This window comes from Pelobates fuscus, chromosome 6 (assembly GCF_036172605.1).
Source record: "Pelobates fuscus isolate aPelFus1 chromosome 6, aPelFus1.pri, whole genome shotgun sequence".
NCBI classification, from domain to species: Eukaryota; Metazoa; Chordata; class Amphibia; order Anura; family Pelobatidae; genus Pelobates; species Pelobates fuscus.
The window spans coordinates 23,322,245-23,394,333 of NC_086322.1; the positions used below are offsets into that span (position 1 = coordinate 23,322,245).

The 72,089-nt window shown below is 41.1% G+C and overlaps 2 protein-coding genes across 2 annotated transcripts in view; one reads left to right on the plus strand and one right to left on the minus strand.

Annotated features, from left to right (window-relative positions):
* Nucleotides 1–11,835: 11,835 nt before the first annotated feature.
* Nucleotides 11,836–44,890, minus strand: LOC134566015 (homeodomain-interacting protein kinase 2-like). The gene is made up of 12 exons (XM_063425729.1): nt 44,370–44,890; nt 44,108–44,231; nt 41,605–41,724; nt 41,062–41,148; nt 40,011–40,195; nt 39,481–39,541; nt 38,030–38,215; nt 37,378–37,503; nt 36,332–36,517; nt 35,951–36,076; nt 27,075–27,470; nt 11,836–11,895 (listed from the first exon to the last, which is right to left on the minus strand). The coding sequence occupies exons 1-12, from the start codon at nt 44,888–44,890 to the stop codon at nt 11,836–11,838; spliced, it is 2,178 nt and encodes a 725-aa protein (XP_063281799.1).
* A 13,026-nt stretch (nt 44,891–57,916) lies between these two features.
* Nucleotides 57,917–72,089, plus strand: part of NAGK (N-acetylglucosamine kinase) — a 15,108-nt gene continuing 935 nt past the window's right edge. Inside the window, exons 1-9 of the mRNA XM_063457565.1 lie at nt 57,917–57,971; nt 61,930–62,014; nt 65,703–65,801; nt 67,190–67,331; nt 67,418–67,528; nt 67,887–67,999; nt 68,621–68,708; nt 70,302–70,399; nt 70,848–70,926. Coding sequence (XP_063313635.1) covers nt 57,943–57,971; nt 61,930–62,014; nt 65,703–65,801; nt 67,190–67,331; nt 67,418–67,528; nt 67,887–67,999; nt 68,621–68,708; nt 70,302–70,399; nt 70,848–70,926 — 844 coding nt within the window. The 5' untranslated portion in view covers nt 57,917–57,942. The remainder of the gene's footprint in view (nt 57,972–61,929; nt 62,015–65,702; nt 65,802–67,189; nt 67,332–67,417; nt 67,529–67,886; nt 68,000–68,620; nt 68,709–70,301; nt 70,400–70,847; nt 70,927–72,089) is intronic.

Below are 72,089 nucleotides of genomic sequence, written 5' to 3' on the forward strand. Positions count from 1 at the left end.
CTGCTGCTGCCCTGCATCCAACCTCCAGTATCACACCCAAGCCTATTTACCTGAGCCAGTTAAAGGAACATGCTCATTTGCCACAATTATCAGTTTTAAGCAAAACTGTACTGTGTTACCCTATGAGAGTTGTTTCTATATTTCAGGAACACACGCTCTCCAAACAGGGTATACTTAAATCTAACACTTTCTCAGTGGTGTATCCTGGTTTTGTGCTGCCCTAGGCGAGACAGGCGCCCTCCCCCCCCCCCCGTCCAGCCTTCGAAATACACACACACACACAAATTCACTGACAGATACGCATACACTAGCTAACAGACACACACACACACAGTCAGACACACACACTCTCTGTCAGACACACACACTCTCTGTCAGACACACACTCTGATATATAATATATAATATAATGTAATATATAATATATAATATAATATGTAATATATAATATATAATATAATATATATTATATATATATAATATATAATATAATATATATTATATATATAATATATAATATAATATATATTATATATATAATTATAATATAATATATAATATAATATATATAATATAATATATATATAATATAATATATAATTATAATATAATATATAATATAATATATAATCATAATATAATATATAATATAATATATAATTATAATATTATATATATATAATATATATATAATATAATATATATATATAATATAATATATATAATATAATATATATAATATATATAATATAATATATATATAATTAATATAATATAATATAATATATATAATATAATATATATATAATATATTATATATATAATTAATTTAACCTAACCCCCCAGCCTCCTTACCTTTGGGAATGCTGGGGGGGGGTTTCTTTACCTCCCTGGGGTCTAGTGGGGCTGCCGGTCGGGCTGCTGGGCTGGTTGCTGGGCGGGCGGGCGGGCGGCATTGGTGGGCGGCCGGCGAGGGAGCTCTTCCTCTGAGCTGTCTGCTCAGCTCCCTCGCGCGCCGCAGAGTGAGGCTGGGAGCCGGAAGATGACGTCATATTCCGGCTCCCAGCCTCACTCTGCGGCACGCGAGGGAGCTGAGCAGACAGCTCAGAGGAAGAGCTCCCTCGCCAGCCGCCCGCCCGCCCAGCAACCAGCCCAGCAGCCCGACCGGCAGCCCAGTTAGCCGCAAGGCTAACAAGGCACTTGCCCTGGGCACATGGTGTATATGATTGATAATTTAAGGTTTTTCTGATACTTTGTACTGTTCACTTGATTTGTTGTTGTATATATTTGAGTGAAAAGGTTAATGCAGTTATAACATAGAGAATTACCAGATATAATCCCCCCCTTATTCTAATTTAGGGCCCCCACCCACCACTCAGCGGTGGGGGTCAGGGGGGAGGACAATAGGTTCCCCCCCAATTGATATTTAGGGCCCCCACTCGTCGTTCAGGGGTGGGGGCTTGGGGGGAGGACAATAGGTGAGAATTTAATTAGGGCTGTGAGATTTTCCCTTCATTTACAAGACACACTTGCCTCTGATAAGTTTCCCAGTTTGCCATTTATATCTGATTTCAAGAATTTGATTCATCCTTTTGGTCATCTCAACCAAAAGTGGAGGTAGCTATTATACATCTGGGTAGAAAGCCTACTTTACCCTTGGATGACGTTGCTTCTTTTTTGGTATCCTTTGGATGGGCATTTAGACTTGAATCTTACAAAAGCATATTTGGCAGATGAAGCTGCCTGTAAACTATCCAGAGGTTTAATAGCAGTTTGAATAGCTTTTTAAAAGTGGATATCTTATCTGGAGGCAGACATTAACAGTGGTATAAGTTGATCTTACATTCTAGATTCCCTAACTGAAATTAAATAGGCTACTAAATATTATGCTGACGCCTCAGTAGGTTTAGTCCCCAATTTAGCCAGAAATATGCCTCTATCTGTTGCAACAAAACAAGCATTATGGTTAAAACCGTGCTGACCTTTTTTCAAAGAATAATTTGGTAGGTTTACTTTTTCAAGGTGATTTGCTCTTTGGTAAGCCATTGGAAGAAGCAATAAAGAGAACTGCTAAAGAAAGGAAAGTATTTCTACCTTAAGACAGTATCGTCCTGGGTGTGAATACAGTCGGTCTCAGAATTAAAAAAAAAAAAAACGTCCATGCTAGGGGTTCCACAGGTAAGAGTGATTACACTCTGCAGGGCCTGCAAGTAGGAGGTTGTCTCCTCCATTTGCAGGACACATGGGAAAGAATCAAGCCATAAAGATGGATTCAATGGATTTTAAACACAGAATACCGACTAGAGTTTCGTCAGTTTCCAAGATTCAACGATTTGACTCTGTCACACACACCATCTTTTAAAAGAACAAAATCAACCACAAGAGGACATAGTCTTAAATTAGAGGGGCAAAGATTTAAAAATAATTTTAGGAAGTATTATTTTACAGAAAAGGTAGTGGAGGCATGGAATAGCCTTCCAGCTGAAGTGGTAGAGGTTAACACAGTAAAGGAGTTTAAGCATGCGTGGGATATGCATAAGGCTATCCTAACTATAAGATAAGGCCAGGGACTAATGAAAGTATTTAGAAAATTAGGCAGATTAGATAGGCCGAATGGTTCTTATCTGCCGTCACATTCAATGTTTCTATAAAATAAGGGCCCTGATAAAAGATCTACGAAGCCTGTTGAAAGGCAGAGCCATAAGATGGGTTCCCATAAGTGAAAGATGTCAAGCTTCAGACGAATGGAGACCAATTTTGGATCTCAATATGATCAACAAGATGTTGAATGTGAGAAAGTTCAGAATGGAATCTCTCAGGTCTATCACATAGGGAATTCATCACGGAGACTGGCAGGGCTCGATAGATCTGCGCGATGCATATTTCCACATTCACATTACAGAGAGGCACCAAATGTTTTTCAAATTTGGCATCCTAATAGAGTTTTTTTAACTTCTGCTGTCTTCATTTTGGCATAGGTTCCGCTCTGGAAACATTCTCCATAATGACACAGGGTATTTGTATATTTCACTGCCTGGACAATGTCATCACAGCTGCAGCAGGACAAGAAGACTTGATATACCAGACTGAAAGGATTCTTAAAATTTTCAAGACCTTTGGATGGATTGTCAACTTTTTCAACAGTCAGCTTCCTCGAGCCTGTCAAATACATTTTCTAGATGTCTCCTTATTCTAGATAAAAAAAAAAAGCAATCTCTTTAACAGAAGATAGAAAAGCAAGGATGATTTCAAAGGTCACATTTTTCAGAAAAAAAAGCAACAACATTCTGTGTCTGCAAAATACATGATGAGTGTGATAGGGACATTTGCATCCACCATCGTGTTAGGACCACCTGGTCTTGATCAATTACAAGTGGAAGTATTTGAGCTAACCTATTTGCCAATATTTTGGAGTATATTTTAGTATCATTATTAATAAGTGATATCGGGTGAAAATTTGAACACAAATTAGGTGCTGTGCCAGGTTTAGGCAATGTTATAATTTGAGCGCATAACGCCTCCTCCGGCATTTCTCCATGAGACCAGTAATGATTAAATAAATTAAGCAGATGAGGAGCTAATAAACCAGAAAAGAACTTATAATACGCCATTGTGAAACCATCAGGTCCCGTTGTCTTGCTAGCCGGAATCATGTTAATAGCATACACTATTTCTCTGTTGGAAATGGGAGAATTTAAAGTGTCCAATTTATCAATTGATATTTGTTTCAAAAGGGATTTTATCTAGGACAGAGTTATTTTTATCCAATTTGGGCTTCTTCACAGTTGGATCTAATGCCAAATTGTAAAGTTTTTTTATAGTAGGCAGCAAAAGTGTTGCTTATTTTACCCGGATGTGTAATTTTAACACCATCCTCTGCCAAGCAGAGCTGCAGCACTGCCTCTCTCGTCACCTCCCCTTCCCTGTTTAAATTATTTTTAGTAATTTTACTTAAAAATTTGAGCTGTCCAGTGTTAGGGAAGTAAACATTTGCCAAAGTATAAGACACATTATTCAGCGTACCCTTCCAGACCACGTACCTACCCTCTGGGTCAGTAACCACCTCGTCGGTGTGGCAAGACGCACCCCTGTGAAAAAATATGGAAATGCCTCTGGACTTTGATCTGCACATGGAATGAAACTGAAGAGGATAGTTTTTTGCTAGAGTGGATGGAATCTTACTGTGTTTAAAATGTATCTCCTGAAGAAATAGAACGTCAGATTTATGTGTTTTCGTCTATGTGTATGTGGCATTTTTAGGCCCCTCACATTTAGTGAAAAAATTTTTTATCACCATGTCTATTATTTACAGTTAACGAATATAAAAAAGTTTTAAAACATTTAAATACCTGTGAGAGGCCCAAAGAACTCCCAACAGCGTAAAAAAAAGTTGGAGTTGCATTGGGAGAGAAAAGTCCAACCTACCCACCTGACCAGAACGAGTATAGCATCCATATGTTACAGCAGAATGAAATACATTCAAATTATGTATGAAAGTCATATAAACATATCTGGAAACATTAGTTTTTTTGTTTAAAAATAATAACATTTCTTATGAAAAAAAAATGTTTAAGAAAAGAATAAGTGAGAAAAACTTGGATTAGGCCCCCTTTAAAGGGCAAAAAAAAAAAGTAAACCATATACAAAAAAGAAGGCGACGACACAAGTAGTAACAAGTATCTCCATTTTAAAATAAATTTAGAGGCCGATGTTGGGGAGGGAGCATCAAACATTGGGTTTTGAATCAAAAGAATAAACAAATAAAATGAACTATAAGTATAGAAAAGAAAAAAGAGTTTCAATGTTCATGTAATAAGCAAGTAAGTCAGTCACTTTAAATTTGAAATCAGGAACCAAAAGCCAACGGAAAACTTGTATAAAGAATCAGCATTCCAGGATCATAACTTCAAAGTCAGGAGTCAGGATTTAACAACCTCATATCCATAACGAAATCCAGGAGTCAGGAACCAGGAACCATCAGCAAAATAAACAATACATGATATTTCTTGTTAATGCCAAAAACAACAGGCAGGTCCAACATTGCTTGAGGTAATCCAACAAGCGGTACCGGAACAGGAACACTGAAAATCGAAACAACACCATCTGGAAAATGATAAGTAAGGAACTCAGATGCTGTGTCGGTCGTTATGGAGCATGAGACTTGTTTCTCTTATTGGGCTGCTCAGGAGTAGAAGGTGAAAATGTATGGGCTGGAAACACCTGGCATCTGCTCGTGGAGTTGAGAACTTCAACACCCTCCTCTGGCGATGTAACAGCAAATTTCCGACCATCCATGTGGAAGAGAACCTTTACAGGAAATCTCTGATGTAAAAGGTTGAAATTCCCTACGCCTTCTCGTGGTATGTTCAGAAAAGTTCTGAAAGATCTTCATGTTGTTGTAGTCCCCGGGTAATCCAGATGTACGTACTGCCCCTAAGAATTCCTCCTTTATGTGATAATACTGGGAGCGTACTATGACGTCTTTAGGTGCAGCTGCAGGCGCGCTGTTGGGTTTAGGGTGCCTGTAAATGCAGTCCAGAATTAAGTCCAGGTTGGTAACAGATGGCTTAACTGCCCTTACCATATTCTGAAAATAGTTAGGTAGTTCTACCATATCGATGTTATCAGGGATTCCTCTGATCCGCACGTCATTTCATAATTTCGTCTGCTCCTATCACCTGCATCAGCGAAATTTTCTGCTTGCTGGTTCACCTTTTTTTTTTTTTTTTTTTAATGCATTTACTGTCTCCATTAATTCCAAATGCAATTGTTCTTGGAAGCTCATTCTGTTTTCAACATCTTCCGTGTGTAGGTTAATGTCTTCCATGAAGCCGTATATTGTCTCAAAATCCTTCTTAAAATCATTTCTTCATTCCACCCATTTCAGCTGATGATGGCAGACCTGCAGCCATTTCAGGTGGCATATTTGTGTTATATGCTGTAGCTTTAAGAGTGGTAGTAGCCATCTTGGTGGTGGCAGTGGTCATATTAGATGTGGCAGTAGAAATTTGTGAAGTGGCAGCCATCTTGGTAGTGGCAACATTCCTAAGTCTTTGTGTCTGTGGGGCATCTTTAATATATATCTGGGAATCCCCCTCTGACTCAGTTGAAAACTCTTCAGGGTTTTCCTCAGCCCATTCTTCACCACTTATTGCCTGTGGTGTCTCTTTAAGGCTATGGGAGATGCAGGCAGAGGATCGCCCTACCGGGACCGAAAGCCGCGAGGCCGAGTGCACCGATGGGTATCTGGACCTCACTCCACTCCCCATGCTCTGAGCAGCCCGGTCACCAGAATATTTAACTGTATTTTTAAACAATAGAAATTAAAATAGGTTGCGTCACAAGTAAACTGTAAAGTAATATGAAATGTACTTACATATATCAAACAGAGCAAAAATATACAATAGCCCTTATATTAAATGAGCAGGTAGGAAACCAGGTTGATTTGCAGGAGCTTGCGAAAAATATAGGTCTGTTTGTATTGCAGATCTTGAAGTAGTCAGGTTCTCATAGTTCAGATTAAAATATGTTAATAAAACAGAAAGAAAGACTGCAATAGTGTACACTGCATCAGACAGTAGAACGGAAAGGAAAGCTTCACAGCAATGTGGTATTTGAAAGCTATTTGAAAGCTATTCCAAGCTCAGATGTGGATACAGGCCCATAGCTAGCGGGCAGGCAAACCAAGCAATTCCTTGGGCCCTGAGCTGGCCCGGGGCCCCAAGCAGAACCGGTGCTTCCTATATGGCTGCAGCCACCTGAGCGCTCTATAGAGAGCCTCAGGCGGCTGCAGCATTGTCTCTCTCGTCATCTCCCCTTCCCTGAAGCTCCTCTTCCTCCTGGCTGTCAGTCCGGCCGGTACGGCGCGGTACAGGAGACTCAGTTTCCTGTTCCCAGCCAGACTAACAGGAAGTGCACACTGAGTGCTCACTTCCTTTCAGTCCGGCCGGGAACCGGAAACTGAATCTCCTGTACCGCGTGGTACCCGGCCGGACTGACAACCAGGAGGAAGATGAGCTCGGCCACGCTACAGGGAAGGGGAGGTGAGAAGAACATAGGGGTGGGGGGTGAGAAGAACATAGGAGGGGGGAGGGAGAGTAAAAAAAAAGAAGGGGGGAGTAAAAAAAACATGGGGAGGGGGGAGTAAAAAAACACAGGAGGGAGTAAAAAAAACATGGGGGGAGTAAAAAAAACATGTGGAGGGGGGAGTAAAAAAAACATGGACTGCATCACGGCAGAGCTGTTTATAGGATGGATGCTATATACCGGAGTAAGCGAATATGATCTGGTGAGTTCAAATCCAATAGATACCTATGCCTGATAATAAGATCATAGTCAGAAATTCACAATTAATTCATATAGAAAGGTATCGTGTAGCTGTTTGAATTGTTGTACCAACAGGTGTCAAAGTGTAATGTAAGATAAAATGGCCAGTTTAGCTCCAATCAGTGAGGTATATTCACTAACAAAAATTTAGTGAATTAACTAAAAATAACTAATAATAAAGAATTATAAAAAATAAAAAAGGCACACAGCAGGGCTGGGGGGGCACAGAGACACAAAGAGGGACAGAGGTGGCACAAATAGACACACAGAGTGGCTGGGGGGCACAGAGACACACAGAGAGGTAGTGATGTCCAAAACGGTTCGCTGGCGAATAGTTCCTGGCGAACATAGCTTGTTCGCGTACGACACGGACGGCGAACATATGCGATGTTCGGTCCGCCCCCTATTCGTTATCATTGAGTAAACTTTGACCCTGTACCTCACAGTCAGCAGACACATTCCAGCCCATCAGCAGCAGACCCTCTCTCCCAGAACCTCACACCTTCTAGACAGCATACAATTTAGATTAATTCTGAAGCTGCATTCTTTTTTTTTTTTTTGTGTTTGTGTTTATTATACATTATCCCCCATAGCCAGTAACCTGTGTTTATTATACATTATCCCCCATAGACAGTAACTTGTGTTTATTATACATTATCCCCCCATAGCCAGTAACCTGTGTTTATTATACATTATCCCTCCCATAGCCAGTAACCTGTGTTTATCATACATTATCCTCCCCATAGCCAGTAACCTGTGTTTATTATACATTATCCTCCCCATAGCCAGTAACCTGTGTTTATTATACATTATCCCCCCATAGCCAGTAACCTGTGTTTATTATACATTATCCCCCCATAGCCAGTAACCTGTGTTTATTATACATCATCCTCCCATAGCCAGTAACCTGTGTTTATTATACATTATCCCCCCCATAGCCAGTAACCTGTGTTTATTATACATTATCCCCCATAGCCAGTAACCTGTGTTTATTATACATTATCCCCCATAGACAGTAACTTGTGTTTATTATACATTATCCCCCCATAGCCAGTAACCTGTGTTTATTATACATTATCCCTCCCATAGCCAGTAACCTGTGTTTATCATACATTATCCTCCCCATAGCCAGTAACCTGTGTTTATTATACATTATCCTCCCCATAGCCAGTAACCTGTGTTTATTATACATTATCCCCCCATAGCCAGTAACCTGTGTTTATTATACATTATCCCCCCATAGCCAGTAACCTGTGTTTATTATACATCATCCTCCCATAGCCAGTAACCTGTGTTTATTATACATTATCCCCCCCATAGCCAGTAACCTGTGTTTATTATACATTATCCCTCCATAGCCAGTAACCTGTGTTTATTATACATTATCCCCCATAGCCAGTAACCTGTGTTTATTATACATTATGCCCCCATAGCCAGTAACCTGTGTTTATTATACATTACCCCCCCATAGCCAGTAATCTGTGTTTATTATAAATTATCCTCCATAGCCAGTAACCTGTGTTTATTATACATTATCCCCCATAGCCAGTAACCTGTGTTTATTATACATTATCCCCCATAGCCAGTAACCTGTGTTTATTATACATTATCCCTCCATAGCCAGTAACCTGTGTTTATTATACATTATGCCCCCATAGCCAGTAACCTGTGTTTATTATACATTACCCCCCCATAGCCAGTAATCTGTGTTTATTATAAATTATCCTCCATAGCCAGTAACCTGTGTTTATTATACATTATCCCCCATAGCCAGTAACCTGTGTTTATTATACATTATCCCCCATAGCCAGTAACCTGTGTTTATTATACATTATCCTCCCATAGCCAGTAACCTGTGTTTATTATACATTATCCCCCATAGTCATTTATCGTTGGACCTAGGCAGCATGATGTCTTAGGCTGGCCCAGAGAGTGAGTGAGTGAGTGAGTGAATAATATAATATATATGTTCAGAAACATATTAGTAATATGTGTAAATCGGGTTCATGCAAAGAGGGTGAAAAGGTATTAAAGAAAAACACAGGTATTGCATCAAATTTACAAAGCCAAACTTTTAAAAGCTTTCCTCATTTCTTTCTCGGGATGAGGAATATATTGGTTGTAGACTGAGGATTTCCATCTGCCCAATCTTTTAATAATATGCACTGGAGTGTCAGTATTGAAGGAGACCGAAGCTGCCCCTATTCTAAATGAAAGACCCGAGACATGGATACAACCCAATCTTAGGAGTAGTGTTCTGATGTAGAAGATGAATTTAGCCGTAGTCAGAGGGATTCAGTGAGAGTAGTGGTGAAATGTGTGTGGCCTGACTGAGTGTGGGTAAGTAAGAGTCAAGTATTTTAACTGGGCACTAGTTCTAGGTGGGATAAAGTGGTATAGCGGATGGATGAGTAGTTTGGTTCGTTTTAGAGGTTTGTAGAGAAAGTATATAGTGATCATGATTTTAAGCGATATCCAATATTTTTAAGGTGGTCTCAAACAAACATAAAATGCTACATAAAATTTGTGGGAATATCGAATAGTCGTGTACAGTAAATCAGAGAGGGCTCAGAATATCGAACCATCGATCGGTAACCTGGATGAAGTAGGGGGTCTATCTGTTTTATTAAATACGCGGTAATATGCTTCTAATGGGATAGGACGTTAGGAAAGGTGTGTGATTGGGATAAGTGGTTGTGGCTGTATTTACCTTATCCTGGGACCGACCTGGCTCCTAAGCTTGAGCCGCGCGTGGCTGGATCACTCCTGCCTTCACACGAGCCGCATGCAGCTTGATCTCCTCTTCTGACTTAGCCGCGTGCACTGACCGCAGTGATCGGTCACGTGGCCCGCCTGGCACTAGGAGCACGGCTCGAGTCACAAGCTCGCTCTTAAAGGGGCAGTGGGAGCCAAAAGTTGATTCATGCTCCCATTGGCCCACGTCATTCCAGCACCCCCACACACGAACGTTTTGGGGGCGTAGGCATGACGTGGGCCAATCACTGGTGTAACAGTAGTGTACATAAAAAAGAAAAACTAGAAATTTGACTGTGAAATAATAGCAGTCAGTTTCCTTCAAACGTGTGTGTTTCTGGGCCTGCCAGGGCACGGTGTCACACCAGTGCAACTCATATCTGGTGTAAGAGAAGTGTACATTTAAAAAAAAAAATACGGGGCGGGGCTTGACTGCAGAGCGGAGCGGTCGCATGTCGCGGCTGCTCCCGCTTCTAAAAGTACTCACCAACGATTATCGCCGAACTGAGGCCTCAAATCGTCTCCTTGTGACTCCCAAGCGACAGAGGTTACTGAGACCTACGAGACGACACCACGCAGGTGGATCTCGACTCCGGTTTCGACCTTCCTGAGGCTGCGGCCTACAAGTATGGCGGTGGCGGGGGAGACGGCCGCTCTCCCGCCGCAGAAACACTCAGCGAGGCACCGTTTAGGCCTCCGTTCCCCCCCCTATGGACCGGTGGGGGTTATCCCGGTCCCCACCAACTGGACACAAGCAAAAGCATGGCCTGCAGTTGCCCACTCAGGACTGAGCTCCGGATGCCCCGGGCCCAGCCACATGGCGGGAGCACCATGGCCCGCGGGACTTGAACCCTCGCAACCACAACCCACAAGTCTAGACCTCATCTTCCAGCAATTTTGGGACAAGTTGGATCGAATCCTCGCAACCACGGGCAAACCTCTTCTACACAAAACTAAACGCCCCTCTAGCCCAGAAACCGCGAAGAGACCCCCCCCCGCGGCAGCGACGCAAGCAGGTCACTCGCCGGCGGCGGAGGACAACCTCCGGGGCCTCCCAGAGCACCCACAAGAAGGAACACATGGCATCGCAGAAGACCCGAGTCTGGGGTGTCAGGATGCCCGCCTCACCGGAGCCCGGGAGCTTGAGAGAAGCCCGCAGCCACACACTGCCTTCCTCTGCCCTCCACACAGCAAGGATACCCACACCGACCATACCAACACCAACCTTGCCACCGACAGGGATCGGATGATTGGAGCCACAGACACACGGAATGGAAAAGGCTTGATCCCCTGCTGACGGACACTAGCTACCCAAAGCAACACTGCCTGAGCGACTGGACTAAGAGCTATGCTCCTTTTCATGTTTATATTTAATGTTTTCCCCAAATTACCGTTAATGCATATGTAACATACAGTGGAGCACGGAGGGTTGAATCCAGCGGTTAAACTCGCTATCTTAACTATATGTAAGTTTGTGCCAGATATAAGCTGCAGCAATACCTAGTCTAAAATGTAGAAAACATGTTATGCCCTGCTATGCCAAGCAACCACTGCTTAATGTTGAATCTTACTACGCTTAAAATGCATAGAGCCAACAGAATAGCTAGAGAGTATTATAAAACTTTCAATCGAGCGGAAGCAACACTTAGAAATAATCCTCTGTCAATAAGCTGGCTAACATATACACAAATCGTCTAGATTAGCATGTCTAACAAAAACAAAATTTTGTGCAAGTTCCTTATGTCACTGTATAACTCATCTGTTACTGTATGAAAATGAACGCTGATGTGGCGTATGACGATAATCAGTAATCACCTGCACAACAAAAAATAAAGAATTTTAAAAAAAAATGTAAAAAAAAATAAAAATAAAAAATAAAAAAAAATAAAAAAAATACAGGGGGCTTGTTGTCACCTTTCGGGCACCTGTACGTGGCTGGGTGGAGGAAGAGACGTTCAATGACATCAGTGAGGACAAGCAACGGGACATGGCTAGCTTGGTATCCAACCTTGTGCAAATGGGGAGTTTGCGGTTCTGCAAATGGACTGTTTGCGGTGCGTTAAACGGGGAGTTTGGTTTGTCACTGTGAAGCGGGCGTAACCCTTACACTACCTGATCGATACAACATCATACCTGATGTTTTAAAGCACGTTATTCCAAACAATTTAGGAATGTTAGGTGATTTATGCCCTTTATGGATTAAAACCAGACTCTGCATCAACTATGTAATTTTCCATGAGAGTTTTGCCATGGATCCCCCTCCGGCATGCCACAGTCCAGGTGTTAGTCCCCTTGAAACAACTTTTCCATCACTATTGTGGCACAAAAAGACACACAAAGGGGTTGTAGGGCACAAAGAGACACACAGAGAATAGATGTTTCATAAATAAATATTTTGTGAAATGAAACAAATCAGACACATGAAAGACACACACATCACAAATGGACAGCCACATATTTCAGATAATCCAAAAATTATTAATGTCATCTGAGCCCATATGTGCTCTATGACCTGGGACCTCCTTGAGGGTAGAAAACAGATTCAAGATAAAACAGTAGTCCTCCTGTTTAAGAAATATAAAACGTGGTAATATAAGCGAGAGAGTATACTTTTTTAATTAAATCGTTTTATTAATTTTATCACAAAGTATATAAAACTCAATTACATAGAAAATGCTTTACAATAATATTACTTTGGCACATATTACAAAATACAAAGACAACAAACAACAAAGACAACAAACAGCCTATCAATTCACAGTGTATTAATATACTATAATGACACAGTACGGGTTATAACCTATACCCTTAATCAGTCTCCACAAGTTGTCCTCTTCCAAACTCTTACCCCGATTACCCCTTTTGTCCTGTATTAATCGCAGTCGCCGACCCCCCCACCTTAGTCGCCATTTGGCCCTATATTGTGGGGGTGAGACCATATGAAATATGCTCATCTTCTATACTAAGGATGGGAGCACTCTATATAGAAAAGAGTGAGGAGGTATAAGAAGGACCATATGAGGAATAACTATAAAAAAAGAGGGCAACCCCCTTAGATACCAAAAATACCCATACTTCAACAGCCGCACACATACCACATACATCGTTCCGAGATTCCATGGGTAGGTGAGCCAACGAGGAGAAGTAACTTTGAGGGATTTTGTCCAAGGGTCAAACAGTAATCGTCCCAGAGAGCCCATCTATACTTCGGAACTATATAAGTGCCTAAATGTCCATCCTGTCAGGGCTCCCCTTCCCCTACCTGTCGGCGAGCGGCGTCCTCACAGCTCCATGCGCCGCTCGCGTTCTCCTCCTCGCCTCCCAGCGTCAGCATGTATAACGCTGCACGCTGGGAGCCCGCACATTTATGCGAATGCCGGGGTCAGTCACGTGACCCGGCGTTAAAGCCACAGTACCATAATCACAGTGGGAGGTGTAAATATCTCCCACGTGTGATTGTTAATTCTGATTGGAAGTTATCCAATCAGAATTAACCACAGGATTTATATACTTACCTTTCCTGTCTCTCAGTGCCCTGTTGTGGTCTTGTGATACCTGTATTGCAGTCTGCTTGTGTTTCTCTCTGGTTACCGATTATTTGGCTTGTTATTCCGATTTTCCTGTATTCTCCATTCCTTTGACCTCGGCTTGTTTCTCGTTCTCCTGTTTTCTGGCTCCCTTTACTTGGCTTGTCTCCTGACTATTCTTAGTGTGCTTAACCCGGCCATTCTAAGGACCGGGAATTGCACCCTTTACTTTCTGTGACCTGTTAGCATGTTAGGTTCCCGAATCGTGACACATCCTCTCTTTCTAGTGTCCTATTTCTCTGCATCACCCTTTCCACTTCTGACAACTTTAGCAACCTGCCTCCTTTACAATTTACAGCGATCAACCATTTCGCTATCGATAAAATATGAAGAAGGAAAGATTTTAATTCTTTTGAGCAGTAACTAGGTAGAAAGTGAAACAGAGCCAATTCTGGAGTTAATTTAATCTTTTCGCCTACAATTCGAGATATCCCAAGTTTAACTTCCTTCCAATAAGTTTGAATATAGGGACAAGACCACCACATATGTGTTGCTGAGCCAACTTGATAACAGCCTCTCCAATAAAATTTATATGTATCCTCTTTCTTTATTTTCCAAAGCTTAAGAGGCGTTATATACCATCTATTTAAAATTTTAAAATACATCTCCCTATATGAGACATGTTGAATAAATTTGTCCATTGAACGGAAGCTCCCAACCACATTTCCATGGGCCAGGATTGTTTAAGTTCTTCTTCCCAAATTCTTGTATTTAGAGTGTGGCGGAGCCAGCCTCGCCACTGGGCATTGGAGAAGACTGATTGCCAGCCTCCTGCCCTGTGACTATGGCCCCATGTTGAAATGCTTGATTTTCCCCTGCAAAGACCCGAAAGCCGGATCATTCTGTACTTTCCCTATGTGAGCAGTGTTACCCCAGATAGCTATGCCATGGAGCCCATTCGTGTAACAAAAGACTATGTGAAAGACTTTGGCTCCATGGCAATTGAACGGTATGTATGTGATCTGAGCGCCATTCAATATAATGTGCGCTCAGATCTAAGCTATCTGGGGAATGTACCTGTTTTATGCAATAGCTGCACAGTTATATATTTTAATGAATTTTATTGTATTGTGCTACCATGTGGCTAATGGAGTTTTGCCTCTGTCCTTGGAGATAATTTGATTACTTCCCAATTATCTCCAGGATAGAAAACTCTGTGGAACTGGTTTTGGGCAGAAAAGCCATGCTTCATTTGGTCAAATAGGACTTTCCCATAACTTTTTAACCCCTGAACCGATTACCCTGATTTTTGAGTATGTGTATATTTCAAGCATGCTGATTCTGAAAATGTGTGTTTTATGTGAATGGCATGTATATTTTGTAAGTTATTAATATTTTGAAAAAACTGTATTTCTCTGCCTGTGATAATTATATTACCCATTGTGTTCAGTAATCATATCACAGGCAGAGGGGAGGATTTTGTGTGGGAGTGTCTGTGTGTATTGTACGGATTGATTGGTTGTATTTCAAAACCCTGTGGGAAGTACTATGTTTGTGGATTGTGAATAAAAGAGGCTGTATGTGCCAGTACAGTCAGTTCTGCTTGACCTCAAAACCAAGTGTTGTCTCGTTATTGGGGGAATTGGATTTTATGCTGATTGCCAGGAGTGTAAGCTGATTGTATGCTTTTCCTGTTCAGCTGTTTACAGCATTCAAATGCTTGAGAGCATTCATATGCTTCTCCGGTTCGGTGGTTGTTGTGTCTGCTGCAGTGCTTGGAGTCCTCAGGAAGCGCTAGGAGCATCCTTCAACGGAGGTACCCAGTCGGGGTGCCTGTCGATCCGTTACATAGAGATTTGGTAAAATCCCTATCTCTCAAAAGACTAAAACATTTTGATAGCAAGTGCTTCTTATTTGTTAAGCATATTATTTTTTTCACAGGGTGTCAGTTGTCTAAGCTCTTTTAAACGATAACTGGATGCCGAGATCCTAGCCTTCAACTTATTGTATTCCATCCACAAGTTAGTTGGAATTTTAACATAAAGTCCCAATCAACCCTGTCAAATGCTTTCTCAGCATCGAGTCCCACAAAAACTGCTGCTATTTTTTTGTATTTAACCACTCAGGTTATGTTTAACAATTTCCTGATATTATCGGAACCCAACCTCCCCTGAATAAAACCCGTTTGATCAGAATTGATCAACTTATGGATATATTGATTCAATCTTTCCGACAAAATTTTAGCGTAAATCTTTATATCCACGTTAAGCAGAGATATAGGTCTAAAATGCTGCATTCAGGGGTAATTTATTTGTTTTGGGGATTGTGATTATTTGTGCTTCCAACAACTCTGGATGAGCTCGGCCAGCATTCTTAATTTCATTGAATGTTTGGCACAGGTAACTAGAAATCTCCTCTTGACAGAGTGAGTAATATTGATTGATTAGCCCATCGGGACCAGGGGCTGAGCCCAATTTCAATTTTGAGATTGCCCATTTAATTTCCTGTTCCGTAATATCTTCATTTAGATTTGCCGACTCTATTTGAGAAACTTTAGGAAGGTGAATCCTATCCAAAAATTCCACAATTTTTCTTTTTTTACGACTACTATCTATATTTGAGGAATTCAAATTATAAAGATCATGATAATATTTCTCAAAGCATGCGGCAATATCGACGGGCTTAAAAAAAAGTTCTTTATTATGTAATAACCTGTTTATTCTAACATTATTTAATTTTTGTTTCAACTTGCTAGCCATCAGTTTCCCTGCTCGGTTTTGACCATGGTATAATCTTTGGCCCATAAAGATTTATCAGCCACAAGTTGCTGAATTCTTTTTATTTGTGATTGTATTTCTCAAATTCTGGTTATCTTTAACTCAGATGGGGATTTTTTGTTATCTCTATCTAATAAAATAAGAAGATCTCTTAGTGATTTATCTCTTTGCTTCTCTAAGATTGACTGCCATTTTATCATTATCCCTCTTATATAGGCTTTATAAGAAAGCCACACTATTTCTTTAGAGTTTACAGTGCCGTCATTTCTTAGAAAGAATGTAACTGTTTCATATTTTAGATTTTTTTATATTTCCGGACCCTTTAGTAATTCTGTGTCCATTCTCCATGATCTATTATGCTTAACGGGAGGTTCTAAACCCAAACTTACTCCAACCAACCCATGATCGGACCACATAATCACCCCTATTTCTGCGTGTTGAACTTTAGAAGTACCCTGCCCATCCATAAAAATATAATCCAATCTACTGTACAGTTTATGTCTTTGAGAAAAAAAAATAATAGTCCCTCTCTAAAGGATACAATGTTCTCCATGTGTCATACAGGTTATATTTAAGTAATAATTTATAAAACTTTTGGGAGTTTTGGACTAAGTGAGGATCCGATTGTATCTCTCCTATAAAGTTTCTATCCACAGTTGGATCCAAAGGTAAGTTAAAATCCCCACAAACCACCAGAGTTCCCATAAATAATTTTTTCATTACTTTCAATGTCTGACTGATAAATTTAATTTGCCCTTTGTTAGGGGCATACATATTTAAGATTGTAAATTTCTAAGAATTAATCAGGCCTGCCCATAGTAGATACCGTCCTTCTTTATCTTTTATGACAATTTCTTCTTTTATTAGTAAAGTTTTTTAAATATTATTAAAACCCCTCTCGATTTACTTTTCGAATAAGTAGCACTGTAGAGATTAGAATAATATCTATTATCAAAAAAGGGAATTTTATAAGTCTGCCAATGGGTTTCTTGAATACATATAACATCCGCTTTACCCCTAAACAGATTTTTAAATGCTATACTCCTTTTGCCCACTGGACATTTTGACTAATAATCCTCAGATTCATGGAGAACCAAACCAACCACAACTATGAGGACCATCTAACCCACCTCCATCAGCATCTTCCACCCCATCATCTTCTTTAAGGATCTACCTACTTAGAAAACACCCACTCATCACTCTACCTCCCCTAACAGTGGCGGATAAACCTAAGTTTCGCCGAACTAACTTAGTTCGAGACCTTGGCGGAGGTCGCCAATTAAACCTGCCTGTGTTCTTTCTATTCTACATCAAAAGCAACCTAAGACTAAAGGCCCTTTCTTATTTATATCACACGTCAAGTTAATAAAATAATCTTACTGAGCTGGCAATACAAGTGTAACGGAGCTCCGTGTACTCCGACACTCCGTGTACAACTGACACCCTGTGAAAAAAATAATATGCTTAACAAATAAGAAGCACTTGCTATCAAAATGTTTTAGTCTTTTGAGAGATAGGGATTTTACCAAATCTCTATGTAACGGATCGACAGGCACCCTGACTGGGTACCCTCCGTTGATGGATGCTCCTAGCGCTCTCAGAGGACTCCAAGCACTGCAGACGACACCACAACCACCGCAGGCTCCACAACCGCCGTAGCTTAACTGGAGCCGCGCCGTCTTCCTTCCACCCTGGATCGGCTTCTGTCCTCCAGGACCGTGTGGGGAAGACCTCTCCTCCAGGAGAGCGTAACAGGAACAAGCTCTTAAAAGAGCTAAGTGATTGAAAGCTCAGGGGAATATGCAGAGCATAGCAATCCCCAGTGTGATATAGCAGTTCCTTCCAATAACGAGACAAGGCTACGTATTGAGGGTCAGAAGAGGTCTGAGGTGCTGGGGCACCCAGCCTGGTTTTTATTACATGAGTACACATACAGGCCACACCCAGGGGGAGGCATAAAATAACCAATAGTATCACGGGTGCAACCCACACATCCCCTCCCCTTAGTGTGACACATAATCCCATTATACATACAGTAAAAATACAGTTTCCACACATACTCTGTAACTTTAAAACCATACATCACATTCACATAAAAATACATATCCTCAATCAATCCATTCAGGGGAACAACATATTAAAAAATGGCATGAATCAGACCAGGGGTTCAAAAGTTAGTAAAAGTATATTTTGTTCCCCCTGGCTGGCAGAAAAAACATCCCCACAATGAATCCTGGTTTCCTCCCTTCTGCCCTGGAGATAATTGGAGAAGTAATCCAATTATCCAGGACTAGAGGCAGACTCCATTAACCACATGGTTGCAAAACGACATAAAACACTTTAAAATACATAAAGTCAAATTTTACACATAACACACAGACATTTCACATATCCCCAGATAGCTCAGGTCTGAGTGCACATTATTAGGTGAATGGCACTCAGACCAACCGAATACAGTTTAATCGCCATAGAGCCAAAGTCTTTAATCACACCAATAGGCACCATGGCATTGCTATCTGGGTTACCACAGCTCACACAGGGCAAGTACCAAATTACCCCACTGTATTTAAAGGGCCAGGAGCAGTATACACAAATCCATTATGCCCAAATGTACGTTTTCCAGGGCAATACAGTCCAGGGCCATAGTCGCAGGGGAGGAGGCAGGCAAGCAGGCTTCTCCAGGACAAAGTGGCGAAGGGCACTTCGTCACAACAAGCGCTATAGAGGGACAGAAACAGCCCACTGGGATAAAATCAAACATCCAAAAACAAGAGGGAGAGGGGGAAATAAAAAAAAGAGAAGAGTCCCTAAAATTAACTCCCATGGGTTGGTGATCCCTATCGTAACCTCCCCTCTAAGCCCCCCTCATCTTTCCCTCTATGGATATGGAAGACCTTATGGCTAATCTTATAGACCAGACTACTACTTTAAGCAGCAAACCCATTGAGATAGGAAAGAGAATACATCATGATTGTCTAGCATTCATGGAGATTTACCAAATGTACTGTACTCTCGATTCAGTGTATCAAAATATACAGATTTATCAAAGTGTCTTCTGTACAGGAGGAGGATTTGCATGTATAGGTCACCATGGTGACCGGACTTCACATTTACGCATGACGTCAATACGCACGAGGGGCGGAGCACGTGAGCGTGTGCACGCGCATACCCGGAAGTCTTTGCTGTTCCGATGGGAGGAGGGTGTAACGCACCTGGGTGAGTTTTATTTTCATTATATGAGTATATATTGCTTGTTTGTATGCATTACATTTGTTGTCCTGTTATTTTTGACCCTGAAGAAAGTCCCGAACGGGGACTGAAACGTTGGTCACTATTTTTAAACTTAATTAACCCCTTAAGGACCAAACTTCTGGAATAAAAGGGAATCATGACATGTCACACATGTCATGTGTCCTTAAGGGGTTAAATAAAGTTTAATTTTTTTTAAAGACCGGTGAGCAGCCATTTCTTTTTGGATTATATATATATATATATATATATATATATATATATATATATATATATATATGCATATATATATATATATATGCATATATATATATATATATATATATATATACATATCTATATATATATGTATTTTTTAATTTATATATAGCTATATAAATAGCTATACATATATGTATTTATATATATACGTATATGTATTTATAAAGTCATTCTGAATGTATTTTGATTTAAATATATATCTATATTAATATCAAAATACAGTTAGAACAAATTTAAACTGGTATATACTTTGTTTTAAATTTAAATTGTATTTTTTTATTCATTTTTTTCAATGTATTTATTTTTTATTTTATTTATAGTTATAATTATATATATATATATATATATATATATACATATACACTTCTCAAAAAATAAAGGGAACACAAAAATAACACATCCTAGATCTGAATGAATTAAATATTCTTCTGAAATACTTTGTTCTTTACATAGTTGAATGTGCTGACAACAAAATCACACAAAAATTAAAAAATTTAAATCAAATTTTTCAACCCATGGAGGTCTGGATTTGGAGTCACACTCAAAATTAAAGTGGAAAAACAAACTACAGGCTGATCCAACTTTGATGTAATGTCCTTAAAACAAGTCAAAATGAGGCTCAGTAGTGTGTGTGGCCTCCACGTGCCTGTATGACCTCCCTACAATGCCTGTGCATGCTCCTGATGAGGTGGCGGATGGTCTCCTGAGGGCTCTCCTCCCAGACCTGGACTAAAGCATCTGAAAACTCCTGGACAGTCTGTGGTGCAACGTGACGTTGGTGGATGGAGCGAGACATGATGTCCCAGATGTGCTCAATTGAATTCAGGTCTGGGGAACGGGCGGTCCAGTCCATAGCATCAATGCCTTCGTCTTGCAGGAACTGCTGACACACTCCAGCCACATGAGGTCTAGCATTGTCTTGCATTAGGAGGACCCAGGGCCAACCGCACCAGCATATGGTCTCACAAGGGGTCTGAGGATCTCATCTCGGTACCTAATGGCAGTCAGGCTACCTCTGGCGAGCACATGGAGGGCTGTGTGGCCCCCCAAAGAAATGCCACCCCACACCATTACTGACCCACTGCCAAACCGGTCATGCTGGAGGATGTTGCAGGCAGCAGAACGTTCTCAACGGCGTCTCCAGGCTCCTTCACATCTGTCACATGTGCTCAGTGTGAACCTGCTTTCATCAGTGAACAGCACAGGGCGCCAATGGCAAATTTGCCAATCTTGGTGTTCTCTGGCAAATGCCAAACGTCCTGCACGGTGTTGGGCTTTAAGCACAACCCCACCTGTGGACGTGGGTCCCTCATACCACCCTCATGGAGTCTATTTCTGACCGTTTGAGCAGACACATGCACATTTGTGGCCTGCTGGAGGTCATTTTGCAGGGCTCTGGCAGTGCTCCTCTTGTTCCTCCTTGCACAAAGGCGGAGGTTGCGGTCCTGCTGCTGGGTTGTACAGCAAACCTTCTTGCCACAGCTCGCATTGATGTGCCATCCTGGATGAGCTGCACTACCTGAGCCACTTGTGTGGGTTGTAGACTTCGTCTCATGCTACCACTAGAGTGAAAGCACCGCCAGCATTTAAAAGTGACCAAAACATCAGCCAGGAAGCATAGGAACTGAGAAGTGGTCTGTGGTCACCACCTGCAGAACCACTCCTTTATTGGGGGTGTCTTGCTAATTGCCTATAATTTCCACCTGTTATCTATCCCATTTGCACAACAGCATGTGAAATTGATTGTCACTCAGTGTTGCTTCCTAAGTGGACAGTTTGATATTACAGAAGTGTGATTGACTTGGAGTTACATTGTGTTGTTTAAGTGTTCTCTTTTTGAGCAGTACAATTATATACATATATATATATATATATATATATATATATATATATATATATATAGATATAGATATATTTATATATATATATATATATATATATGTGTATGTATTAAGGACATTTGGCCTGTACTTGTGGGAGGTGCTTGTTATTCACTCTTAGCTTACTTAAGGGACACCCCTTGCCTGGCTCCATACCGTTCGAGGTCAGCATTGAATGACGATCCACTTCCAGGTTCTCTCAGACGCCATCTTGGTTTTCAGTATCCACAAGTTTTTCCGCGGCAAGCTGTGTCCAGGAATCCTGTTACGGGCCTTTCCGTCCGTCCAGCCTCTCTTGACCCCGGTCATCGTCGTAGATCGCGTCACAGGGACTCTTAAACCGTAAGTTAGACCTACCTGTCACGCCAGGATCGGTTCCCATGGCGTCCGGTACAGCACGGGTCCTCACTATACGGTCTTTTTTCCCTGTTATATGTTGCAAATTGGACAGTCTGTTCGTGAAATCATTTTGTGCAATATTCGGCAATTTCATTGTATTGGTTTTTAGGGGGTATCATTTCGCCTAAATCTGTTCCGTGTTTTCGGCGAAATTAGCTATCCTTTCGGTTATTTCGCCTTTCGGCACTTTTCCGGTATATGCTTTCGCAAGCTTGCCTGTTTGCATGGGTTTCCATACATGTAAACTGTTCGATTCATTTCTGTTTTTCCCTTGCCATAGGGTTTCGGTAATTGTTTGTTCATGTATTCGCATAAATCCTTTTCGTGGATTACATACATCATTTCATGCCTATACCATTCGGTTAAACAAGTTTTTCATGCTTACTGGATTTAGACTAATTCTATTTACGGTTTAAAGGTATCAGGGTTGTATTGGATTCCATACCATAGGGCTACTAAACTGGTTCCTGGATTGCAGGATAAAACTTACCAGGAAAGGTTAAAGGATCTTAACGTGTATAGCTTGGAGGAAAGACGAGACAGGGGGGATATGATAGAAACATTTAAATACATAAAGGGAATCAACACAGTAAAGGAGGAAACTATATTTAAAAGAAGAAAAACTACCACAACCAGAGGACATAGTCTTAAATTAGAGGGACAAAGGTTTAAAAATAATATCAGGAAGTATTACTTTACGGAGAGGGTAGTGGATGCATGGAATAGCCTTCCAGCTGAAGTGGTAGAGGTTAACACAGTAAAGGAGTTTAAGCATGCGTGGGATAGGCATAAGGCTATCCTAACTATAAGATAATGCCAGGGACTAATGAAAGTATTTAGAAAACTGGGCAGACTAGATGGGCCGAATGGTTCTTATCTGCCGTCACATTCTATGTTTCTATGTTTCTATGTAAACCAGTTCACATATCTGTATGGATTATTTGACTCCCACGCTTTTCAGGGGTTTTCCATACATTTCAGTCACGTTTTTCAGCCTACGGTTACAGGCCTCATTTCTGGTTTTAAACTACGACCCACGACATATACATGAGGACACGGTTTCCTTTTCCCAAACAGGGAATTCTCGGGTTGAATCACATGCACTGATCCAACCAATCATACGTCTTTGCATTACAGTACTATCATATACAACTTTACATCATCACTTTGGAGAATTGTTTTCACCCCTTCCCCTTTGTTGTTAATTATATGTCGGCATGGCTCATCTAAGTACAGGCCATGGCCTCCCCCCCCCCTTCTTACTTGACCCCCATCATACATCCCCTCTGTTTCAATTCATGTTATAAAAGCACTGGGGCGCTGGATATCATCTGCTTACTCACGGTACATACCTAACCCAGTACAAGAATTAAGAAATGCATTTAAAGACATGTCTGGTTGATATGTGTATTTGTATTGGTTGTCTGTAATGAATTTGATTATTTAATTTTTGCCCTCTTCTTTCTCAAGCCTACCTCATCGTCGGTTCCGGCACACCACAACCGACTTGCTCTTTTATACCATCCTACGTTCATTATGGTATTTTACTCTGTACTATCATGAGCCCCTAACACAAGTATTACGGCAATTTGGCCTGTAATTGTGGGAGGTGCTTGATATTCACTCCTAGCCTACTTAAGGGACACCCCTTACATGGCTCCATACCGTTCGAGGTCAGCGTTGAATGACCCTCCCACCACACCATATTATAAATAATTATTTTCCTTTTCTTCTTTTCTTTTTCCTTCGTAGGCCCTCTTCTTTCTCAGGCCTACCTCATCGTCGGTTCCGGCACACCACCACCGGCTTGCTCTTTTATACCACCCTATGTTCATTATATTTTACTCTGTACTATCATGAGCCTCTAACACAAATGTACATATATATAAATAGCAGTAAGGAATGGCTGCTCACCGGACTTTAAAAAGCAAAAAAAAATTATTGAAAAATATTTTTAAAAAACGTTGGTCGTTTTTTAAAATATTTTTCAATAATTTTTTTTTTGCTTTTTAACCCCTTAAGGACACATGACGTGTGTGACACGTCATGATTCCATTTTATTCCAGAAGTTTGGTCCTTAAGGGGTTAAAGTCCGGTGAGCAGCCATTCCTTACTGCTATTTGTGTCTGCTGGAGCTCTGGCGCATGTACCCGGTATTGGAGTTATACATAAGCGTGAGTGCAGTTTTTTTTCATTTATATATATATATATATATATATATATATATATATAACTCACATCATTTTAAGTGTATTTTAATATTAATATATATATATATATATATAATTAAATATATATTTATATTAAAATACACGTAAAATAATGGATTGTGTATGTGTATGTGCTTATAAAACTACTTAGTACTTATATATATGATCTAAGTACTTTTCTTAACTTTATAAACTTAATAGCTTTTATTTACTTTCTAAACTTTTTTGCAGGCATGAGGGGGACAGACCCAGCAAACCATATTTTTAAGCAGGATGAGCATTTATCAAGATATATTGGAGAAAGACCTAAAAGTGTATTTACGGGAGTAAAGAATTGTAAAAATGTTTTAACTAAAAGCTACATCCAGAGGGAAAAAATAACGGGATGGGGATATTTTAGGTAATTCTTTAAACCCTTAAGGACTGCATACGTATGAGGTACGTCCAGGGCCGGTGCTAGGATTTTTAGTTACACAGGCGAAGATGCATTTTGGCGCCCCCAACCCTCATTAAAAAAAAAAAAAAAATGCATCTTCACCTGTGTGTCTTTCCTCCCAAGCCACAGGCACACAGGCATCATTTTTCAGTCACACAGTCAAAGTCATACAGGTACACTGTCATACAAAGACAGAAATAATCATACAGACACATACAGTCAGAGACATACAAGCAGAGATATACATGCATATAGAGACATGCAGGCATATAAAGACATGCATGCATACAGAGGCATACCGTCATACAGACACATACATACAGACAGGCATACAGAAACATACATACAAAGACATTCAGGCACATACATACAGACATACAGGCATAAAGAAACATACATACAGAGACATACAGGCATGCAGACACATACATACATACAGAGGCATACCGTCATACAGACACATACAGAGGCATACCGTCATACAGACACATACATACATACAGAAACATGCATACAAAGACATACAGGCATACAGAGACACACACATACGTACATACAGAGACATAAAGGCATACAGTTACATACATGCATACAGAGACATATATACAGACATTCAGAGACAAACATACATCCAGTTACATACATGCATACAGAGACATACAGAAACATACGTACAAGACATACAGACACATACATACATACATACAGAGGCATACCGTCATACAGATACATACATACAGACAGGCTTACAGAAAAATACATACTCACACACACACACACAAACTCACAGACACATACTCGAACACACACACACACTGACAGACACACATACTCACATGCACACACACACTGACAGACACACACACACACACACACTGACAGACACACACACACACACACTGACAGACACACACACTGACATACACACTCACACTCACATGCACACACACATACACACACAGTAATTAATTATCTAAATTAAATTTAAATTTCCCACCCAGCCTCCCTACCTGGAGTGCTGGCGTGAGTCTTTCATTGGTGGTCCAGTGGGGCTGCTGGGAGGCGTGCGGCTGAAGTTCATTAGGAGGCGGCGAGGGAGCTCTCTCATCTCTCTGACCGGCTCCCTCGCAGGCTGTTTTCTGATGCCGCGGGAGCCGGAATATGACGTCATATTCCGGCTCCCGCGGCATCAGCAAAAGGCGCGCGAGGGAGCCGGTCAGAGAGATCAGAGAGCTCCCTCGCCGGCTCCTAATGAACTTCAGCGCCGCTCCGGGGATCCAGGAGGTGACCAGGCAGGAGGGAGCACTTCCCTCCTGCCGGTCACTGGAATTTTGCGCCCCCAGAGCCCTTAAGGGCTAATTTCAGCGTTGGAAGTGATCATGATCGCTTCCAGCCACTCTATGCGTATTGCATGATGTATCGATGTCCAGGCATCGTACACTACCCCCTTCACTGCCGGGCCCCCGGGTGATCACTTCTTGGTTGCTCCACGTGGCGCCCGGCAGTGTTGTGCAGAGCATCGGAAGCCATCAGGCAGGTTTCCGATGCTCTGCCTATACTGACTACCTCGAGAGGGGATAAAGTAAAAAAAAAAAAAAAAATTAACCCCTACTCTCCCTCCCCATGTACTTACCGATTGCCGCCGTTCCCCTGCCAGCGATCGGTCATCTTATGAAGGGGACTGTCTGGGCTCAGACTTTAATTAAAATATATTATACACATTTAGGAAATAAAAGTGTTTGTGTGTGTGTGTGTGTGTGTGAATATATATATACACACACATACACACACATAACGTATTCTATACACAAGTTTATTGGTTTAAGCACTCCTGCTGCATGTCTTTATCGCCCGGTGCTCAACTGCACTGCATATACCAAGGATGTAGAAAATTGTCAGCACTCTAGGTCTTTTGAAAAAAAAAAATTCTTTATTTAGGATTCCCAACAGTCAACGTTTCAGTTCACACAGGAACTTTCATCATCGATTTCACTTTTTATGGAATAACTCCAAATAAAGTTTTCTACTATTCTCTACAAGACCGTGAGTGCAAGCCCAATTTTTACTATATTTATATATACATATATATATATTGGAAAAATAAACACCGCCGCCCCCCCACCCCCCGTCTTTGCCTTCTCTCTATATTTGTGTAGAGATGGGTGCTCTCTGGTCTCCCTCCCAAACTCCTCGGGGGTGTCCCAAGCTAGGGGTTTCTCGGCTACTGTCAGGGTAGGGGTTGGTTGGGTTCTTACCTGGGTCTCCCGGCCTGGTGAACGGTTCTCCATGGGGCGAGCCTGTGAACGGGTAGCCACTGGACAGGCTTTAGCGGCTGGAGTAGGTAGATAGGCTGAAGTCAAGGGTCCAATATCATTGCCCAATAGGACTTTGGCAGGCATGTTGTGTATGATCCCTACTGTGACCATGCCAAATCCGGTACCCCAATTCAGGTGGACACGGGCAGTTGGGAGGCGGAATACAGCTCCTCTGGCTACTCGTAGAGCAACAGTGTGGTTGGAAAAATTCTCTGGCTTGACCAAATGTTGCTGGACCAGAGTGATGGTAGTGCCTGTGTCCCGTAACCCTTGGGCTACTTGTCCATTGACTCGAACCTCTTGTCGATGCTGTTGGAGACGCAGCTTTGATGGGGTCTGCCTCGCAAAAAATACCCAGACATTCCTCGGTACCAATGTCTTTTTCCATGCAATGAACAGACAGGGTACGGGGGGATGTAGCATCAGCTATGGGTGAGGGTCACCTCCAGGTTGGAGTGGAGGGTCCTAATGGACAATTCTTACTTATGTGTCCCCAACCATGGCACCAATGGCATTGGGCCTTGGAATAGTCTTGGGGGTAGTTTTATGATCCTTGTAGCGAGAAGAGCCAAGTGGTACAGGAGCATGAAACTCGGGGTGAGGAGCAGGGGCCCAAGCTTCCAGGCGGGGAGGTTGTTGTGGAGTAGTTTGACTCACCCTCCTGGTATCAGCGTACTCGTCCGCCTACCGGGCAGCGTCTTTCAAGGTGAGGGGTCGCAGGTCTCTTACCCACTCATGTAGTTCAGTTGGTAGATCGCCTAAAAAATGCTCCATCAAAAAAAGCCACACCAGTGGGTTGTGGTCAGTGATGAGTGTGAATTCTTGACCATACAGATAGGGAGTTAATTTCTTACCAGGGCCAGACACTCTTTTTCCACTGCCGGGCCACTACTGGATGGAGAAATTGTAGGGTTGGAGCGCCATGCTCCACCGCAATAACCGTCCGTTATCACCTGCAACCCGATTCAGCCACACCAGTGGGTTGTGGTCGGTGATGAGTGTGAATTCTTGACCATACAGATAGGGAGTTAATTTCTTTAGGGCCCATACCAGGGCCAGACACTCTTTTTCCACTGCCGCGTAACTCACTTCTCTGGGTAACAATTTACAGCTAAGATACGCGACAGGGTGCTCCCCTCCATCTTTTCCTACCTGGCTCATAACTGCCCCCAGTCCATACATGGAAGCATCTGTGTGGACAACACTGAGTCTCGCACGTAAAACCGAACCGCCCATGTACAGGTCTTATGGTGTTTTCAAAAGTTACAGAGTCAAATATAAGACTTGCATTTCTTTTTTTTCACATTGAAATTTGCCAGATTGGTAATGTTGCCTTTTAGACCGTATGGTAGCCCAGGAATGAGAATAACCTCCATGATGGCATACCATTTGCAAAAGTAGACCACCTAAGGTATTGCAAAAGGGGTTATGTCCAGAATTTTTAGTAGCCTCTTAATCACAAACACGGGATCCAATTAGCGTTCAAATTTGTTTTTTTGCACTTTTAACACACAAACAAATATGAATGCTAACTTTGGACAGTGTTTGTCACTAAGTGGCTACTAAACAAAACTGGACATACCCCGTATTGAATACCCTGGGCTGTCTACTTTAAGAAAATATGTACATATAAGGTGTTATTCAGAGATTTATGACAGATTACAGTGTTACAATGTCACTATTGATACATTTTAAAAAATATATATTTGAAACAGCAATGTCCTACTTGTACTTATAGCCCTATAACGTGCAAAAAAAAAGCTAAGAACATGTTAACATTGGGTATTTCTAAACTCAGGACAAAGTTTAGAAACTATTTAGCATGTTTTTTTTGGCGGTTGTTGATGCAGATTTTGGGGGTCAAAGCTAAAAAAAGTGTTTTTTTTTATTTTTCATAATATTTTATACTTTTTTTATAGTGAATTATATAATATGATGAAAATAATGTTTTCTTTATAAAGACCACCCCAGTAAATGAGTAAGAGGAAAATTACAGCTAAACACAAACACCGCAGAAATATAAAAACAGCCCTGGTCCTTAACGATAAGAAAATTGAAAAACGGTCTGGTCAATAAGGGGTTAAGGAACACGCTCATTAAAATGTGAGTGTGATACCAACTATCACCACAATTATCAGTTTTAAGCAAAACCGTGCTGTATTACCCTATGAGAGTTTTTTCTATACTTCAGGAACACACGCTCTCCAAACAGGATATACTTACATGTAACACTTTCTCACCAAATACACAATTGGTGTATATGATTGGTAATTTACATTGTTTCTGATATTTTGCACTGCTTCACTCAAATACAAAAACAGTGTATTCTATGCTCTCTGCACCTATATTACTGTTATTCCACTTCTCATCTAGGACCTTTTATTTTCTTAAATCTGTTTCTATTTTCAGGGAAGTCCAGGTCTTGGACACTTAACTGGGGATTAGACGCTATTACTAGTTCTGTATAGTATGTTACCTTAATTCTCGCCTTGGTGTATAGTCATAATAATTTTACTAAGTTTAGGCTCCTTATCCTAAATCACGTGCCCTGGTGGTTTCCTGAAACTGCTTACCTCAATTCTGCTCAAGTGTATAGTATAGTCTCTTGCCTATATTACCACGTTTTATGTTCCTAAAACAGGACTACTGTTTTATCTTGAATCTGTTTTCTACCCACAAGGAGGTCCCTGGTCATAGAGCACATATGGGCTCAGACGACATGAATAATTTTTGTATAATTCATTACGGGGGCCACGTACCTACTCCTCGTATATTTCATCATATCATTGTCATGGGTCATGGGTTGTAGGATATTTGTATCAAGGGCCATTACTCATACTATGTTTATTTACAGCTTACGGGATGCTCAGGATTTTAGGGCAACATTAATCATCATACCCCTTATACTACACTAGTTAGGTAGGTCTGTTGTAGATAATTTCAATTGGGTCCACGAGCTGGCCCTTACACTTCACATGTACGTTACATTATCGCATCTTTAGGTGCTAGGTATCTACTATTATTGCGCAACCTCCTACTTATGGTTGATCCTTACTACGCTACTTATCCTGTAGGTATACCTGGATATCTATAATTTTATGTCACATACCACAATTTCCTACAACTATCTTGTTACTCCCTATAGGTCTGCTCGAATCCACTTTCTTGTGTTAAACCACATTACTGACAATGGTTTATATTATTTATTATTTATTTATTATTGCCATTTATATAGCGCCAACAGATTCCGTAGCTTGGATTATATTACACTATACAATACTAATGGTTTATATTGTATTATATTACGCTATACAATACTAATGGTTTATATTGTATTATATTACACTATACAATACTAATGGTTTATATTGTATTATAACACTATACAATACTAATGGTTTATTTTGTATTATATTACGCTATACAATACTAATGGTTTATAGTGTATTATATTACGCTATACAATACTAATGGTTTATATTGTATTATATTACGCTATACAATACTAATGGTTTATATTGGATTATATTACGCTATACAATACTAATGGTTTATATTGTGTTATATTACACTATACAATACTAATGGTTTATATTGTATTATATTACGCTATACAATACTAATGGTTTATATTGTATTATATTACACTATACTAATGGTTTATATTGTATTATATTACACTATACAATACTAATGGTTTATATTGGATTATATTACGCTATACTAATGGTTTATATTGTATTATATTACACTATCCAATACTAATGGTTTATATTGTATTATATTACGCTATACAATACTAATGGTTTATTTTGTATTATATTACGCTATACAATACTAATGGTTTATATTGTATTATATTACGCTATACAATACTAATGGTTTATATTGGATTATATTACGCTATACAATACTAATGGTTTATATTGGATTATATTACACTATACTAATGGTTTATATTGTATTATATTACACTATACAATACTAATGGTTTATTTTGTATTATATTACGCTATACAATACTAATGGTTTATTTTGTATTATATTACGCTATACAATACTAATGGTTTATTTTGTATTATATTACACTATACAATACTAATGGTTTATATTGTATTATATTACACTATACAATACTAATGGTTTATATTGTATTATATTACGCTATACTAATGGTTTATATTGTATTATATTACGCTATACAATACTAATGGTTTATATTGTATTATATTACGCTATACAATACTAATGGTTTATATTGTGTTATATTACACTATACAATACTAATGGTTTATATTGTGTTATATTACACTATACAATACTAATGGTTTATATTGTATTATATTACACTATACAATACTAATGGTTTATATTGTATTATATTACGCTATACAATACTAATGGTTTATATTGTATTATATTACACTATACTAATGGTTTATATTGTATTATATTACGCTATACAATACTAATGGTTTATATTGTATTATATTACGCTATACAATACTAATGGTTTATATTGTGTTATATTACACTATACAATACTAATGGTTTATATTGTATTATATTACGCTATACAATACTAATGGTTTATATTGTATTATATTACACTATATGCTTTAATGGTATATATATTATATTAACTATTTTCTCTCATTTTTTTTTATTATATGTATTGGGGATAATGTGCACTATGGTCATTGCTGCCGCCCAGGAGTAGTGGGAGTTTGAGTGCAGGATTTATTTTTGTATATTAATATAAGATTACAAAAGCAAAAACAATCAATACAACATTTTCTCACTTTATTTATTTATTTGTTTGTTTGTTTGTTTTAATATAGATATAATAATAATAATAATAATAATATAATGATGACAAGTTATGACAATTCAGAATTGCAGTGCAAAAACAGTCAATATTGCCTGGTCATTAGGCCACAATAAAGAATTGCACTGGGCAGAGGCCCAAACTGCTCACAGGTTTATTGGATGAGGATCTGCAATGTTTTGCTTCCTTACAGACCTTTTATCAAGCTCATTATGCTGGTCAATATTGTAGCCATTTGTGCATTGCAGCACAGTAATAGGCACCTTTTAATCATTTTTTTCTCCTGTCGGAATGATTCTTGTAAATTTTGTATTTATTTATTTATTTCAAACTAATTTTTATTGAGTGGTAATAATACATGAAATTCGTAAATAGTGAACAGGAGTGAAAAGCGTGAGCACATATAAATTAGGGAATGAAACAGACGAATTGCCTGGGTTATAGAGACTAAGGGGAATTCGCATGAATCCCCTAGTTCGTGAGTTTCTTTCTACCGAACGGCGGGCCGTTCGGTAGTTTCCCCACGAAATCCTGGAAGTCTGGAGGTCTCAGCGGTGCTTGCCTAGTCGAGTGTCCATTTTCAGTTCCAGACACTCGACGGCAAAACACCGCTGTTCGGTAGTTTAAGATGGCCGCCGCCACGTGTTCGGCTCCCGAATGGCGGCCACCCAGAGGACAAAGACCACACTGCACGGATTGCCAATTACCCGTTTGCAACATTGTTGCAAACGGTAATTGGAGGCACACTTAGTCCTGGGTGGTCTGGTTGTTCGGTAGTTTCCCTCAATATAATGAATGGAGGGATTCTACCGAACAATCAGATGAATGCTGCATCCAGATCCCAGGGTAAACTTAACACATAAATACATATGCAATATTACAGGCAGTACACTCGAATATGCTCCACAGTCTTAAAGGGACAGTAGTCCCAAAAGTCCCAATGTGTCCATAGATGCTGTTAAAAGGGCCAGTAGCAGCAATATACAGTACAATATGCCCCAAATAACCCATGGGCCATAGTCAGCAGGTAGGAGGCTAGCAAACAGGCTTCTCCAGGGCCCAGTGGCGAGGTTGGTTCCGCCACACTGCTCATCCACCGATGATTTCAAAATCCAAGCCGCAGATCTGCGCAAAAGATTCAAACAGAGAGGCTATCCGAATAGGTGCCTAAAACACGCCTACCAGAGAGCACTTAACCTTGAACGAGAAGAACTACTCACCAATAAGCCCAAAGAGGACCCCAAGAGAGCTATAAGATGCATAGCAAGTTATGACGCTGGATGGAATGAAGTGAAGAAGGTGATGGGGCGCTTCTGGCCGTTACTAACTGAGGATCCACACCTCAGGGACGTAATTACTACCAAAGTATCAATAACAGCCAGACGGGGTAAAAATATGAAAGAAATATTGGTACCCAGCCATTTTTCGGCACCAAAAAAGAAAAACAGCACCTGGATGAAGATACAAGGCACATATCAGTGTGGAAGATGTGTCGCATGTGTACACATAGCAAAAGGATCACAAACTATTTTTGACTCTAGCAACTCCATAGAAATCCCCATAAAACAGTTCTTCAACTGCAACACCCTCGGCATGATTTACCTACTTACATGCAAATGCGGCATGAAGTATGTGGGCAAGACTATACGCCCTTTCAAAAGAAGTATCATGGAACACGTCCGCTCTGTGACCTCTAATAGGGACACACCAGTGGCCAGGCACATCAGAAACAATCATATTGATACCACAAAGTGCATCAAATTTGCGGGCATTGAAAAAATTCAGTTAGGCAAAAGAGGGGGTGATCTTGATCAGACCCTCAAAAGGAGGGAATGCTACTGGATTTTTAAGCTGGACATGCTAGCCCCCAAAGGTCTGAATGAGGGCTTCACCTTCACTCCTTTCATAGACACATGGTGTTCTATCTCTGTAGATATGTATATAGTTAATGTGCTGTAATGTTCTTTCCTTATGTCTCACTTTATTTCACTTATTTCTTTTTATATATTATGATCCCTACTAAACCAGGTACTACTCAACCAAACCAGCAGTAGTATATATTCATAGACCATACGTAGACAGAGCACTACAATTGGATATCTCTTTTCTCTAAGTAAAATTTAGACTTAAGTGATCTTATACAATGAACCATCAATGGTTAGGTCTAGATCACAGAGACTTCCTCTCAGATCTTTCGGTACTTATCATCTACAGTGGGATTGTATTTTTCCCATAGATGTATTTTCAGATCGGAATAACTCTGTACAGCTCTATCTTTAGGACTATACAACATTCAAATAGGGCTTTTATGCCTTTAATTTCCAGCTTAGTCTCCACATCATCCATCTATATGGTTACTGATACTCATGTACTTCCTCTGGGCACCCCAGACTCTTTGACATGATATGTATCACTATACCAGCTGGTGCGATCATATCACTTCCCTACACATAATGGTGGCTGATAGGGAAGTAGAAAAGATCGCACTCACGTAAGATGGGTAGCAGTGTAATCTCTCAACAATAAGACTGTCTCTGCGGACAGATCAGCCAGGCGTTTTTCGCCGCTCACAGATCCCGCCCCGTCTACACCAACGTGGGCGGACCTAAATGCTGACTGACAGCTCGCACAGCGTGCCGGCTTGGCGCGCATAGATGAGACACACCTCTGAATATGATTGGTCGCTGGATCGTTCACAGGGCATACTTAAACGCCAACTGTCTCAGTACCTGGTTTACCTCTGACAAAGGCGCTTTGGCAGCGCCGAAACGTACGTTAGGTCCGCTACTTGTTTTTTAGCTTATGCACGTTTGATGTGAACCTTTGGTTTAGGGGGAATGGGCACTTTTGGTATCTAACTGTTGTTAGAACTAGTCAGGAGAATGCTTTCAGAGTAGAATCTTTTTTCTTTAACAGCAACATTGAGAGGTGATATTTCTACAAAGCCCTGCATACACAGCAAGTTCTCTACAACTGTATCCAGTGTATGATACACTTGCCAACTTTATCAAGTGTTAGAACCAGCCAGCAGTGTGCCTTTAGAATAGTATCTGCTTTGTTCCACAGCCATCATATGAGCTCTGCATATATAGTAGGGTCTCCACAGATAGATCCATTACACTGTGCACTAGCTCACTGTATGAAGTGGCAGGGATACAGCTGTAATCCCATGGATACTGTTTACTGAATCACATTTAGTTGCTATTTAAAGATTCTCACTCCTTTCTTGGAGCCTTGGGTTTACCCTGCGGATGTGACATTGAGCCTCCACAGTTTGAGATACTCATACAGCTATTTTTTACGCAGGCTTATTTCCCTTCAGACTCCATTAGCATTTCTACCTTTCGATCTGGGATATTTCCACAGATTATATCGTCCTCTCCACCCCCAGTATTTTATCCTTAGTGGTGATGGTGCATTAAGTTTTTTTTTCATTTTCAGGGATCATTAAGTTTATGATGCCCGCAATAAAGTTATTTTTTAAGATTGGTATTTAAGGCAGATCAACATCTGCAGAACTACCCCTTAGCGCTCCCAAGGCCCTCCAAGCCTACGGATCACGCTATCACCATTTTCTAGTCTATGTACGAACACAAGAGTTATCCCCTATCAATTCTGCAGACACACTCCTGTTCCCACTAGTTGGGAACTTCTGCACTTCGGTGCTTCCTTTTTTTTCTAGTGTATCACAGTGACACACATGGTGAGGATGGTAAATCACACAATCAGTACCGCAATGATCAAACAGTAAGCAAATTAATGTAATATTTTCTCTAAATAAGTACTTTATCTCCATTACTGCAAGTCATGGTCTATAGTATTAAACAGTATTAAGATCTTTTTTCTGTATGGGGGAGAGGTTTGTCATCTTTCTTCCTCTGCTATAAGAAATTCCGAGAATCATTCCCTAGTAAAATCTCTGCCTCTAGTCCGTAACTAGTGACCCTAAACCTTAAAGACCCACCTAGCACATTGCGCACATGCTTACCTGGCCTTGGATCTCCATCTCGACTGGTGGGGAGATCTCGAGCGTTCCCAGGGGCTCATCCTCAGTTTGGATTGATATTTCGCTAATTATGCCCATCTGGTTTGCCAATATAAGAGCCTGTGCATGCTACACATAAAAAAAAAAATACAGATATAAGAATTAATTAATTTAGGGAATTCGTTCAACATAGTCCTGTATCTCCTATCATAGAAAGAATATGTGATATACTATGTATTTTATTTTATGATGGATACAGGATGCTATGTGATATGCACCCAATGTCTGAATATACAATTAAGGTGGCACACATAGGAAGTAGCTGTGTGTTCACTGGAAGCCAGAACTCACTAGTGTCAGAAGTCTCTCCTGATATACTTTTACCTTCTTCTTTGGATCTTCTTCTTCCTGAGGTGTTTTATAGTCCTCATCTTGATCCTCGATGCCCATTTCTGGTGGAACCTGACATACTTTTATCTTCTTCTTTGGATCTTCTTCTTCCTGGGGTGTTTTATAGTCCTCATCCCGATCCTCGGTGCCCGTTTCTGGTGGAACCTGACACACTTCCTGCTGTAACATATTACATAGAGTAAAAAAGAGAATTTGGTGAAAAGTAAACCCCAGAATTTGCTCCATCATTAATACAAACTGGCATTTTCTTCATTCATTCTAGGAATTTGTTTTTAGAAATCCTCTTATGATAAACTAAATTTATAGACCCTGGGAAATAAAGGAGTATTTTAATAGGATTTCTTATTAATTTAAGAGTAATGTGGGGAACTGTCAAAGTACGCTGCAGGATGCTGGACACCCACAGTAGTTTTTCACATGTTTTGTGAAGATCTCAAGATGATTACATTAAAGGATCACTTAACACAAACATGTATTCCTGACCATATAGTGTTCAGATAGATCAGGGACAGAGCCAGGATGATTCAAACACAGCCCTGGCCAATCAGCATCTCCTTATAGAGATGAATTGAATCAATTAATCTCTATGAGGAAAGTTCAGTGTCTGCATACAGTGCGAGGAGATCATTTTATTTAAAATAAAATCCCCTATTATGGTCCCTGGGAAATGAAGGAATGTTCTCATTGTTTTTATTTTTCATTTATGAGTAATGTGTGGAAGTGCCAGGGTACTCTGCAAGACACTGGACATCCTCCGTAGTTTTTCACAAGTTTGGTGGGGATCATTAGGGGGGACCAACCATGTCTGTCCTCCTCATTACATTAATGTTGAATTTAAGGAATGGGGACATAGAGTGAGAGGGCATGATTTATAGTATTAAATAGTTAAAATAAAATACCAATTAAATAGAATATTAAATAGTCCCTGGATTGTTCCTTAGTAAAATCTCTGCCTCTAGTCCATAACAAGGTGACCCTAAACATTAAAGACCCACCTAGCACATTGCATACATCCTTACCTGGTCTTGGGTCTCCATTTCGGCTGCTGGGGGGATCTTGTACGTTTCCAGGGGCTCATCCTCAGTTTGGTTAGATATGTCACTTATTATACCCACCTGGTTTGCAAATTTAGGAGCCTCTGCATGCTACACATAAAAAGAAAAAAACAGACATCAGAATGGATTAATTTAATGGGCCCAGCGAAGGACTGACCACTCGGGTAGATAGGTCATGGACAGTCTCGGTTGAACAGCCATGCCGTGCCTCAGATCATAGATCTTCCCAGACATAAAGGCAAAACTTGACAGACATATTCCAGCCATAGGAATATTAGTAACCAAAAATCCTTGCACTCGGAGAGGGCCCTTGATTTCCTATTGAAGCCCTGTGTGTTGTTAGTCTGCCCCATCAACATAGTCCTGTATCTCCTATCATAGAAAGAATATGTGATATACTATGTATTCTATTTTATCTACAGGGAGATGTAGAAAATTAAAGTAGCTGATAAACCGAGAGTTAGAAGGAGCCTCGATAATGATGGATACATGATGCTATGTGATATGCACCCAGTGTCTGAATATACAATTAAGGTGGCACACATAGGAAGTAGCTGTGTGTTCACTGGAAGCCAGAACTCACTAGTGTCAGAAGTCTCTCCTGATATACTTTTACCTTCTTCTTTGGATCTTCTTCTTCCTGAGGTGTTTTATAGTCCTCATCCTGATCCTCGGTGCCCATTTCTGGTGGAACCTGACATACTTTTATCTTCTTATTTGGATCTTCTTCTTCCTGAGGTGTTTTATAGTCCTCATCCCGATCCTCGGTGCCCATTTCTGGTGGAACCTGACACACTTCCTGCTGTAACATATTATATAGAGTAAAAAAAGAATTTGGTGAAAAGTAAACCCCAGAATTTGCTCCATCATTAATACAAACTGGCATTTTCTTCATTCATTCTAGGAATTTGTTTTTAGAAATCCTCTTATGATAAACTAAATTTATAGACCCTGGGAAATGAAGGAATATTTTAATAGGATTTCTTATTAATTTAAGAGTAATGTGGGGAACTGTCAAAGTACGCTGCAGGATGCTGGACACCCACAGTAGTTTTTCACATGTTTTGTGAAGATCACAAGGTGATTACATTAAAGGATCACTTAACACAAACATGTATTCCTGACCATATAGTGTTAACACCACCATCTAGCCCCCCTGGGCCCCTCATGCCTCTATAAATATAGTAAAAATCTTACTGTATTCAAGCCTGAAGCTGTAAATCTGCATTCTGTTAGACTCAGAAAAACAAGCAGTCTGCTGACATCATCACCAGTCACAGTACTTCCCATAGGATTGGCTGAGACTGACAAGGAGGAAGATCAGGGACAGAGCCAGCATGATTAAAACACAGCCCTGGCCAATCAGCATCTCCTTATAGAGATGAATTGAATCAATTAATCTCTATGAGGAAAGTTCAGTGTCTGCATGCAGTGGGAGGAGATACTGAATCACAGGATGCTTGTGCACAGCAGATCTGAGTGGATGGAGGCATGATATGCCTCCATCAACTCTGAAGTCCCTCTGGTTCCCTCTGAGTGACTGCAACTGGAGGTGTTCCTAGCTTTCAATGTAAACACTGTACTTTCTCAGAAAATACAGTGTGTACATGAGAAAGGCTTCAGGGAGCTATAGTTCTCACCTGAATTACCTCATTAAGCTGAATTTGTTCAGGTGACTATAGTGTCCCTTTCATGTTCAACTCAAGAATGGGGGCCTAGAGTACTTTGTATCAACCTCCAGCTCTTCTGCCTGTTAATGGGTGAAAGGCATGGGGGAGGGGGTGCATTGGCTATATTCTAATCACTAAACATAGAAAAACAGAATATGCAAGGATAGAATTAATATGGAAGAGAACGGGTTATTGATCCAAGCAGAAATCTGATTGTTATTAAGGAGTAAATAATGATTATTTTCCCTTTCTGGTGGCATAATTGATCATCTCTTCAATTAGTTTATTCTGTTTGTTTGTTTTTTTGCCTTTGTTAAGAGTAACAGTCGGAAAAGATGCGTTTGAAGGTTGAACTTGATGGAGTCAAGTCTCTTTTCTTCCAGGATTACCATGTAACTATTAAGTAGAGTCTTACCTGCTGTTTGCTGATCTCCATTGTCTGACGGCAGGGATTTACACTGGGAAAAGAGAGAGAAAAACAGGGGGATGAAATGATATGAAAAGAAAAATGTCATATAGGAAAAAAGGAAGCGAAAAGTATTTTGAAGAAATAAATGAGTGGAAAGGGATGGAAGGATGGGAACAAATGATGAGTGAAAGAATAAAAACATAAAATAATGTGAGGAAGAATACACAAAAATGAGCAATTGCTGGATAAAAACATCCTTCCAAGGACTGAGGAATAAACGATTGTAGCTTTTTCTGAGAAGCTACGAGGGGGACACCTTCACTAAAGATCCCCCATCTGTTGTTTAAAGGTAATAGTACTCTCTTAATCATTTTAAATACTATAAACGCCATCCACCATGGTGAATTTACAGCTCGAATGCTGGAGGTTACCTGTACAATATCTAGAAATTCTACATATTCTAGGAGATATATCTCCTATGTTCTCTGTCCCATTCCCAAGCAAGAATAATGACGTACTATGAGCTCTGTGAAAAGTTCTCTAGATGAGCCATTGTGATGAAGGCATGGCCAAGAGTTCCCATCGGAGTTATCCTCTTGTTTGGATCCATAGTAAGCATCTGCTTTATCAGGTCCAGACACTGCCATATGTCTGCCATCTCCACCAGTATGTCACTGCTCTCATTCTCTGATGGTAAATGTATCTGAAAAGAGAAGATGAGTTTTTGAGTGGGGTATATGTCACTGCCATGTGATCTCCATTAGGGGTGTAGACAGTACAGTAAGTGGCCTGGCTGCTACTCGGTTCCAGCTACGTCAAATAGGGATTTGAAGGCATCAGGAGGCTAATAATAGTCAGAAAGGGGTACTCATATAAAGACAAGAGACCTATATGCCTGTCTAAGAAATTGAAACGATATAAATGAATATTCAAACTATCTTACATTACAAAATAACGTAGTGTACAGGAGTGGAACGAAAAAAAAGTTTTAAAATGTGTTTATCCAGTGGAGTGCCCTTATGAATAATAGAAATATATTTTTGGACCCCCAAGTTATTGCCCCTCACACCTAAAGCTTGCTTGAAGAAATTGTTCCAGCATGTTCTCTGTGCTTAGATTCAAGTGTGATTATATCCATGGTAAGTTACTGGGAAATGGGAGAGTTCTGGCCAACATAGTACTGTCTTAAATGTTCCTACTCGTCACGCTGTACTAATCTGTTTCGGGCACACTGCTTCCATTTTCCCACTAGACCACCAACAAGAAGAGAGAAGGCAAGATGTGAATTCCCTGGGCACCTGGGACTCTGGGAGGTAATCACGATTGCACCCCACAATGATTTTTACTATATATTTATGTTCAAGAATGGTGGCAGTACTAATGAAAAGTGATTTAGGGAAATTGTATATCTTTGCAGAGAAATGATTAACCTTCATTGTTTAACTTTACTGACAAAGAAGACATTTTTAAAAAACTTTTCTGCCTATCCAAAATATCCTATCCCGTGGCTGAGAGAAAGTTGTACTCTTTTATTTTGGGGTGATTGTGTTATCCCCAGGAATGCCGTACCTGCATCATGTCATCAAGACAGTTGAAGATGTATTTCCTGTTTTCTGCAGGATACATTCCAGTCTCACGTCTGTATTCTCTGACAGTCTAGAAAAGAGGACAAACAAAATGTCCCATTAATCTCAGGAATGAGACAATCATCCGATGCAACATTCTTTAGAACCCCAATGGGTTTCCTGGTTCTGGAAGGATGGGACCAACACCTTACCCAGCATTTAGATTTTTTAATAAGCATGATGTTGTGAAAACTTGCTCCTAAAATGGGCTCAAAACTGTCCGAGAAAGGGGTAAAGTAGTTAACGCTTTACCGGGAGGAACTGTTATTTATCTAACATTTATCTAAACGTCCAACGTGACTGAATGCTAGTGGATGAAACTTCATTTGGTTTAACAGAACGACAGACATTAAAGGCCTGGAGTGTCGCTTTAATCACTGCCAGCGCTGTCATGATATCACAGGATTTTTTTTTTAATCCTTTTGTCCTGACGCAGTTAAATATAATTTTTTTTAAATTTAAATAAAGTTGATATTTAAGGTCCCACCTTCAATCTCCATGATAAGTGCGAGGAATCCATGTCTCTATTAAAATAATAATCCATCTTTGTTCCTCTGCTCAGCATGCCTTGAGGTGGCAATCCCTGAGTGTGGGTGATGAATCGGATCTGCGGGGAGAATGCGAGAGATTATAACAATGAATACAAGTACCGGCACCTTCCAATAAAACCGTAACACAGCCCGAATTAACAGCTTCTGCTCTGTCTGATTACCTGCGATTTCACAACTCTTTAATAACTAACATTTTGCGATGTTACACTTCAGAAATGAAGTAAATGAATGGGAACTGGCATTGTACAATGAATATATGAATGATTTAACTATACAAAGACAGGCAGAATATGTGATAGTATGTTATATCATACTTCGATGTTAGACAAAGAAAGAAACGAGAAAAGATGGAGCCTTTGATGACTGGCACCACCGTGTGGGGGATGACCCCTGTATAAAGTAGCATAAAGAAGAAGAGAATTGGAGGTAACAGTACTAAATGGTTAAAAAAAACGGGGAATCACTTTGATGGTATGGTGGATAAAGAAATGTATGGAATAAAACGTCACTTTTAATCTTGTAGATAAAAACCCTTTAGTATAAGGGCTAGATATATATCTATTGAACCCACTGACAGACAAACACTAAATAAAGAAAATTGAGGTGAATCACATAAAATCAAATTGTGTAAATTGTAATGTCCAGAGATCGTCCTATAGCAGGATTTAACAATATTATCTGCAGTTTAATACTGAAAGGTAAAACTAGAATACAATTATTATAGAAGTTCTTCAATGTAACCTAAATGAACAAAAGTAAGCCACTGAGAACAGGGCTGTAATGTGATAGTTAAATGGTTAACCACGCTATCTAAGGGTTAGAGTGTGAAACATACATACATACAGACAGACTTACATACAGACAGACATACATACAGACAGACAGACATACAGACAGACAGACAGACATACATACACATACATACATACATGCACACACACAGCTCATTTTCCAGCCACCCTCCTGTCTCTTACCTTTTCTTTGCAGGAGGGTGGCTGGGGATGATGGGAGTCAGCGCGGCTCCCTCTACACTGCCTGGCTCTCCCTCTTCACGGCTGGGCGCGCGCTCCTCCCGCGCGGAGTGAGCTGGGAAGAAGTGACCACTTCCTCCCAGCAGCACTTGCTGTGGCTGCTTTTTTTTTTTTTTTTTTTTAAAGGGGCCCGGTTGCGCTATACCACGGCCACAGCGCTGACCGGGCCCCTGAAGGAGGGGGCCCATTGGGTGGCCCTAAGTGTGTGGGCCACCCGATGGGCCCCACATGTGGGGCCTGGGCACCCCAGGGCCGCCGGGCCCGTGAAAACCGTTATGGTTGTCACCCCCTGATGGCGGCCCTGTATATGCAAATATATGAATACCTGCTAATATATTACTCATTCATGCTTTATGTTCAGTAAAGATAAGTTTACGTTAAGCGACTTACAAAATAATATAAAAAATTAGGCATTGATAATAAATTGGAAATGTAACTAAGGGTGCTATCGCTATATTAACCCTACTCTGTGAAAATTCTTGCATTTCCCTTTCTTTATTCTGTACCCTTCGCACGTGCCTTAATAAAAGAAAGATTGACAAAAAAAATTTGTGTTGATACAATAAATGAGAGAGATGCAAATTGCATTTGAACAAAAAAAGCAAAAAATGCAAAAATTGCTTGTGTCCTTAAAGTTATGTCCAGCTTCTGAAGCTGTGTCCTTAAGGGGTTAAGGGTTTTTAGCTACAAGATTAAAAGTGACGTTTTATTCCATACATTTCTTTATCCACCATACCATTAAAGTGATTCCCCGGTGTTTTAACCATTTAGTACTGTTACCTCCAATTCTCTTTTTCTTTGTTCTATGTTATATCATAATATAATAACCACATCTGCTGGGTTCCTCATTGTGTTGCTGGCCACACTTACATCAAAAGGGTTTTTCCTCTTCTTTATTATCAAGTTTAAAACCTGGGGTGTAATTACCTTTTATAATAAACTGTACGGATTTAATAAGCAGATTTGTTATACGCCTACAATCTCCTAAAGGGATTTACCTAAATGACCAAATAAATTAAATGTTCTGATTAATAATAGGACTCAGGATTATTCAAGTGGGAAATCATAGTGAATTTCAAACGTAAGCCCAAAGTGGCCAAAATAGAAACATGTACTTTGAATTCCCAATAATTATTTGGACTTTTTCACCTTAAATTAAAATTTACATTGAATTCCCAATAATTTTTATTAAATAACTCTGAATGTTTGTTAATTCACTACAATTTTTATTAGTAACTATACCTCACTGATTGGAGCTAAACTGACCATTTTATCTTACATTACACTTTGACACCTGTCGGTACAAGCAATTCAAACAGCTACATGATACCTTTCTATATGAATTAATTCTGAATTTCTGACTATGATCTTATTATCAGACATAGGTATCTATTGGATTTGAACTGACCAGATCATATTCGCTTCCTCCGGGATATAGCATCCATCCTGTAAACAGCTCTGCCGTGATGCAGCCCAAAGACCACATGTCTATAGCCTCCCAGAATGGTAATCCCAGGATAATTTCAGGAGCTCTGCAAGTTATTAACGGGGGGAGAAAGAGAAGGAAGAAAAGGGTTATTTAAATAATTTAGATTTCAAAGCTGTTGAAAGGTTGGCTTAAATATATCAGATGTTTTGGATCTTAAGTGTAAATGATACAAATAAATTACCTATAAGGTCTTGTTTGCAGATAACTGGAGCATTCTGCCTCGGACACGTGGAATGCACATCCAAAGTCGATCCCCTTGACCTTAAATGGGTGCCTGGACGTGTCCACCAGCATGATGTTCTCTGGCTTTAAGTCTGTGTGGATAATTCCAAGACTCTTCAGCTTTGCAAGTGCTGTGCCCACCTGCTGTACGATAGGGCGGATGTACCTAACAGGTAATGGGCAAAATTCATTTTGCTCCATGAAGGCTAGCAGACTCATTTCCAGCATCTCAAATACAAGGCAGAGGCGATCCTCATGCATGAAAAACTCGAATGCTTTCACTACATTGAATTTGTCTGGGTTTTCCTTGTTGAGCTGGAACAGCATGTCTATCTCAGCTAGACCATCTGCGTAGGAATGGAGTCCTTTTTTGAGCATTTTGACGGCTACTTTCTCGCCAGTTTCATGTTTCTCACATTCTACTACATCCTCGAAGGCACCACTGCCCAGGAGCTTCAAAACTTTATAAGTATCGGTCATGGAGTGCAGGGTTACATGGCGCTCCGACTGCTGATCGTATTGACTGAGAGGAAAAAGAGGAAACAGGTTAATTTTAAACTAACTCTCTGTATGAATCCATCTAAATCAGGGTTGTTTGCTACCCATTTGTAGTTTGACTTTTTGTATTCTCTGAATTAGGGAATTTAGATAAAGATCCCACTGATTTAAAGGTAACTGAAGGCAGCTGAGTGGTTATCTGGATAAGGGTGAAATATTTGAATTAGCCTTTTGGGAATAGTTTGTTATCACATAGAATGGTTTGACTTCTTACCTAGGGCCGGGGACGCTCCCTGACCCTCCCTGACATCACTACTGAGGATGGAGAGCCAGAAGCTCTCTGTCTGAGCTAAGCCTTACAGTGCAGGCCTGAGATGATTGGCAAAATAAATCAAGGGCCCCCTTACAGGCCCCACCCATGCTCCGCAGCAAGCCCCACCCTTGTCCCACCACCAGTCACACCCTACACAATCTTTAGACACAAGGAACAAAAGTGCAATAATCCCCTCGATGCCCGCGTAGAGACTACAATCAGGGCCGGTGCAAGGATTTTTGGCTACACAGGCGAAGATTAATTTTGCTGCCCCGCCTTCCCCCATACTGGACCCTTACGAACATACCTAAGCAGAGCATTGGACCAATATTACTAAGTCATGTTTGTCACATTTACTGAATGAGGTGAACATGTATAAAATATAAGTTCATCAAACAGGCAAATTAGAAACTTGGCAGCATTAACAAAAACAAGCACTAGCACCAATAACAACAAAAACAGTTGTAACTTGCAGAAATACACAGAGAGAACATACTTTATCTTCTGACTGTAGGTTTTTCAAAGGGAAGTTAAGGATTTTTTTTTTTATTAAACACTGAATTAAAAAGTGAATTGAAACAATTTAGCCAATAAAAGTGTACATGTGTTAAAATGTTTTAATTCAGACATGACATTACCTTGTGGTGTACCTTAAAATACTACATAAGAGGTATAATTATAAAAATAGGTACTCAAACAAAAAGAAACATTGAGTAACCTGCACATTAAGCTAGCCAATCTAGAAAGACTCCATAAGGTCACCTTAGATCCCTCCACCATGTCAGAGATCAAAAAGGTGAAAGATGATATAGCTGTCAGGATCGGGACAGGGATCCAACACGCAGAGTACAAACAGTAGCCAGATACGTATACCGGACCTTAGAATGGCCGGACTAACGTAATTAGTACAGTATAGAATGGTCAAAGACAAGCCGAGGTCGAGGGTAACAGAAGACAGGTAAGCGAGAGACAAGCCGAATCAAGGGTAACAGAGATAAGCAGAGTAAGGTAAACAAGCCGGGTCAAAACCAAAAGGGATAATAGAATACACAAGCACTGAGTGACTAGAACAAGCTAGAACCACGACAGGGCAATGAGCTAATGAAAGAAGCTCTGTTAAATACCCTGTTCAGAGCAGTAACCACGCCTCCGAGGCTTCCTGATTGGTCCTGCAGCAATTGAGTGACAGGTCGTTCCGGAGGAGTGTCCTGATGACAACTTCCTGCCTAGATGCTGTAAAAGGCAGTCACTCCCTCGCGGCCGGCCTTGCATGACCGGATAGACCGTGGGGAAGGGTGCCATCAGGCCGTCTGGATGGAGGAACAGCTAAGTCTCTACCTCTTTCGGAGGTAGAGACCACAGGTACCCTGACAGTACCCCCCCTCTCAGATACGCCCACCGGGCGGAATACACCAGGGCGAGAAGGGAATCGAGAGTGAAACGCCCTGCGGAGACGGGGAGCATGCACCTCCTCCTGAGGTACCCAACTTCTCTCCTCAGGACCATAACCCTTCCAATCGACCAGATATTGCAGTTTCCCCCGGGAGATTCGAGAATCAACGATGGAATTGACCTCATACTCCCACTGACCCTCCACCTGAACTGAGCGGGGAGGGGCGATCGTGGAAGAGAACCTGTTACATATTAATGGTTTTAGCAAGGAAACATGAAATGAATTAGGAATGCGTAAGGCATTAGGCAACGCTAAACGATACGCAACTGGGTTAATTTGAGACAGTACCCTGTAAGGTCCAATATATCGAGGAGCAAACTTCATGGACGGCACTTTTAACCGAATGTTTCTAGTACTTAACCATACTCTATCGCCTGGAACAAACACCGGTGCTGCCCTTCTACGTTTGTCAGCGTGTTTTTTAACCAGCGTAGAATTGTGCAGAAGGATTTGTCGAGTTTGATCCCACAACTCTCTTAAATTGGCAACATGAACATCCACCGACGGTATCCCTTGAGAAGAAGACTCGGAAGGATGGAAGGATGAAAGCCATAATTCAAGAAAAAAGGGCTAGAATGCGTAGAATCACAAATGAGATTGTTATGTGCAAACTCCGCCCAAGGAATCAAACCGACCCAATCGTCCTGGTGTTCTGAAACGAAACAACGTAAATATTGTTCAACTTTTTGGTTAGTGCGTTCAGCAGCTCCATTGGACTGAGGATGATAGGCAGAGGAGAAATTCAATTTAATGCCTAGTTGGGAGCAGAATGATCTCCAAAAACGGGAAACAAATTGGGAGCCTCTGTCAGAAACAATCTGGGAAGGTATCCCATGCAAACGGAAAATCTCCCTGGCGAATATCTCCGCTAATTCGGGCGAAGATGGGAGTTTAGGTAAGGGAATGAAGTGAGCCATTTTAGTACATCTGTCTACCACAGTGAGGATGACAGTCTGCTTTTTAGAGATAGGCAAATCAACAATGAAGTCCATTGCCAGGCAGGACCAAGGCTTTTCAGGAACCTCTAAAGGGTGTAGAAATCCGCATGGAAGCGAATGGGGTAGCTTGGTCTTGGTACAAACTTCACATGCCCCGATGAATTCTTTAATATCCTTGCGTAAGTCAGGCCACCAAAAATCTTTAGAGACCAGCGCATAAGTCTTGCGGATGCCAGGATGCCCAGCCACCTTACTGTTATGGAGACAGCGTAGCACCTCCAGTTGGAGAGCGGCAGGAACGAAGTGTCGATCCCCAGGGGTCTGTTTGGGTGCCAAATGCTGAAACTTCATGATCTCAGAAAGCAATGGAGAGTGAATCCTGATATTCGTGTTCGCGATGATATTCCCCTTAGGAACTATGGAGGACAGAAGTGGTTCAGTTATAGTGGATGGTTCATATTGACGAGACAATGCATCGGCTTTAGAGTTCTTAGAACCAGGTCTATACGTAAGTACATAATTAAAGTGAGTGAGGAACAAGGCCCAGCGAGCCTGCCTGGCGGACAAGCGCTTCGCCTCCCCAATATAAGACAAGTTCTTATGATCCGTTAGAATAGTAACAGGGTGTAGTGTCCCTTCCAGTAAATGTCTCCACTCCTTTAAAGCCTTAATGACCGCTAACAATTCCCTCTCCCCGATGTCATATCTGCTCTCAGGCCCAGAATTTTTTTTAGAGAAGAAACCACAAGGGTGTAACGGTTTATCCACCCCTAACCTTTGGGACAGAACAGCCCCAACTCCTGTCTCAGAAGCATCGAACTCGAGCAAGAAAGGCAGAGTCGTCTCAGGATGAACTAGAATGGGAGCTGAGGCAAAAAGTTCCTTGAGAGTCTTAAAAGCACCAAGAGCTTCCTCAGACCAGAACTTAGTATCAGCCCCTTGTTTGGTCATATTGGTAATAGGCGCAATGATAGAGGAGTAACCCTTAATGAAGCGCCTATAGTAGTTGGAAAACCCAATAAACCTTTGGATAGCCTTGAGTCCTTTGGGCAAAGGCCAGTCTAAAATAGATTGGAGTTTACCAGGATCCATTTTAAAACCTTCCCCAGAAATCACGTACCCAAGAAAGTCTACCTGAGCCTGATCAAAACTGCACTTCTCCAATTTGCAGTATAGACCATGTTGCAGAAGTTTGTGTAACACCTTTCTGACCTGTCTATGGTGAGTCTCAATCTCCTTAGAGTGTATTAGTATGTCGTCCAGGTAAACAATAACACAATCATGCTGAAACTCCCTAAGTACCTCATTAATCAAATCTTGAAATACTGCAGGAGCATTGCATAGTCCAAATGGCATAACAGTGTATTCGTAATGGCCATACTGGGTATTGAATGCCGTCATCCACTCGTGACCTTGCTGGATTCTCACCAAATTGTAAGCCCCTCTGAGATCTAACTTGGTGAAGATTTTGGAGCCCTTAAGACGATCAAATAACTCGGTAATCAGTGGGATAGGATAGGCATTTCTGACAGTTATTTTATTCAAGCCTCGGTAATCGATACAAGGTCTCAGAGTGCCATCCTTCTTCTTAATGAAAAAGAACCCCGCCCCGGCCGGAGAAGAAGACCTCCTGATAAATCCCTTTTCTAAATTCTCCTGAATATACTCCTCTAGAACCGAGTTTTCCTGAACAGACAAAGGATATACATGGCCCCTCGGAGGCATAGTCCCGGGTAGAAGCTTAATTTTACAGTCAAATGACCTGTGTGGCGGCAAAGAATCGGCATTCTTCTTGTCAAACACTGCCCTTAAGTCTAGGTAAAGGTCTGGTATTTATCTCTCTGTGGACTGAGTAGGATTCTCCTGTATGTTAATATTAGCTAATGGAGAAACCTTGCACAGACACCGATCCTGGCAGCCCTGGCCCCACGAGAGTATCTCCCCTAACTCCCAATCGATAATAGGGTTATGTTCTTTCAACCATGGGTACCCCAGAACTATGGGAACGGAAGGAGACAAAATGAGCAGAAGAGATAAATTCTCCACGTGTAGGACACCAACACCTAACTCAATGGGTATGGTCTCACGAAAGATAACAGGATCTAGTAGTGGTCTACCATCTATGGCCTCAACGGCCAAGGGTGTCTCCCTTAGCTGGGATGGGAAATTGTTTTTACTAGCAAAGGCTTGGTCGATAAAATTCTCAGCAGCACCGGAATCTATCAAAGCCATAGCCCTTACTACTTCCCTCCCGCAAGTTAAGGAAACTGGTAGCAGAAGCCTGTGATCTTTATAATTAGGAGTAGAGGACAAAATAGAAACACCCAAGGCCTGTCCTCTAGAGAGACTTAGGTGCGAGCGTTTCCCGGGCGGTTAGAACAGTTCGAGAGTAAATGACCCTTAACTCCACAATACATACACAAACCCTCTCTTCTCCTGTACTGTCTTTCCTCCTCAGAGAGGCGGGTATACCCTATCTGCATAGGTTCAGGAAGCAAAGATACCGTGGAGTCAGGACTTGGAAAAGCGGGGGCTAACCTAAAAGAAGGTCTCCGGTTCCTCTCTCGAGTGTTCTGTCTCTCTCTTAAACGTTCATCTATACGAGAGATGAACGAAATTAAATCCTCTAAGTTCTCAGGGAGTTCTCTGGTAGCAACCTCATCAAGGATTACTTCAGATAAGCCATTCAAAAATACATCCACATACGCCTGCTCATTCCACTTGACCTCCGACGCCAGAGACCTGAACTCTAGTGCATAATCCACCAGTGTTTGGTTCTCCTGTTTCAGACGCAACAGTAATCTGGTGGCATTAACCTTTCTACCTGGAGGGTCAAATGTTCTTCTAAAAGCAGTTACAAAGGCGTTATAGTTATAAACTAATGGGTTATCGTTCTCCCATAATGGGTTGGCCCATCTCAGAGCTTTCTCAATAAGTAGGGTGATAATAAATCCTACCTTTGCCCTATCTGTAGGATAAGAGCGAGGTTGCAATTCAAAGTGGATACTAATTTGGTTTAAGAAACCACGACACTTCTCAGGAGCCCCACCATAGCGTACTGGGGGGGTAATGGGAGAAGAAGGGGTATTACGTATCTCCTCTGGTGGGTTATTGGCACGAGATAATAGAGCCTGTAGCGCAAGCGCCATCTGATCCATTCTGTGATCCATGGCTTCAAACCTAGGATCAGGAGAAGCCAGCTGACTGTTTGTACTTGCAGGATCCATTGGCCCTGTCGTAATGTCAGGATCGGGACAGGGATCCAACACGCAGAGTACAAACAGTAGCCAGATACGTATACCGGACCTTAGAATGGCCGGACTAACGTAAGTAGTACAGTATAGAATGGTCAAAGAAAAGCCGAGGTCGAGGGTAACAGAAGACAGGTAAGCGAGAGACAAGCCGAATCAAGGGTAACAGAGATAAGCAGAGTAAGGTAAACAAGCCGGGTCAAAACCAAAAGGGATAATAGAATACACAAGCACTGAGTGACTAGAACAAGCTAGAACCACGACAGGGCAATGAGCTAATGAAAGAAGCTCTGTTAAATACCCTGTTCAGAGCAGTAACCACGCCTCCGAGGCTTCCTGATTGGTCCTGCAGCAATTGAGTGACAGGTCGTTCCGGAGGAGTGTCCTGATGACAACTTCCTGCCTAGATGCTGTAAAAGGCAGTCACTCCCTCGCGGCCGGCCTTGCATGACCGGATAGACCGTGGGGAAGGGTGCCATCAGGCCGTCTGGATGGAGGAACAGCTAAGTCTCTACCTCTTTCGGAGGTAGAGACCACAGGTACCCTGACAATAGCTCCCTGAATTTCCTTCTGCCCCAGGCTTTCCTTGCTTCTCCTCTACCACAGGATCTCTCTGCTCTCCCTTCTGCCCCAGGTTCTCCCTGCTCTTCCTGCTGCCCCAGGCACTTCCCTCTGCCCCAGGATCTCTCTGCTTCTCCTTTTTCCCAGGCTATCCTTGCTCTTCCCTCTGTTCCAGGCTCTACCTGCTATTCCCTCTGCCCAATGCTCTTCCTGCGTTTCCCTCTGCCTCAGGCTCTCCCTGATTCTCCTCTGCCCCGGGCTCCCCCTGATTCTCCTCTGCCCCCGGCTCTCCCTGCTCTCCCCTATACCTGGGCTGTTTGTGAGGGGTGCTCTGTTTGTGAGGGGTGGTGTGTGTGTGTGTGTGGAGCTCTGTAAGTGTGTGTGTGTGTGGGGGGGGGGGGTGCTGTGTCTGTGAGAGAAGGGTGCTGTGTGTGAGGGGTGCTGAGTGAGAGTGGTGTTGTGTGTGTGTTAGGGGTGCTGTGTGTGTGTGGAGTGCTGTGTGTGAGTGACAGGGGTGCTGTGTGTGAGGAGTGCTGTGTTTGTGTGTGTGCAAGGGGTGCTGTGTGAGGGGTGCTGTGTGTGTGTGACAGGGGTGCTGTGTGTGTGTGTGTGTGTGTGTGACAGGGGTGCTCTGTGTGTGACAAGGGTACTGTGTGTGGGAGGGGTGCTGTGTAAGGGGTGCTCTGTGTGTTTGTGAGGGGTGCAGTGTGTGTGACAGGGGTTCTGCGTGTGTGTGGGGGGAGGGGTGCTGTGTGTGTGTGCTCTGTGTGTGTGTGACAGGGGTGCAGTGTGTGTGCGTATGTGAGGTGTGCTCTGTGTGGGTGATGGGTATTGTGTGTGTGTGTGTGGTGGGGGGGGGGGGTGGATGTGGGGTGCCTATATATGGGGGGGGGGGGAGAATAGGAGTAATGCATAAAAAAATGTATTACTAAAAAAATGTATATATTATACATTACCTTTTCCATAGGGAGAGGGGACATTGTGGTCCTGTGGAGGTGAGCAGCTCTATCCAGTGTTTGTGACTAAGTGGCTACTAAAAAAGACTGGACATACCCCACTTGCAATACCTTGGGTTGTCTACTTTTGCAAATGGTATGCCATCATGGGGGTAAGTCTCATTCCTGTCTACCAAACGGTCTCAAAGGTAACATTACTAATCTGGCACATTTTAATGTAAAAAAACTGAAAAATGGAATGTCCTGTACTTGACCCTGTAACTTCCCAAAACAGTGTAAAACCTGTATATAGGGGGTACTGTTGTACTCGTGAGACTTTGCTGAATACAAATATGTGCATTTCATTGCAGTAAAAGCGAACAGTATTATGACATTTACAGCTGAAATGTCAGGCGGAACTACAATTCTTTTTAAAAATGTTAAACTTCTCACAGTTTTATTTTATTCATATTAAATTGTTTCATATATAAATATTTGATATGAAATGAAAGCCCTGTTTCTCCTGAACAAAATGATAAATAATAAGTGTGGGTGCACATAATATGAAAGAGGGGAATTACGGTTGAACAGACATATAGCGCAAATTCCAGGTTTTATTTACATTTGTGTATTGATCAGAACGTGCACTATTGACTCCGTCCTGAAGGGGTTAAAAAGTGAATTGAAACAATTCAGCCAATAAAAGTGTACATGTGTTATAATTTTGTTTTTCAGTTTCCAATTGACTACAATGTGATTGTTACTTAATAAACCTGCGTTGAGCTGATCTGATTGCAATGAGAGTTGTTATTCTCTGCTGTTTGTTTCAAATTACACTGTAGCAGGATTAATATATTCATTACCCACAATGCCATTCAGACTTGCAATTTACATTCAAACTAAGTAAAAATCACTCCTTTGTTAATTTATATCTCTGTGGTTAGGATATACACAAGCTATAATTTATTTATTTAGGTATAATCGTATCGGACATAACACAAAATATTCTCCCTAGTGTTAATAATCTATAAAGTAGGAAGATATAAATACAACTCAGCTTCACATAGCAGTTAGCTGGTCCGATTACTGTGGGTTATCGTTTATTACGAATCTCCCCCCCCACCGTAGCATATGACTAGTTTACCTTTTAGAATATTTATCAAGAATTTTCAGTCTTATGTTTTACACTACAGAGAGAACTTACAAAGGAGGTAATAAAGAAATAATAGTAACTAATATAGTTTTATCGAAATTGTATAATTAATCACTGTGTACATATTACAATGTATATGTAATAATGTAAAATTAAATATGTTTTGTATAAATATATATATTGCATTCTATTACACTGTATAGTATTATAGCTGTATTTTATCATATTACTCTGTATTGTATTATATGTCTGTAGTATTATATTACCCTATAAAGTATTAATGGCATACTGTATGGTAATAAACTTTATAATATTAATGATATATTGTATTATATTACACGGTATAATGTTATATATAATATATATATTACAGGATTTGATGTTGTATTACACAGTCAGACAGTCTCACTGGCATTCTGGGTAATGAATATATTAGTGCTGCTGCGGGGTCGTCTGAACGAAGCAGTTGAGTGAGTGAGTGAGTGAGTGAGTGGGGGGGGGGGGGCGGGGGAAGATTCGTAACAAACAATAACCTACAGTAATCAGACCAGCAAAATGTACTGCAAAATGTAATGTATAGCTTCCAACTTTCTTTTGCAACCTAAGTTTTTTTTACTGTGGCAAATAAATTGATAAACATAAATAGACATTGCAAGTGAAGGGGCAGCTTAGATTGCATATAAATATCATGTTAAATTGTGCAGAAAATAACAACAATACCTCGTTTTATCATAACAAAACAAACAAGAAATACAAGTGTTGGTGAGAGTTTAGAACCGAGGTTTAAGAGAGTATAGGATGCAGAGACAGTAAGTCAGCAGTAGATACATAACATGACAATCTAACATACCATGTTCATATTAAGGATAACAGTGATACAAATACAAATGACAGAGAATTATATGAGAGTGGGTAATAAAGTAATCAAACAGTTCGTTTCAGAGTAGGATCGGCACAGTATTTGCTCTGAGAAAACAGAAGGTCCGGAAATGTGTAAACATGAACTTGTAAGCTCAAGAAAAAGGAGAAACAAAACAAAAAATGCAAATAAATGATATAAAGTCAAAGCCATTTGAAGAAGTCGTGGTCAGATGTTGCCTATTGTTGGGGATGAAGGATTAACTTTGTCAATATCCCAGCGATGTGGCTCTCATGTAGATTGTTGCAACGGGGTGGTAGAAAGAGTCAGGAGCTGCTTGTTTCAAATTACACTGTAGCAGTATTAATATATTCATTACCCACAATGCCATTCAGACGTGCCATTTACAGTCAATAAAGGTCAAAATCCCTCCTTTGTTAATTCATATCTCTGTGGTTAGGATATACACAAGCTATAATTTGTTTGTTTATGTATAATCGTATCTGACATAACACAAAAAATTCTCCCTAATGTTAATAATATAGAAAGTAGAAAGATATAAATATAGCTGATTTCCTTGCTACATTTGGCTGGTCCGATTACTGTGGGTTATCGTCATTTGCGAATCTCCCCCCCCACCGTATAACTTGACTAGTTCATTTTTTGTCATTCTTACTCTTTACATTTTATTTATTTATAAATCTTTATTTATTTATAAAATATTTTACCAGAATGGATACACACAAATATCAAACTCTTTTTAGAATATTTAGAGAGGACAGAGGAGGTATTATAGAATTAGTAAGTATCATAGTGATTTATTAGTATATTTATCTATTACACTACATAATAATTTTATAATTAATCACAGTGTATATATTACACTGTAAAATCAATGATTTATTGTATTACACTGTATAGTATTATATGTCTCCAGTATTATATTAATCTATAAACTATTAGAAACATATAGAATTATATTATATATGGTATTACTCTATGTCATATTAATACTATATATTGTATATAAACTATTTCAAGTTAAAGGTTTATACATTCTATTACGTGATATGCTATTGTATTATATTACACTATATAATATTAATGGTATACAGTGTGTTATATCACAGGGTATGTATAATGCATTATTATTATTATTATTATTATTTTATTATTTATATAGCGCCATCAGACTCCGTAGCGCTGTACATTTATAATAGGATATGATCTATTCCAGGATATGAAATTACAGTATACATTGTATGATGTTACGGACTGTGATATTGGTTATAAACATTGTATAATATAATGGATATAAGATGTATAGTATACATTGTATAACATTATTCATATAAGATGTATAGTATACATTATATTATATGACCGTCCGGGTATATTGATTATATACATTGTATAATATTATGGATATAAGATGTATAGTACACATTATATTATATGACAGGCTGTGATATTGATTATATACATTGTATAATATTATGGATATAAGATGTATAGTATACTTTATATTATATGACATGCTGTGATATTGATTATATACATTGTATAATATTATGGATATAAGATGTATAGTATACATTATATTATATGACAGGCTGTGATATTGATTATATACATTGTATAACATTATGGATATGAGATATATAGTATACATTGTATAATATTATGGATATAAGATGTATAGTATACATTATATTATATGACAGGCTGTGATATTGATTATATACATTGTATAATATTATGGATATAAGATGTATAGTATACTTTATATTATATGACATGCTGTGATATTGATTATATACATTGTATAATATTATGGATATAAGATGTATAGTATACATTATATTATATGACAGGCTGTGATATTGATTATATACATTGTATAATATTATGGATATAAGATGTATAGTATACTTTATATTATATGACATGCTGTGATATTGATTATATACATTGTATAATATTATGGATATAAGATGTATAGTATACATTATATTATATGACAGGCTGTGATATTGATTATATACATTGTATAACATTATGGATATGAGATATATAGTATACATTGTATAATATAATGGATATAAGATATATAGTATACATTGTATAATATTATGGATATAAGATGTATAGTATACATTATATTATATGACAGGCTGTGATATTGATTATATACATTGTATAATATTATGGATATAAGATGTATAGTATACTTTATATTATATGACATGCTGTGATATTGATTATATACATTGTATAATATTATGGATATAAGATGTATAGTATACATTATATTATATGACAGGCTGTGATATTGATTATATACATTGTATAACATTATGGATATGAGATATATAGTATACATTGTATAATATTATGGATATAAGATGTATAGTATACATTATATTATATGACAGGCTGTGATATTGATTATATACATTGTATAATATTATGGATATAAGATGTATAGTATACTTTATATTATATGACATGCTGTGATATTGATTATATACATTGTATAATATTATGGATATAAGATGTATAGTATACATTATATTATATGACAGGCTGTGATATTGATTATATACATTGTATAATATTATGGATATAAGATGTATAGTATACTTTATATTATATGACATGCTGTGATATTGATTATATACATTGTATAATATTATGGATATAAGATGTATAGTATACATTATATTATATGACAGGCTGTGATATTGATTATATACATTGTATAACATTATGGATATGAGATATATAGTATACATTGTATAATATAATGGATATAAGATGTATAGTATACTTTATATTATATGACATGCTGTGATATTGATTATATACATTGTATAATATTATGGATATAAGATGTATAGTATACATTATATTATATGACAGGCTGTGATATTGATTATATACATTGTATAACATTATGGATATGAGATATATAGTATACATTGTATGATATAATGGATATAAGATATATAGTATACATTGTATAATATTATGGATATGAGATATATAGTATACATTGTATGATATAATGGATATAAGATATATAGTATACATTGTATAATATTGTGGATATGAGATGTATAGTATACATTGTATAATATAATGGATATAAGATGTATAGTATACATTATATTATATGACAGGCTGTGATATTGATTATATACATTGTATAATATTATGGATATAAGATGTATAGTATACATTATATTATATGACAGGCTGTGATATTGATTATATACATTGTATAACATTATGGATACGAGATATATAGTATACATTGTATAACATTATGGATATGAGATATATAGTATACATTGTATAATATAATGGATATAAGATATATAGTATACATTGTATAATATAATGGATATAAGATATATAGTATACATTGTATAATATTATGGATATGAGATGTATAGTATACATTGTATCATGTTCCAGGCTCTGTCTCATTATTGCTCTGAAATTCATTTCCTGGTGAATCAGCTGACCAGGAGTCACGTGACCCAGCCCTGATTCACCAGGAAGCACCATGTCTGCTGTGTATGGAGGGGTGGAAGGGTGAGAATGGTTTGTGTATTATGATATAGTGTACAGCCCCAGCAGCAGTCTGTGTGCACACTGTCAGTGCAGCCCCCCAGCAGCAGTCTGTGTGCACACTGTCAGTACAGCCCCCCAGCCGCAGTCTGTGTGCACACTGTCAGTACAGCCCCCCAGCAGCAGTTTGTGTGCACACTGTCAGTACAGCCACCCCCCCTCAGCAGTCTGTGTGCACACTGTCCGTACAGCCCCAGCAGCAGTCTGTGTGCACACTGTCAGTACAGCCCCAGCAGCAGTCTGTGTGCACACTGTCAGTACAGCCCCCCAGCAGCAGTTTGTGTGCACACTGTCAGTACAGCCCCAGCAGCAGTCTGTGTGCACACTGTCAGTACAGCCCCCAGCAGCAGTCTGTGTGCACACTGTCAGTACAGCCCCAGCAGCAGTCTGTGTGCACACTGTTAGTACAGTCCCCGGCAGCAGTCTGTGTGCACACTGTTAGTACAGTCCCAGCAGCAGTCTGTGTGCACACTGTCAGTACAGCCCCCCAGCAGCAGTCTGTGTGCACACTGTCAGTACAGCCCCCCGGCAGCAGTCTGTGTGCACACTGTCAGTACAGCCCCCCGGCAGCAGTCTGTGTGCACACTGTCAGTACAGTCCCAGCAGCAGTCTGTGTGCACACTGTCAGTACAGTCCCAGCAGCAGTCTGTGTGCACACTGTCAGTACAGTCCCAGCAGCAGTCTGTGTGCACACTGTCAGTACAGTCCCAGCAGCAGTCTGTGTGCACACTGTCAGTACAGCCCCAGCAGTCTGTGTGCACACTGTGAGTACAGCCCCAGCAGTCTGTGTGCACACTGTCAGTACAGCCCCAGCAGTCTGTGTGCGCACTGTCAGTACAGTCCCCCCCCCCCCCCCCCCCAGCAGCAGGCTGTGCACACTGTCAGTACAGTCAGAGCAGCAGTCTGTGTGCACACTGTTAGTACAGTCCCCGGCAGCAGTCTGTGTGCACACTGTCAGTACAGTCCCAGCAGCAGTCTGTGTGCACACTGTCAGTACAGCCCCAGCAGTCTGTGTGCACACTGTCAGTACAGCCCCAGCAGCAGTCTGTGTGCACACTGTTAGTACAGTCCCCGGCAGCAGTCTGTGTGCACACTGTCAGTACAGTCCCAGCAGCAGTCTGTGTGCACACTGTCAGTACAGCCCCCCCAGCAGCAGTTTGTGTGCACACTGTCAGTACAGCCCCCCAGCAGCAGTTTGTGTGCACACTGTCAGTACAGCCCCCCAGCAGCAGTTTGTGTGCACACTGTCAGTACAGCCCCCCAGCAGCAGTTTGTGTGCACACTGTCAGTACAGCCCCAGCAGTCTGTGTGCACACTGTTAGTACAGTCCCAGCAGCAGTCTGTGTGCACACTGTCAGTACAGTCCCAGCAGCATTCTGTGTGCACACTGTCAGTACAGTCCCAGCAGCAGTCTGTGTGCACACTGTCAGTACAGTCCCAGCAGCAGTCTGTGTGCACACTGTCAGTACAGTCCCAGCAGCAATCTGTGTGCACACTGTCAGTACAGCCCCAGCAGTCTGTGTGCACACTGTCAGTACAGCCCCAGCAGTCTGTGTGCGCACTGTCAGTACAGTCCCCCCCCCCAGCAGCAGGCTGTGTGCACACTGTCAGTACAGTCAGAGCAGCAGTCTGTGTGCACACTGTCAGTACAGCCCCAGCAGTCTGTGTGCACACTGTCAGTACAGCCCCCCCCCAGCAGTCTGTGTGCACACTGTCAGTACAGCCCCAGCAGCAGTCTGTGTGCACACTGTCAGTACACCCCCCAGCAGTCTATGTGCACACTGTCAGTACAGCCCCCCAGCAGCAGTCTGTGTGCACACTGTCAGTACAACCCCCCCCCCCAGCAGCAGTCTGTTTGCACACTGTCAGTACAGCCCCCCAGCACTCTGTCAGTACAGTCCCAGCAGCAGTCTGTGTGCACACTGTCAGTACAGTCCCAGCAGCATTCTGTGTGCACACTGTCAGTACAGTCCCAGCAGCAGTCTGTGTGCACACTGTCAGTACAGTCCCAGCAGCAGTCTGTGTGCACACTGTCAGTACAGTCCCAGCAGCAATCTGTGTGCACACTGTCAGTACAGCCCCAGCAGTCTGTGTGCACACTGTCAGTACAGCCCCAGCAGTCTGTGTGCGCACTGTCAGTACAGTCCCCCCCCCCCCCCCAGCAGCAGGCTGTGTGCACACTGTCAGTACAGTCAGAGCAGCAGTCTGTGTGCACACTGTCAGTACAGCCCCAGCAGTCTGTGTGCACACTGTCAGTACAGCCCCCCCAGCAGTCTGTGTGCACACTGTCAGTACAGCCCCAGCAGCAGTCTGTGTGCACACTGTCAGTACACCCCCCAGCAGTCTATGTGCACACTGTCAGTACAGCCCCCCAGCAGCAGTCTGTGTGCACACTGTCAGTACAACCCCCCCCCAGCAGCAGTCTGTTTGCACACTGTCAGTACAGCCCCCCAGCACTCTGTCAGTACAGTCCCAGCAGCAGTCTGTGTGCACACTGTCAGTACAGTCCCAGCAGCAGTCTGTGTGCACACTGTCAGTACAGTCCCAGCAGCAATCTGTGTGCACACTGTCAGTACAGCCCCAGCAGTCTGTGTGCGCACTGTCAGTACAGTCCCCCCCCCAGCAGCAGGCTGTGTGCACACTGTCAGTACAGTCAGAGCAGCAGTCTGTGTGCACACTGTCAGTACAGCCCCAGCAATCTGTGTGCACACTGTCAGTACAGCCCCAGCAGCAGTCTGTGTGCACACTGTCAGTACACCCCCCAGCAGTCTATGTGCACACTGTCAGTACAGCCCCCCAGCAGCAGTCTGTGTGCACACTGTCAGTACAACCCCCCCCCAGCAGCAGTCTGTTTACACACTGTCAGTACAGCCCCCCAGCAGCAGTCTATGTGCACTCTGTCAGTGCAGCCCCCAGCAGCAGTCTGTGTGCACACTGTCAGTACAGCCCCCCAGCAGCAGTCTGTGTGCACACTGTCAGTACAGCCCCCCAGCAGCAGTCTGTGTGCACACTGTTAGTACAGTCCCAGCAGCAGTCTGTGTGCACACTGTTAGTACAGTCCCAGCAGCAGTCTGTGTGCACACTGTCAGTACAGCCCCCCAGCAGCAGTCTGTGTGCACACTGTCAGTACAGCTCCCCTGCAGAAGTCTGTGTGCACACTGTCAGTACAGCCCCCCCAGCAGCAGTCTGTGTGCACACTGTCAGTACAGCCCCCCAGCAGCAGTCTGTGTGCACACTGTTCGTACAGTCCCAGCAGCAGTCTGTGTGCACACTGTCAGTACAGCCCCCCAGCAGCAGTCTGTGTGCACACTGTCAGTATAGCTCCCCAGCAGCAGTCTGTGTGCACACTGTCAGTACAGCCCCCGGCAGCAGTCTGTGTGCACATTGTCAGTACAGCCCCCGGCAGCAGTCTATGTGCATTTTGGCTATAAGTCTGCTACTGGCCAGATCTCTGTCAATAAAAGGTTCACAGGAGGCACCATAACAGTCTTTACTCATTGTTCTAATCTGTCCAACCTGTGTGCACACCATACTATACCGGCCTCATAGCAGCGAGTGGGACTCTGTAACTGGTAAACCCTGATGGAAAGAGATTCATGGGAAACAATCAGATCCCAGAGACCAGAATGAGAGACTTTTTATTGGTGAAACATCTTCCTGGTTTCTGCTACTTGTGTTCGTGCAGCAGCTCCACAAACTATACAACTTTTTAATCTTTTTTTGCATTTTATTATCTTTTTGATGCATTAGCAATATCCCTTTATTCTCCCTACTTTTAGTGACATGATTTCTCCCGGTGTGAAGGCAGGTCCTGTCTGGATTTCCCTCTGATTATCCACCATTCTGAACCAATGTTTTATTTGACACAAAGAATAGAATGAATTCTCCTCTGTATTAAAATGTAATCACCATCTGTTTGTAGAGGAGGGACGCACTCCAGAGTAATTCTGATCTCTGAAGATGGGCAGATTCTCTGTGAAGAAGATGGGCCCTGTACCAATCACTGGGTAAGAATGGCTCGGCATCCTATGCACAACATTTGCTGCTGGATGGAATTCACCTCTGATAACAATGTATTGACAAGGGGATTATATACAGGTGATACTCAAAAATTAGAATATCGTGCAAAGGTTTATTTATTTCAATAATGCAACGTAAAAGGGCAAACTAATATATGCGATAGACGCATTACATGCAAAGCAAGATAGTTGAAGCCGTGATTTGTCATAAGTGCGATGATTATGGCTTACAGCTCATGAAAACCCCAAATCCACAATCTCAGTAAATTAGAATAATGTGAAAAGGTGCAATATTCAAGGCTCACAGTGTCCCACTCTAATCAGCTAAGTAAGCCATAACACCTGCAAAGGGTTTCTGAGCCTTTAAATGGTCTCTCAGTCTGGTTCAGTAGGAATCACAATCATGGGGAAGACTGCTGACCTGACAGTTGTGCAGAAAACCATCATTGACACCCTCCATAAGGAGGGAAAGCCTAAAAAGGTAATGCAAAGGAAGTTGGATGTTCCCAAAGTGCTGTATCAAAGCACATTAATAGAAAGTTATGTGGAAGGGAAAGTGTGGAAGAAAAAGGTGCACAAGCAGCAGGGATGACCGCAGCCTGGAGAGGATTGTCAGGAAAAGGCAATTCAAAAGTGTTGGGGACTTTCACAAGGAGTCGACTGAGGCTGGAGTCAGTGCATCAAGAGCCACCACACACAGACGGATCCTGGACATGGGCTTCAGATGTCGTATTCCTCTTGTCAAGCCGCTCCTGAACAACAAACAACGTCAGAAGCGTCTTACCTGGGCTAAAGAAAAACCGACCTGGTCTGTTGCTCAGTGGTCCAAAGTCCTCTTTTCTGGTGAGAGCAACTTTTGCATCTCATTTGGAAACCAAGGACGCCGAGTCTGGAGGAAGAATGGAGAGGCACACACTGCAAGATGCTTGGAGTCCAGTGTGAAGTTTCCACAGTCTGTGTTGATTTGGGGAGCCATGTCATCTGCTGGTGTTGGTCCACTGTGCTTCATTAAGTCCAGGGTCAACGCAGCCTCCTACCAGGAGATTTTAAAGCACTTCATGCTTCCTTCCGCAGACTAGCTTTATGGGGATGCTGACTTAATTTTCCAGCAGGACTTGGCACCTGCCCACACTGCCAAAAGCACCAAAGCCTGGTTCAATGACCGTGGGATTACTGTGCTTGATTGGCCAGCAAACTCGTCTGACCTGAACCCCATAGAGAATCTATGAGCATTGCCAAGAGAAAGATGAGACATGAGGCAGAACAATGCAGAAAAGGTCTTCCATAATACCTCAGCAGTGCCACAGGCTGATAGCTTCCATGCCACGCCGCATTGAGGCAGTAATTGCTGCAAAAGGGGCCCAAACCAAGTACTGAGTCCATATGCATGCTTATACTTCTCAGAGGTCCGATATTGTTCTATGCACACTCCTTGTTTTATTGATTGCATGTAATATTCTAATTTACTGAGATTGTGGATTTGGGCTTTTCATGAGCTGTAAGCCATAATCATCGCACTTATGACAAATCACGGCTCGAACTTCTTGTTTTCCATGAAATGCGTCTATCTCATATATTAGTTTCCCATTTTACGTTGCATTACTGAAATAAATTAACTTTTGCACTATATTCTAATTTTTCGAGTATCACCTGTATGTAAAGCCAAAACAACCAAATTGGGAGAAAAAACTCCATGTCCGATATTTTTCGAGGGCAGCTATCTTTGTCTAAAATCTGCATTTATCTCATCAGTTCCCAGCATTTGCCGGATATGGTTTTAGAGCTCCGTGGTACATTACCCCTACATACATTGTGCCGGGCCTATTGGACCGGGTTCCCCAGTCCGTTACTTGGTTCTGTAGCTCTTGTGCAGAAGTTTACTGAAAACTGCAACTTAATAGATAAATCGTGGGAAATCTGTTGCAACACACGCCCCCATTCACATAGTGTAATATTTGTGAGTAAAATTCTAACAGGACCTTTTTTTAATATTACATTAAACAGGGTTACATCTAGGATGTGGTCAGTAACACAATTCATCAATGTGTTTGGCCTGTGTGCTAGTATTGTATTGATCTATTTAGCTGGGTAATAGGGTGCAGTGTGTTTGGGTAATAGGGTGCATCGTATTTGGGTAATAGGGTGCAGCGCGTTTGGGTAATAGGGTGCAGTGTGTTTAGGTAATAGGGTGCAGCGTATTTGGGTAATAGGGTGCAGCGTGTTTGGGTAATAGGGTGCAGCGCGTTTAGGTAATAGGGTGCAGCGCGTTTAGGTAATAGGGTGCAGCGCGTTTAGGTAATAAGGTGCAGCGCGTTTGGTAATAGGGTGCAGCGCGTTTAGGTAATAGGGTGTAGTGTGTTTGTGTTTAGGTAATAGGGTGCAGCGCGTTTGGGTAATAGGGTGCAGCGCGTTTGGGTAATAGGGTGCAGCGCGTTTAGGTAATAGGGTGCAGCGCGTTTAGGTAATAGGGTGCAGCGCGTTTGGTAATAGGGTGCAGCGCGTTTGGTAATAGGGTGCAGCGCGTTTAGGTAATAGGGTGCAGCGCGTTTGGTAATAGGGTGCAGCGCGTTTGGTAATAGGGTGCAGCGCGTTTAGGTAATAGGGTGCAGCGCGTTTGGGTAATAGGGTGCAGCGCGTTTGGTAAAAGAGTGCAGCGCGTTTAGGTAATAGGGTGCAGCGCGTTTAGTTGGCGACAAGGTGGAAAGATGCATTTACTTAAAAGAGCATTTCAAGCACCATAACCACCACTGCTCACTGTAGTAGTTATGGGGCCAGGAGTGTCCAATTGGACCCAATGAGGGAGAGCACAGTGGAAAAGATGAGGACTATGTACAAGGGAAATTGTTACAGAGGGAACAAAAAGACCCTACCTTTATTGAAACTAAAATTAAAATGTGAGAAAAAAGGTATAAATGTCCACTAGGGGTGAAAATGGACACCAGAGTAATGGTGTGCAGGTAAAGGGAAGATGGGATAGTATAATATATCTCATAAAGACTATCCCTACTATTCTCCCCTTGGTAAGAGAGTGGTTCAGGTTAGGCGACCATTCTCCCCTTCTTAGTTTCAGGGGTCACCGCCTTATCATTGTTTTTCTTGTGCTTGTGGAATGTTACCGCTCTGAATGAAGACATCCAGTGTCAGCTATTTGCCCATAGGAAAGCATTTACTTAATGCTTCCCTCTGGGGATGGCCTAATGCGCGTAGCATTTTCCACGCATGCGCATTAGCATCCCCCTCATGGAGGCAGAGCTGTGACCCATCGGCGCTGGAATCAGGTGAGTAAACAAAGGGTTTTTAACCCTTTATTCACCATGGCTGGGGGAGGGGACTGCAGAGGGAGCTATAGTTCCAATAATACAAAGCTGTCTATAGAATCCCTTTAAGAGCTTCTGGTTCTGCATCATCAGTAGTAGAGGCGGGGAGCAGCACCCAGCAGACTCTGGGTAGCCAGTTAAACTATTCTAAAACCGTGTGACTCCTTTTAACACAGGATGAAACCAATACAGTTTGCTCTGTTTATTACGGTCTTTTGGTTGAGGTTTATTAAGGTATTTTGGTTGATAAATCTAGTTTGTTAAAAAAAACCAGCATGAGTGTTGGAGATAAATCTTTGAAACCTTGTATTAAGCTGATATTGTTTTGGATTGTTTTGTTTACTTGTTTGATACATTAGCTGGTTGGCGTTGATAAGTGCTTGGATGCCATCAATCTCATGGTGACAGAAGCGAAGAAGAAAGCTGGTTTGGACCCAGAATGTCCCCTGAAATCTCTGGTAAGAACCACCTTGCACAATACTGAGCTTTATGTGGATTTGCCTGTTGGAACATAACCAGACATTGAGGTGATAGACTACCAAATCATTAATGGCATCTGGCGCTAGGACAAAGGGCTCTATGGATAGCTCTCAGGGTGGCAGAGAATTCTGGGAGATGCAGTACCAGATAAATGTTTTAAATCGACACTCTTTGTAAGCTAATCTATTGTACAGCACTATATTATATGTCGGTGCTATAAAGAAACACTTGGAGCGTGTATCATAGTATGTGTGAGGGGCTCTCTGTGGTTATTTTCGGTTTGTATGTTGTAACAATTCTCCTTCTATCTTGCCATGTGTATTGTAAACTCCTGTTAATGGGGCAATGTGAGCACCATCGCTGGTAGTAGCTCATGGTAGTGATTATGGTGGTATCTCATGGTTTCACTGCCCCCGACACACAATGAACTCTCACATTACCTGGTGTGAACCCCTTCAGACATAGACTGAGAGCTACGTGCCCTCTGACTGTTATTCACTGCTGTCCGAGGCGTGACGCGTTTGCACCCAGTAATGTGGAAGTGTAGTTTCCGCCGTTTGGACTGGTCTGACAAAAAAACAGTGGTCAGAGACTTGGAGCACCGTAATGACTACAATGACCTGGAGGAATATATGTTGGTTAGAATTCTGAGACTGCTCCCAGCATGCAGCTTGTGTTTTTTTTTTTGTTTTTTTCAATTTACACAACTGCTGCAAATGTGTAAGGATTTGGTCTAGAGCAGCATCTCAAACTCTAAACTCCAGATGTTGCTGGACTACATCTCCATTGGTTCTCTAACCATCTTCTCTGAATTCTTCGATCTTCTACAATCCCAAAAAAGGCCAAAATAAACCAATTCTAGATGAGAAGGTAATTTATAAAAGCATTTACACACTTTGAATTGTGAGTCAGAGCTCACTGGCTGGTTTGCTTCCAAGCCAACCAATCAGAGGACTGTAAGAGGCAAATCTCACGTTTTACGAGATTTGAACAGTCAGAGAAATCTGGGTATTGCAGGAGTTCATCATCCAGGGGCCAGAATTTAAGACTCTTGTCTAGAATGACCGCACTGTATTTTAAAAGGGACAGTAAAGTTTATTGGCAAGGTAGCTTTTTTGTGACTATTTGCTGAATATCAGTACTGAGGGTTTCCGCTATCCCTTTAAATCGCTTACCGTTCAATAGACCTAACAGGCGTTTAGAATGGGATGTAGGCTATAGAGCTAAATATGTGTATAGTGGTCAGAATCCGGCACAGAATGAACAAGTCCTGTGCCCGCTTAGTTAGTGACTGTTTGTATCAGGGCAGTAAAACTATCAGACAGCCTGCCTTTTGTGCTGTGATTAGAGCTGCTTTGCATTTCAGGGAATGTCTCTGAGTGGTGGTGAGCAAAAGGAGGCCATTGACAACATAATCAAGGAGATGAAGACGCGCTTCCCACAGCTCAGTGAAAGTTTCCATATCAGTAATGATACAATTGGTGCTATGGCCACTGCTACAAGGCACGGTAAATAAATGGTTCTTTCTTGCCGCTATCTCCAGTGGGTCTAAGTGGGGGCCATACAAGTCAGATTGTGTTTGGTTGTGTTGCAGGTGGCGTGGTGCTGATATCGGGTACTGGGTCCAACTGTAAACTTGTCAATCCAGATGGGTCCGTTGTTGGCTGTGGGGGCTGGGGTCACCTAATGGGAGACGAAGGATCAGGTAACATCAAAAGTCTTCTGCCATCTTTATAAGGTTTAATTCCTAGCTGTGGATTATGGGACTGCGAGCAATTATATTCATCGGTCCATATGACTTTCTCTAAACAGAGTTTATGAGCAGTGCATGTGTTCACACACCTAACTAAGCAGGCTGTAAAATAAAACATCGCTGAGCAATCATATTAAGATACACTATGCAATCTTTAAATGAAACACATCTGTTTTTATTCTCTCTTGAAATATTATCCGAATCTTCCGTAATTAAATTCAGACAGGGAAAAAACACCTTTAGAATTCTCTGTGTACTGGACACATTCTTATGATCATTTGTATAATTATATTGTGTATTATCCCTGCAGCGTACTGGATTGCACATTTAGCCATGAAAACGGTCTTTGATGCCACTGATAACCTTGCAGATCCTCTTTATGGAATTGACTTTGTGAAGCAAGCCATGTTCAGCTACTTCCAGGTAATCGTGTAAAATATTACCTGCAGGCCCAACAGGGCTAGTCACGGCTTCTCACAGGTTACTGTCTGAGTTTAAATACGTTAGGACATACAGTAATAATACACTGTTTTCACCTATATATTACCTCCAACATGGGTTTTGGTAAAGGAAGATATACAGAACAAAAGCACCTTAATCCATTTTCCTATCTGGAGAAACTGAACGATACGTGAGAATTTAGAATGTCACCAGTCGCTTTGTAAGATCTCCCTTTAAGTTTTCTTTGTGTCTGTTGTGGTTTAGTGTTGTCTTGTTCTCACAATCCTTAGTTCCTTTGCCTTGTTTCATATAATTGGTGTTGCCTAAGGTGCGGTGAGCTAATCCCCATTGGCCATAATTAAATTCATTTGAGAACTGGTAGAACCAGACAGATGTCTGCATGGAATACATTCAATAATAAACTCAGACACGGTAAGCAGGCTCTTTTGCCGTGCTAGAACTGGCTTGTGTAATTGCACAGACTTGTGCTGGCTGAACACCTTGTGTTCAAAGACCATCCCTGTCAAGCCATGGAGATTGAGAATCCAGGTAATGGGTCGTTGAGTCCATCAATCTATATATAACCAGTTAGTGTACTTACAGGTTTCCAATCGATTGGGAATCCTGACCCACCTGTACCGGACCTTTGAGAAGAGCAAGATTGCTGGGTTCTGCGTGAAGTTGTCTGAAGGTATACATTAGTTTGTTAATAAAGAGTGTCCAGATTGTATTAATAATGCAGAAAAAAACCTTTACTATAAAACACTACCTAGAACATGCATTACACAGCATTGGGGCTACAAGATGACGTGAAACTTGTATAAAATACACATATCTCATTTACACACGAACACATACACACACACACACACACACACACACAATGGACAAATCCAGATTTTTTAAGTTGTGTTTTCACATGTTTGTCGGGGGCTCGTTATATGTCGCAAAGTTTCCAGAGAGCAACACAGAACACATTACGTTTAATCTGAGCTTACAGAATCCACAGTGACCCCCCTACTCCTCTTGTTACATCTTGTTAGTTCTACTAGTCTTCTGACTTGACTCCGAATGCTTTTCTTGACATATTACAGCTTTCATGGTGATAATCACTTGAAGTAGAATCATGGTTCCTTTAAATATGTATTGTCATACACAGTCCAGCAGATGGCGTCACCGACACTTCCATTTCCTGAACAGTTTGACAAGAGACTTTAGTGTAAAAATATTTAAATGGGTTTTAGCAGACAAATGATTTCCGTATTTTTTGTTGTTTGTTTGTTTATTGTATCCCCTTTCTCAAACCGAGGCATTTTAAATGTGACTATGTTATCTTTTATGTATCTTTATTACCTGTTTTATACACACAAGGTTTTTCTCTAAAGTCTGAATGGCCTGGTACCGAATGGGGCCCAACCATTTAGTTGCGTACAGGGACATTCAGACAGCAAAATTGTTCATACTATTTATTTAGCAGATTTCACAAAAACCAGATCTGTATGTAAAAAAAAAAAACCTCTCAAACCCCCCCCCCCCCCCTCAAACATGACTTGACTTAACTTAACGCTCCCTGCCAGGCAGAACAGGTATGCAAAACAAGTTCAATGCCTTGACTAAGCAGTCATACCAAGTGTCTTATAACTTCAATTCGAACAGAGGCCGCACCAGGTATTCCCTGGGCATAACTGACGCTATAACAATATAGCTGACAAAGTGCCCTCTTTAAAATTGTCCTTATACCTTGTATATTGCAGGAGTGAATAGCAGGATATAAAATATCCACCTACAAATGTCATGTAGTATGGGACACAAGTTTGTAGTATTCCTGCTTTGTCCATCATTATATGCTCTGTTGGATTTCATATGGTTAAAGTGTAATTTATTATAGACAGTAGGACAAGGGACTTTCCTTAGACTTCCTATCTGTAAATGTACACAGAGATCTTGTTTATACTGTTCAGCTGTGTACGTCTACTCCATGACCTCCAGTAATATGTTCTATCTATAGATTGCATCCAGTTTCCTGCTATTAGAAATAACCTTGCGATGTGGATCAGTTTAGGAGTCCAGATATGTTTTAACCGTTCATTAGTTTAACCAGGTTTAGTAATGTCACCCCATACCGATGCCAAAATAGAATTGTGAATTCAACACAAAAAAGCAAACTGAAGCAGTTGATTGGACTGGTTTATATTGATGTTAAGAGTTACAGTGCAGACTCTTTAGATGTTTAAATCTATCTCCATAACTATATGTGAATATACCCCTTCATTCTCTCTTTCAGGAGCTAATCAGGGGGATCCTCTATGTTGCCATCTATTCCGGAGAGCTGGTGAGGTCCTTGCTCGTCATGTGGTGGCAGTACTCCCAAAGATAGACAAGGTGATCGAATGATCCATATATCTACTGGTTATTCAAGGCAGTAACTAAAATATATATAAATTATTTGCAGGTTTAACAAAAAAACATTTTAGATTTAGTTTGATTCTGACATTTCTCTACCAAGACATGGAAGGTTTTAAACCTGAATATATAGTTATCACATTATGTGAAAAAAGCACCTTATTAGTAATCCTCCTTTGTGTCAGTCCACAGGCTCCCAGATCCCGTTGTCCTGTCACCTGTGCACAAAAAGTAAATTGCCGATTGGTGACGACTGACGAGTGTATGTGCAGGGGTCTCTGACGAGTCCCTACCCACTAGCCTGGGGGACAGGATGATTTGGCAACAGATTGTATCAGCAGTGAAAATACCCTATTTTGGTTCTTATTTAATTGTTTGGATTGGTTCATATCTGCCTTATTTGACAGCAATGTTTTTGTTTTGTTAGGTCCTGTATGAGGGCCACCTCGGCCTGCCAATTCTGACTGTGGGGTCTGTGTGGAATAGTTGGGACCTAATGAAAACTGGTGAGTGGTGACTGCGGTCTACTGGTTTCATTCTATAATTGTTCTATCACACCACATCTTCCCAATGTAATCTGGCGTCTCATTCTGCATGTCACTAACATGTTATCTGCAAGCTTTGGACCATTTCTGGTGCCCGTCTGACTTTTCTGCAATACATTTCACAATGCCGGGTAGTAAAAGTGTCCGCCCGAAGTAACCTAGCGTCAGAAGGGGGGATCATCCCCAGAGCCACCAGTATAAAAGGTTTGTGGGCTGTCTCACTGTTTTTCTGCAGATTAAGATAACAGGAGGTGCATTGGGATGTCTATTGGCACAATACAGCAGATGTGAGGAAGCAGGCAGATTGTGAGGGGCCTTTGCCAGCCTGGCACTGTGTGGGTTTGTCATGGATCATCTGTGAGTTACACACGCAAAAAAATAAAATGCCATTTGTTTTTTCTTGTCCCCAGTCCTCCCATAACGAAATTGTCTCTGTCATCTTTAGGAGTCTTTACACATTTTGCAAAGATTTCTAAGGTGAAATCCCCACTTGGGGTGCAGTGGAAGGTAGTTATACTTACCTGAAGCTGTCCCCTGCATGTGCCCCCATTTTCTTTCTTCTGCTTCTCCCAATTCATCCGCCAGGAGCCACTTCAGTACTGTACTCTCAGACAGAGTACAGACAGAGTACAACCCTGATGTCTATGAAGGATCCTGTGAGACCACGGGAGCCTCCGTACACCAAGTCTCACAATCTGTGAGAAGTGGCCTTATTGCGATAAAGGCAAGTTGCTGGGTGGCAGTCTGTGCTCCACTGGGTCAGTGTTAATTTTGTCGACTAACAATTTTTGCGATTTAGTCGACTAAAACAATTCAGATGACTAAAATACAACTAAAACTAAAATGGCTCTTTAGTCAAAAGACTATGACTAAAATTAAATTGAAATTTGTAGCCAAAATTAACACTGCACTGTGCATCTCCATTACTGTGCTGCCTCCACTCCCAGATGAAACTATGTGACAAAACCAGGCAAAGGAGAGCACACAGCAACCAGGTAGAAGAGTCTGAAAAGCACAACCGTCGGAATTCTGCCTGCTCTCCCTACAGGAGGCTTGCGGCTGCCGGCTCTATAACAGTTACTGTCTGGCTGCCTGCCTTCCCCCTGGAGCAAGAATCCTTTTAT

Bases quoted from the DNA above. Each gene is read 5' to 3' on its own strand.
- LOC134566015 (XM_063425729.1), bottom strand. From the start codon at position 44,890: ATGACCGATACTTATAAAGTTTTGAAGCTCCTGGGCAGTGGTGCCTTC. The intron at 41,725-44,107 runs GTCAGTTCAAAT...TTCTCCCCGCAG, and splicing joins GAGGAAGCGAATATGATCTG to ATCCGATTCATCACCCACAC. The intron at 11,896-27,074 runs GTAAGAACCCAA...TTTGTTGTGCAG, and splicing joins CACCAGGCCGGGAGACCCAG to GTGATTACTGATTATCGTCA.